At 36.3% G+C, this 72,089-nt stretch overlaps 1 protein-coding gene across 2 annotated transcripts; it reads left to right on the top strand.

Annotated features, from left to right (window-relative positions):
- Positions 1-25,225: 25,225 nt before the first annotated feature.
- Positions 25,226-70,915, top strand: RASSF6 (Ras association domain family member 6). Of its 2 annotated transcripts, XM_024246134.2 has the most exons (11): positions 25,226-25,374; positions 34,326-34,424; positions 47,374-47,452; positions 52,488-52,630; positions 58,147-58,241; positions 60,542-60,726; positions 63,621-63,722; positions 64,043-64,094; positions 68,018-68,136; positions 68,241-68,338; positions 68,438-70,915. In XM_024246134.2, the coding sequence occupies exons 1-11, from the start codon at positions 25,313-25,315 to the stop codon at positions 68,511-68,513; spliced, it is 1,110 nt and encodes a 369-aa protein (XP_024101902.1). In that variant the 5' UTR covers positions 25,226-25,312; the 3' UTR covers positions 68,514-70,915. The 2 variants fall into 2 exon arrangements, with proteins under 2 accessions (XP_024101902.1, XP_063579916.1); XM_063723846.1 differs by lacking the exons at positions 25,226-25,374; positions 63,621-63,722 and having other exon boundaries at positions 34,360-34,424.
- Positions 70,916-72,089: the final 1,174 nt, after the last annotated feature.

The raw sequence follows: 72,089 nt of genomic DNA, 5'->3' as shown, positions 1-72,089 counted from the left end.
AATAAAACATCAGGTAGATTTCTAAGCATTTGACTCCAGTCCCTAGCTCGCAGAAAGCATCTCTGTACCTCTCTGGAGTCTTGGGGAACTCAGCACCCTGAAAGGAAGGAAACAAGGATGGCTGGCTTCACCACCTGCTGACTCTAGAGTCCTGGGGCCTTGCACAAACATAGGCAGTAACCAGGAGAAAGAGAGATATGTGACCTTTCAGAGAATTCAAAATAGCCATTTTGAGGAAACTCAAAGAAATTCAAGACAACACAGAGAAGTCATACAGAATTCTATCAGATAAATTTAACACAGAGATTGAAATAATTGAAAATAATCAAACAAATTCTGGAGTTAAAAAATGCAACTGATATACTGAAGAATGCACCAGAATCTCTAAATAGCACAATTTATCAAAGAGAAGAAAGGATTAGTGACAGGCCATTTGAAAATACAAAGAGGAGACAAAAGAAAAAAAATAGAAAAGAATGAAACATGCCTACAAGATCTAGGAAATAGCTTCAAAAGGGCAAATATAAGAGTTATGGGCATTAAGGAGAAGATAGAAAAAGAAATAGAAGTAGAAATTTTGTGAAAAGGGAAAATAACAGAGAATTCCCAAAATATAGAGAAAGATACCAATAAGAAGGTTACACACTACCAAGTGGATTTAACCTAAAGATGACTACTTAAGGCATTTAATCAAACTCCCAAAGGCCAAGGATAAAGAAAAGATCCTAAAAGAGGATATATATATATATACACACACACACACACACGCACACACACACGCATATACACACATACACACACAAACATATATGTGTGTGTGTGTATATATATATATATATACACACACACCATACAATGCCGCAGGCAGCAGACTTCTCAGCAGAAACCTTACAGGCCAGGCGAGAGTGGCATGACATATTTAAAGTGCTAAAGAAAAGAAATTTTACTCTAGAATAGTATATCCAGTGAAAATATCCTTAAAACATGAAAGAGAAATAAAGACATTCCCAGACAAACACAAGCTGAGGGATTTCATCAACACCAGACCTGTTCTACAAGAAATGCTAAAGAGACTACTGCAGTCAGAAAGAAAAAGATGTTAATTAGCAAGAAAAAAATCATCTTAAGGTATAAAACTGGTAATAGTAAGTATAGGGAAAAACACAGACTATCATAACACTGTAACTGTGGTGTGTAAACTACTCTTAAGTAGAAAGACTAAAAGATGAACTAATAAAAAATAATAACTACAAAAACTTTTTAAGACAGAAAGAGTACAAAGATCATTGAAACAATAAAATTTTTTAAATCAGGTGATTAAAGTGTAGAATTTTTCTTAGTTTACTTCTTGCATCTTTGATCAATCATTTACACAAGTACTATAAAGCTGTTATCAGCTTAAAATAATAGGAAATAAGATAGTATTTGCAAGCCTCATGGTAACCTTGAATCAAAAAAAAAAACATATAGCAGATACACAAAAAATAAACAGCAAGAAATTAAATCATACCACTGGGAAAATTACCTTCAGGAAAAGGAAGACAGGAAGGAAAGAAAGACGGAAGAAGACACCATAACACCATCAGAAAATGAATAAGAAAGTGACAAGAGTAATACCTTACTTATCAATAATAACACTGAATGTAAATAGACTAAACTCTCCAGTCAAAAGACATAGAGTGGTTGAATGGATAGAAAGGTAAGACCCAATGATTTGTTGTCTGCAACAAACACAAACTATAAAGATACAAATAGACTGAAAACAAAAGGATAGAAAAAGATATTCCACATCAGTGAAAACCAAAAAAGGGAAGGAGTAGCTATACATACATATATAGGTATAAATATATATATGAAATATATATCGAGAGAGAAATCCACCTATTTTTTTGATTTGGGTCTTCTTTCTTTTTTTCTTAGTCTCTTTTATCTCTTATTTTATTGATTTGGGTCTTCTTTCTTTTTTTCTTAGTCTGGCTTAACCATTCATTAATTTTGTTTATTTATTCAAAAATCAACTTTTTTGTATCATTAATTTTTTGTATTTTTTTAATTTATTTATTTCCACTGTGATCATTATTATTTCTCTTCTATTAGTTTATATATATATTTGATATATATATATATGTTTCAAGACAAAAACTCTAAGAGACAAAAAAGTCATTATATAATGAAAAAGGAGTCAATTCAGCAAGGGGATATAACAATTGTAGATACATGTGCACCCACCACTGTAGCACCCAGATATAGGAAGCAAATATTATTAGAGCGAATGAGAGAGACTGATCACAGTACAATAATATGTGGAGACTTACACCCTACTTTGAGCACTGGAATAATCTTCCAGACAGTAAATCAATAAAGAAACATCTGACTTAATCTGCACTATGAACCAAATAGACCTAATAGATATTTACAGAGCATTTCATCCAACGGCTACAGAATATACATTGTTTTCCTCAGCACGTGGATTATTCTCAACAATAGACCATATGTTAAGTCACAAAACAAGTCTTAAAACATTAAAAAATCTTGAAGTGATGTTCATCGTCTTCTCTGACAACAGTGGAAACAAACCCTAGAAATTAAAAAAAAATGAGCAATTTTGGGAACTATAAAAACATATAGAAATTAAACAATACGCTCCTGAATAACCAGTGGGTCAATGAAGAGATTAAGGAGGAAATTTAAAAATGTCTTGAAACAAATGACAATGGAAACACAATGTAACAAAACTAATGGGATACAGAAAAAGTAATACTAAGGGGAAGTTTATAGCTATGAGTGCCTACATCAAAAAACAAGAAAAACTTCAAATAAATAACCTAACATTACATCTTAAAGAACTACAAAAACAAGAACAAATCAAACCCCAAACTAGTTGAACTGAAATAATAAAGATCAGAGTGGAAATAAATAAATTTTAAATGAAAAAAATACAAAAAATTAATGAAACAAAAAGTTGGTTTTTTGAATAAATAAACAAAATTAATGAATCTTTAGCCAGACTAAGAAAAAAAATAGAAGAACCAAATGAATAAAATAAGAGATTAAAAAAGGAGACATTACAACTGATACTGCAGAAATTTAAAGAATCATTAGTGGCTATTATGAGCAACTACATGCCAATAAATTAGAAAAATCTTAAAAATAAATAAATAAATTTCTAGGTACAAAAAATCTAACAAGTTTGAACAATGAAGAAATCCAAAACCTGAACAGACCAATAACAAACAATGAGATCAAAGCCATAATAAAATTTCCCAGCAAAGAATAGCCCAAAACTCAAAGGCCTCCCTGTTTACTTCCAACATTTAAAGAAATAATACCAATCCTACTTTAATTACTCTGAAAAGTTGAGCAGGAGGGAATACTTCCAAACCCATTCTATGAAGCCAGTATTACTCTGATACCAAAACCAAACACACACACACACACACACACACACACACACACACACACACGCAGAAAACTACAGGCCAATATCCTTGTTGAATATTGATGCAGGATATCCTCAACAAAATACTAGCAAACTGAATTCAACAATGCATTTAAAAGATCATTCATGATGGCCAAGTGGGTTTTTTCCAGAGATACATGATAGTTTAACATACACAAATCAATCGAAATAATACATCATGTCAACAGAATGAAAGACAAATACTATGTGACCATTTCAAATGATACTGGAAAAGCATTTGATAAAATTCAACATCCCTTGTGATAAACCCTCAAAAAACTGAACATAGAAGGAACATATCTCAATTCAATAAAAGCCATGTTAAAGACTCACAGCTAGCATCATACTAAATAGGGAAAAGCTGAAAGACTTTTTATCTGAGAACTGGAACATAACAAGGATGCCCGCTTTTACCACTGTTATTCGACATAGTACTGCAAGTCCCAGATGGAGTATCAGTGATGAGAAAGAATTGAAGCGCATCCAAATTAGAAAGAAAGAAGTCAAATTATCCCTTTTTTAGGTGTTATAATCTTATATTTGAAGAAAACTAAAGACTCAACCAAAAATAATCAGAACTAAAAAACAAATTCAGTAAAGTTCCAGGATACAATATTAACATACAAAAATTAGTAGCATTTCTATATGCTTACAGCACAATCAAAAAAAGAAAACTACAAAGTAATTCAATTTATAATAGCTACAAATAAAATAAAATACCTAGGAATTAACCAACTAAGTGAAAGTTATTTACAATGAAAACTATAAAACATTGTTGCAAAAGATTGAAAATGACACAAAAAAGAGAAAATGTTCCATGTTCATGGATTAGAACAATCAATATTGTTAAAATGTCCATGCTACCTAAATCAGTCTACAGATTCAATACAATCACTTTCAAAATACCAATAACATTCTTTACAGAAATAGAAAACACAACTCTAAGATTTATATGGAGGAATCACATTATCTGACTGTAAATTATACTACAGTGGTGCAGTAACCAAAATCGAATGGTACTGGCATAAAAACAGACAAATAGACCATAGAATAGAGAATCCCAAAATAAACCCAGACATCTACAGTGAACTCATTTTTGACAAGGGTTCCAAGAACATACACTGGGGAAAGAACAGTCTCTTCATTAAATGGTGCTGGGAAAATTGGATATCCATATGCAGAAGAAAGAAACTATACTCCTATCTCTTACCATATACACAAATCAAATCAAAACAAATTACAGATGTAAACTAAGACCTCAAACTATTAAACTACTATAAGAAAACATTGGAGAAACTCTTCAGGACATAGGTTTGGGCAAAGATTTCTTGAGTAATACCCTACAAGCATGGACAACCAAAGCAAATATGGACAAATAGAATAACATCTAGTTAAAATGCTTCTGCACAGAAAAAAACAAATCAACAAAGTGAAGAGAATGCATAGAATGGGAGAAAATATTGGTGAACTACCTATCTGACAAGCAATTAGTAACCAGAATATATACAGAGTTCAAACAACTCCCTAGGAAAAAAAATCAGATAATCTGTTTAAAAAATGGGGAAAAGATGTGAATAGATATTTGTCAAAAGAAGACATACAAATGTCAAACAGGCTTAAGAGAATGTGCTCAACATCGTTGATCATCATATAAATGCAAATCAAAACCACAATGAGATATCATCTAACCTCAGTTAAAATGGTTTTTATCCAAAGGATAGGCAATAACAAATGCTGGCAAGGATGTGAAGAAAAGGAACTCCTCTTGGTGGGAATGTAAATTAGCACAACCACAATGGAGAACCCTGTTGGTGGGAATGTAAATTAGTACAACCACTATGAAGAAAAGTTTGGAGGTTCCTGAAAAAACTAAAACTAGCACTACCCTGTGACCCAGCAATCCCACAGCTAGGTATATAACCAAAAGAAAGAAAATCAGTATTAGTGTTATCTGCACACCCATGTTTATTGCAGCACTATCCACAATAGCCAAGATTTGAATGCAACCTAAGTGTCCATCAATAGATGAATGGATAAGGGAAATGTGGTACATATACACAATGGAATACTATTCAGGCATAAAAAAGAATGAGCTCCTGTCATCCTGTCATTGCAATAATATGGATGGAACTGGAGGTCATTATGTTATTTAAAATAAGTCAGACAGAGAAAGTTAAACCTCACATGTTCTCACTTATTTGTGAAAACTAAAAATTAAAACAATTGAACTCATGGAGATGGAATAGAAGGATGGATATCAGAGAATAGGAAGGGTAGTCGATGGGGTTGGTGGGAACAGGGTGGTGGTTAGTGGGTACAAAATAAGTCAGAGGGAATGAATAAGACCCAGTGTTTGCTAGCACAGCAGGGTGACTATAGTCAAAAGTTATTTTAAAATAACTAAGAGAGTATAATTGTATTCTTTTAACATAGAGGATAAATGCTTGAGGGAATGGATACCCCATTTGCCCTGATGTGATTATTGTGTATCGCATGCCTGTATCAAAATATCTCATGTAACCCCAAAATATACACACCCTACTATGTACTCACAAAAAATTAAAAATTATATATATATATGACACATATATCAGCTAAATTTTTAAGTAACAAATGGCAAGCTAATCCTAAAATTTATATGGAAATTCAAAGAACCTAGAATAGCCAAAACAACTTAGCAAAATAATAATAATATTAGATAATTAATACAACCCGACTGCAAGATATATTATAAAGGAAGAGTAATCAATGTTATGTAGTATTGAGATAATGTTAGGCAAATGTATCCATGAAACAGGATAAGTTTCTGGAAAAGACCTACATACAAATGAACAGATTATTTTCTACAAAAGTAGCAAAATTCAGTTGAGAAATTGTGGTATAGTAAATTTTATTCATGCAATCTAAATTAAGCCTCCATAAAGTTTATTCAAACAGAAGAAAGAGGTGATAGTGCCCTCAAAATTTGGGAACTACTCAAGATTCCTGGGATTGTTGGACCAACATGAAATAAAAGCAGAAAAAAGCACAGAACATTAGATGCCAAAAGCAAAGGTGAACTGTGAAAATTAGAGGGGAAAACTACATAGCCTAAATAAGAGTGGCTCAGATAGACTAGTATTCATTTCACATTTGTGTGTTTTCATAATGTACATGCAGACACTGCCCATAAGGTATATAATTACATCACTCAAGTGTTTACCATACTTCTGTTAGTATACCATGATCTGCTTGACATCACAAGAATTTAGCCCAGGAAGGATCCCTTATTGCAAACAGGATATGCTCCAGGAGCTGTTTGTTGTGGCTGTAATCAACATAAACTCAACTGTCTCCTATTTTCTGAAACTACGCAAGCACCTATGACCCACTTGTAGCTAGAATTATTAAGGATGGGACAGAAAGCAGTTGTGAATCCATCTAAAAACTACAATCAATGGTTTATAACATTTTTAAAAATATTTTTGAATTTCAATAGCTTTGGGAGTACAAGTTGTTTTGGATTACATGGATGAATTGTACAGTGGTGAAGTATAAGATTGTAGTGCACCTGTAACCCAAGTAGTATTCAGTTTACCCAATATGTAGTATTTTATCCTCACCCCCCATCTCACCACCTCCTTCTAAATCTCCAAAGCCCATTATACCACCCTATATGCCTTCGTGTACCCATAGCTTAGCTCTCACTTATAAGTGAGAATATATGGTATTTGGTTTTCCATTCCTGATTTAGTTCACTTAGAATAATGGCCTCTAGCTCCTCCAAGTTACTGCAAAATATATTTTTTTATTCTTTTTTGTGGCTGACTAGTATTGCATGATGTGTATATGCCATTTTATTTATCCACTCATTGGGCAACGAGCACTTAGGTTGGTTCCATATCTTTGCAATTGTGAATTGTGCTGCAAGAAACATACACAAGAAAATGTCTTTTTGATGTAATGACTTCTTTTCCTCTGGGTAAATACTAGTAGTACCTGGTATATCTACCATTTGCTGAATCAAATGGTATATATACTTTTAGTTCTTTAAGAAACCTCTATAGTGATTTCTATAGAGTTTATTCTAATTTACATTCCCAATAGCAGTGTGTAAGTATCCTCTTTTCACCAAATCGATATCGATACCAATATCTATTGTTTTTTGACTTTTTAATAATGGCCATTCTTGTAGGAGTAAGGTGATATCTCATTGTGGTTTTAATTTACATATCTCTGATGATTAGTGATGTTGAGCATTTTTTCGTATGTTTGTTGGCCATTTGTATATCTTCTTTCATGAAATATCTATTCATGTCATTTGTCCCTTTTTTAATTGAATTTTTTCTTGCTGATCTGTTTGAGTTCCTTGTACATTCTGGATATTAGTCATTTGTTCAATGCATAGTTTGCAAATATTTTCTCCTAATCTGTGGGTTGTCTGTTTACTCTGATGAATTTTTTTTTTGCCTAATGGAAGTTTTGTTAGCTTAATTAGGTCCCATTTATTTATTTTTGTTTTTGTTGCATTTGCTTTTGGGGTCTTAGTCATAACTTATTTGTCTAGGCCAATGTCCAGGAGAGACTTTCCTTGGTTATTTTCTAGAATTCTTATGGTTTCAGGTCTTAGATTTAAGTTGATTTTTGTATAAAGTGAGATATAAGGGCCCAGATCATTCTTCTACATGTGGCTATCCAGTTTTGCCTGCACCATTTATTAAATAAGGTGTCCTTTCCAGAATTTATGTTTTTGTATGCTTTGTTGAAGATCAGTTGCTTAGAAGTATTTGACTTTATTTCTGGGTTTTCTATTCTGTTCCATTGGTCTATGTGTCTACATTTATACCAATACCATGCTGTATTGGTAACTATAGCCTTGTAGTATAAATTGAAGGCAGGTAATATGATGCCTCCAGATTATTTCATTTTGCTTAGGATTGCTCTGGCTATTCAGGCTCTTTCTTGGTTCCATATAAATTTTAGGATTGTTTTTTCTACCTCTGTAAAAAAAAAAAAATGTGTCGGTATCTTGATAGGAATTCCATTGCATCTGTAGATTGCTTTGGGCAGTATGGTCATTTTTATGACATTGACTCCTCCAATCCATAACATAGGATGTTTTTTCATTTATTTGTGTCATTTGTGATTTTTTTCTGCAATGTTTTGTGGTTCCCCTTTTAAAGATCTTTCACCTCCTTGGTTAAGTATATTCCAAGAATTATTTTTTGACAGCTATTGTAAAATGAATTGAGTTCTTGATTTTATTATCAGCTTGGTCATTGTTGGTATATAGCAATGCTACTGATTTTTGTACATTGATTTTGTAACCTGGGAGTTTACTGAATTTATTCATCAAATCTAGGGGTCTTTTGGAAGAATCTTTAGGGTTTTCTAGGTCTATGATTATATCATTGATGAACAGTCATAGTTTGACTTCCTCTTTTCCAATTTGAATTTCTTCCTTCCTTCCTTCCTTCCTTCCTCCCTCCCTCCCTCTCTCTTCCTTTCCTTTCCTTTCCTTTCCTTCCCTTCCCTTCCCTTCTGTTCCCTTCCCTTCCCTTCTTTCTTTCTTTCTTTCTTCCTTTCTTTCTTTCTTTCTTTCTTTCTTTCTTTCTTTCTTTCTTTCTTTCTTTCTTTCTTTCTTTCTTTCTCTCTTTCTTTCTCTCTCTCTCTTTCTTTCTTTCTTTCTCTCTCTCTCTCTCTCTTTCTTTCTTTCTTTTCTTTCTTTCTTTCTCTCTTGCCTAACTGTTCTGGCTAGGACTTCTAGTACTATTCTAAATAGAAATAGAGCAAGTGGACATCTTTGTCTTATTCCTGTTCTATGGGAAAATACTTTCAAGTTTTTTCCCATTCAGTATAGTGTTGGCTGTGGGCTTGTCAAATATAGCTATTATTATTTTGAGGTATGTCCCTTCTATGCTTCTTGAGGGTTTCTTGAGGGTTTATATCATAAAGAGACGCTGTATTTTATCAAATGTTTTTTCTGCATCTGTTGAGATGATTATATGGTTTTGTTTTAAATTCTGTTTAGGGGATGTATCACATTTATTGACTTGTGTATGTTAAACCACCCCTGCATCTCTGGGATAAAACCCACTTGATCACTTTGTATTTTTTTTTATGTATTGTTGGATTCAGTTAGTTAGTATTTTGTTGAGGATTTTTGCATCTATGTTTATCAGGAATACTTGTCTGTGGTTTTCATTTCTTCTAATGTCCTTTCCTGGTTTTGGTATCAGGGTGATACTGGCTTCTAGAATTATTCGAGAGAATTTCCTCCTTCTCTATCTTTTAGAATAATTTCAGTATGATTGGTACCAACCCTTCTTTGAATGTCTGGTGGAATTCAGCTATGAATTAACCTGGCCTTGGGCTTTTTTTATTGTTGGCAAGCTTTAAATTACTGATTCAATCTCACTGCTTGTTACTGGTACGTTCAGGGTTTCTATTTTTTCCTGATTTAATTTAAGAGGGTTGTATGATTCCAGGAATTTGTCCATTTCCTTTAGATTTTCTAATTTGTGTGCCTAGAGGTGTTCATAGTACTCTCAAATGATCTTTTGTATTTCTGTATTGGCATTTGTAATGTCTCCATTTTTATTTCTAATTGAGCTTCTTCGAATCTTCTCTGTCTTTTTCTTGGTTATTCTGGCTAACGATCTATCAATTTTATTTACTATTACAAATAATCAGTTTTTTATTTCATTGATATTTTGTATTTTTTCTTTCAATTTTATTTAGCTATCCTCTGATCTTCATTATTTCTTTTCTTCTGCTAGCTTTAGGTTTGGTTTATTCCTGTTTCTCTTGATTCTAGGTTGTCAATTTGTGCTCTTTCAGACTTTTTAATGTAGCTATGTAGCACTATAAACTTTACCATTAACATTCCATTTGCTGTATCCAAGAAGTTTTTATAACTTGTGTTATTTATTTCAAAGAATTTTTAAATTTCTATCTTGATTTTATTGTTAACCCAAAAATTCAGGAGCAGATTATTTAATTTCCATCTATTTGTATAGTTTTAGGAGTTCCTTTTGTAGTGGATTTCTAGTTTTATTCCACTGTGGTCTGAGAAGACACTTGATGATTTCAATTTATTTTAATTTATTGAGATTGTTTTGTGGCCTATCATATGTTCTGTCTTGGAGAATATTCCATGTGCTGATGAGAAGAATGTATATTCTGCAGTTCTTGGGTAGAATGTTCTGTAAATATCTGTTAGGTCCATTTGTTCTAGAATTTAGTTTAAGTTCATTGCTTCTTTGTTAACTTTCTGTCTTGATAATTAGTCTTGTGTTGTCAGCGGAGTGTTGAAGTCCTCCACTATTATTGTGTTGCTGTCTACCTCATTTCTTAGGTCTAGTAGTAATTGTTTTATGAATCTGGTAGCTCTAGTGTTAGGTTCATACACATTTAGGATTGTAATATGTTCTTGTTGGATTGATCCTTCTATCATTATATAATGATCTTTTTTGTCTTTTTTACCATTGTTGCTTTAAAGTCTATTTTACCTGATACAAGAATAGCTTCTACTCACTTTTGGTTTCCATTTGTGTGGAATATCTTTTTTTATCCATTTACCTTGAGTTTTTATGAATCATTATATGTTGAGTGAGTGTCTTGAAGACAGTAGATATTTGATTTGTGATTTTTTAAGTTCATTCTGCCAATCTGTATCTTTTAAATAACATTTAGGCCAGGCCATTTACATTCAACATTAATATAGAGATGTGAGGTACTGTTCCAGTCATGATGTTAATTGTTACCTAGACTCTTTGTTTTCTTCATTGTGTTATTTGTTTTATAGGCCATGTAAGTTTCATGCTTTCAAGAGGTTCTATTCCGGTCCATATTGACTTTTTATTTCAAGATTTAAAACTCCTTTTAGCATTTCTTGTAGGGTTGATCTGGTGGTGACAAATTTCCTCAGCATTTGTTTGTCTGAAAATGACTTTATTTCTCTTTCAGTTATGCTACTTAGTTTTTTTTAATACAAAATTCTTGGCTGAAAGTTTTTCTGTTTAAAGAGGCTAAAGATAGGACCACAATCCCTTCTGTCTTCTAAGGTTTCTGCTGAGAAGTCTGCTGTTAGTCTGATAGGTTTTCCTTTATGGGATACCTCATGTCTTTGTCTCACTGCTCTTAGAATTCTTTCTTTCAGTTTAGATAGCCTGATGACTACATGCCTTGGTGATTTTTTTTTTTTCAATGAATCTCCAAGGAGTTCTTTATGCTTCTTGTATTTGGACATCTAAATCTCTAACAAGGCCAAGAAAGGTTTTCTTAATTATTCCCTCAAATAAGTTTTCCAAGCTTTTTGCTGTCTCTTCTCCTTCAGGAACACCAATTATTCTTAGGTGTGGCCATTTTACATAATCCCACATTTCTTGAAGACTTTGTTCATTTCTATTTTTCTCTTTTCTTTATTTTTGTCTGATTGGATTAATTAGAAAGCCTTGTCTTCAAGCTCTGGAATTCTTTTCTCTACTTGTTCTAGTCTATTGTTAAAATTTTCCACTGCATTTTGTAATTTCCTAAATGTGTCTTTATTTCCAGAAGTTCTGATTGGTTTTTCTTTACAATATTAAACTCTTTACAGAATTTTTCATTCATATTCTCAATTTTTTTAAATTTCTTTACATTGGTTTTCACCTTTCTCTGGTGTCTCTGATAGCTTAATAATCAACCTTTTGAATTCATTATCTGGCATTTCAAAGATTTTGTCTTTGTTTGGATCCATTGCTGGAGAGCTAGTGTGTTCTTTTGGGAGTGTTATAGAATCCTGTTTTGTCATATTACCAGATTTATTTTCCTGATTCCTTCTCATTTAGGTAGACTATTTATTCTGATTATTCTTAATTTTTTTTTATTGACTGTGTTTTTGTTCCATTTATTTTCCCCTTAAGGATGTGACTTTAATGTTTATAATTTATTGTGGCCTAACTCAGTTCTTGGTGCTTTCAGGGATGAAGAGTCTGTATGGGTTCTTTGATTATAGAAAGTCTTTGGATGATGACTTTCTCAGATGCCGGTTGTAGTAGCAATGTGCACAGTGCAAGAGCAAGTTCACTTTCTCCTATGGAGTTGGAATGGCAGAGATCTTTTGAAGTTTATCTCATTCTCCCATTGTGTGTACTTTTTAAATTCATTTTCCCCAATATTTTATATACTGGGTTGAAGAGTTTAGGCTTCAGGCCAGTAGGGGAGGTGTCCCTGTGTGGAAACTAGTTTTGGCTATGCAGGTGGGTAGATGCAATGCTCAATGTTGGGCAGAGGTCTCAGCCTTGACAGAGGTGTCTGGGGGACCTCTCAGTGAAATGCACTGAGGTCTTATCAGGGGGAATGGTGGCAGCCACCTCAGCTCTCCTGCCAGTCCAGCAGGAAAGCTATTCTCCTCCTAGACATACTCCTTACCCAGGGTTCTGGCTATTCAGATCAGAATACCTATTTAATTTGCAGAAGCATTGATGTTCCAAGTAAAGAGAAATTGCAACTCTACCCCTCATGCAAGCCTAAACCCAAAAGGTACTCCTTCTGTAGCAGGGGATGCAGTCACCCTGAAGCATTCCAAAAAGGCTACCTGTAGGTGTAATCATGCTGAGCTCCCATAGGCAAAGCCTCGACTGTGTCTGCAGTGGTGGACAATGAGAGAAAAAAAAGTTTCCTTCTCCAAGATCCTTCAGAAGCACCTGGGCTGCCTGACTTTTGGGGTACAACTGCAGACTTTCCCCACTGAGCCCAGCACTGTACCTGTTCCTCTGCTGAAAGCAATTTCCCATCCACAGAAAGTTCTGGGACTCAAAAAGCCTGTTATCTGTATTCTTTTGTCCCATGCATGGGGCAGTCCCTTGACATGGTGCATTCCCCCTTCCCATAGGAGTAGGAGTCCCTGAGAGCCAGACTACTGTGAATGCTGCTGCTCCTCTGGATGTAGCCATCTAGTGGGAATGCTACACTCCAGGCTGGAGCTGCCAAATGTCTGTAAGGGATCTTGTGATGTGACCTGTCTTCTAATCTCCCAACAACAGGTACCAGTGCCAGCTCTGATGAGGGTAGCAGGGGAGTGATGTACATTCTGTGAGATTCCTTGGTCATAAATAGCCTTACTGAGTTGACTTTCTGAAATGCGAGTTGTAGTGGTAATAAAGTGGTCACATAGACAGACTCAGGACCTCTTGGTTAGTCAGGTTGCTGCAGGCAATGGTGATAGCTGAGGTCACACACGTTTTCTCTTTACTGGGCACAGTGTTAGTCTACCTGGAGATGCTGTAATGGACTGTGTCAGTTGGCCTCTAGCCAAGAGGTGGCACTTGCAAAAGAGCACCAGCTGCAGTTGTAGCGGTAGGATTTGTTCTTGCCTTGTTACCCAGGGAGGTACTCTGGTTTCTCAGGTGATAGGTGAGGCCATGGAGCACCCAAAATTTTCTGTCCTTTGTGTTAGACTACCAGGGTGGATGGAGGGGTAAAGCCAGGTTGGGGCTGGGTCAGGCAGGTCTATGCTGTGGCTCTGTGTGTGCAAGGAAAGCAGTGGCACCTGTGGGGGTTGGAATGTAGTGCTCTGGCCACTGGGGTAATGTTCCAGAGGGGAGTGTGTAACTGCTTCTGCTGCACAGAAGAGTTTGCACAGGGAGTGGGGAGTAGCAGAGGGTAGTAAGCCCCACCGAGCTCCTAAGATTTTGGCAAGGGAGATCCCACACCCTCAGTGTTCCACTGGCAACAGCTAACTAGGTTCCAAGCAGTCTGCACTCAGAACTCAAATCTGCCCCAGGCCATAAGCCTTCCTGGGGAGACAACCATGGCTTCAGGTCATGTCTGCAAAGCTGGGGTGCCCAGCTCCTGTGCTCATGGCTGCAGCACACTTCCCACTTGCCACCCGGTTCTGACAAAGGGAGTTTATTACCACTTGAGAATATGTCATGAATTTCAGTTGGGAGTTTCTCTCAACCTGTAACCACAGCCTGATATAGCTTGCAGACTTTTGTGAGGTCCCCTTTGAGGCAGAATCAGAAATAGCTTCCCTCTGTCCATACTGGAGACTGGGAATGCACACAAGGCTCTTCCTGCGCTGCTCCTACTTTTATATTCCCCACTGCTCCCTAAATCAGTTCCAGTGCTGGGTAGTGTTAAGGCCTTCCTCTGCAGCCTAGATTGCAAGGTTCCCAGGGGGAGTGTATATCCTGGACGCAGTTTATCTCCCTCTCACACTATAGGGACTTTTTGTTTTCTACCTAGTTCATGATGTAGGCTACAGCCTGCCACTTCTTTCAAAGTGTCTTTTGGTTTCTTTCAGTTTTCCTGTTAAGTTTCTGTGTTGCTTCTTAGAAAAAAGTTACAGTGTGAATCTCTGTATGCTATTCTGTCTTTCCAAATGGGAAAGACATGCTAACACTGCCTTCAATCTGCCATCTTGGAAGTCCTCATAACATTCTAAGTGTGTCAATATGCATGAGCACTTCTAAATTAAAAACGAAAAAAAAATTAAAAATCCATACCCACACACATACCTTCAAGTATAACTACTGAGGCAAGTGTGTACTATAAGCAACAGGATGATTAGATAAACGATTTCCTAGTGAAATACTAATTTCATGTATTTTATCTCAGATTTCAGACCATATAAGACCAACAAAGTATTCCAATTTTTTGTTTGTAAATATTGTCACTATAACAATACATTCCTAAGGAATTTTCAGTCTACGATGACATTTAGTATCATTCAACTGCTGATATTCAGATAAAAGTACATTGACTTACATTTCTTACAAGCTGTTGGCCCTTGGAGTTAAGTGTTTTATATAATATATTATTGTTTATTTTATTTCCCCAAAAGTTTGTGTTATCTTGTATGATATTAAAAAGTGGTGTGTGTGTGTGTGTGTGTGTGTGTGTGTGTGTGTGTTTAAAATGAAGGAATAGAGAAACAGAATACAAATCAAAACTGGCTAGAGCCAGATGGCCAAGTAGAGACCTCTTGCACTCATTTATCCCACAAAGACAGCAAAAACAACAAATAAGCAACTATATTTTGATGAAAATAACTAAAGGAGACCACTTGAATACATCAAAGGAGCAGCAGAAATTTTGTAGAGCCTAGAAACCCAGGATGGCCACATAGAAAAGAGAAAGAAACACATAGCCTCTGCCACCCCACTCCCCAGTCAGCTCCAAATAACAAGGTACTTCCTCCTGCAGAGAAAAGGTAAACTAAAGGAACCTAGCAGACCCCATCGCTACCTTGGGCATGTATAATCCTTCAGCACTGGGGACTCCTGCAGTGTCTCAGGAGCTGAGCCCAGCTGAGGGAGCTGCCTGGAGTCCACACAGATGCACTGCCCCTTGAAAAGTTGCCAACACTGTGTCCCACTCCCCGTGGTCTGTGTGGCTACTGTGCTATGCCCTTATTGAACTAGAACTACTGCTGGCGTATTCCTGCTTCAGGGGTGAATATTCATACCTGAGGCTTTGTCACTGCTATATCACCCCCACTTGGTGGCCTGCCGTTCCTGAAACAAGCTGCTTCTACACCTTATCCTGTGGGGGCAAGTTGCTGTGCCCCACCCCTCTCAGTTGCTGCTGCACTCTGCCCCTCAGGCAGAAATTAAACAACATGCTCTGGAACAATCAATGAGTCAAAGAAGAATTTTTTTAAAAAATGAAAACTATCTTGAAACAAACAATAGAAATACAACATAACAAAACCTACAAGATGCAGCAAATTAAGTTATAAGAGGAAAGTTGATAGCAATAAATACCTACATTAAAGAAGAAAGATCCCAAATAAATTGCCTAACTTTATCCTCAAGGAGCAAGCAAACAAGGGACAAACTAAACTGAAAGTTAGTAAAAGACAAAAAGTAAGATAAGAGCTGATATATATCAAATAAACCATCTGATCTTCAACAAACCTGACAGAAACAAGCAATGGGGAGACAATAGCTGTTGGCAAGGCTGTGGAGAAATAGGAATGCTTTTACACGTTGTTGGGAATGTAAATTAGTTAACCATGTGGAAGACAGTGTGGCAATTCCTTAAGGATCTAGAACCAGAAATACCATTTGACCCAGCAGTCCCATTACTGGGTATGTACCCAAAGGACTATAAATCATTCTACTATAAAGACACATGCACACGTACATTTATTGCAGCACTATTTACAACAGCAAAGAAACGAAACCAACCCAAATACCCACCAATGATAGACTGGGTAAAGAAAATGTGGCACATATACACTATGGAATACTATGCAGCCATAAAAAAGGAATGAGAGATTGTGTCCTTTACAGGGACATAGATGAAGCTGGAAGCCATCATCCTCAGCAAACTAACACAGGAACAGAAAACCAAATACCACATGTTCTCACTCATAAGTGGGAGTTGAACATTGAGAACACTTGGAGAGAGAGAGGGCAACATCACACACCAGGGCCTGTTGCAGGGTGGGGGGTGAGGGGAGGGAACTTAGAGGACAGGTCAATAGGTACTGCAAACCACCATGACACACGTATACCCATGTAATAAACCTGCATGTTCTGCACATGTATCCCATTTTTTTTAGAAGAAATAACAAAAAGAACAAGAAAAACCATAGGAAAAAGCAAAAAAACAAAATTGGTTCTTTGAAAAAGTTAACAAAATTTACAAACCTCTAGCTAGATTGAAAGAAAAAGAGAGAGAGAGAAGACTCAAATAGATAAAATCATAAATGCAAGTGGAGGCATTATTAAATATGCCTCAGAAATAAAAAGAATCATAAGTGACTATTTTGAACAATTATATGGCAACAAATTGGATTACCTAGAAGAAATAAATGAATGCCCAGACAAATATAGCCTACCAAGATTGAAGGAGGAAAAAATAGAAGGCTTGGACAGACCAAGAACAAATAGATTGAAGAAGTAATTAAAAACTTTCCAACAAAGAAAAGCCCAGGGCCAGATGGCTTCATGGATCAATTGTACCAAAAATTTAAAGAATTATTAGTGATACTTCTTAAACTCTTCCAAAAAATAAAGGTAGAGGGGATACTTCCAAACACACATTTTAAAAGGCCAGCATCATTATGATACCTAAGCCAGATAAAAACACCATAAGAAACGAAACATATAAGTCAGTATCTCTGATGAACATTGATACAGAAATCCTCAATAAAATATTAGCAAATCAAATTTAACAACACATCAAAAAGATTATACATCATGATCAAGTGGGATTGACCCCTGGCATGAAGGTTGGTTTAACATAAAAAAAAAAATCACAGTGATAGATCACATTAACGGACTGAAAGATTGAAACCACAATATCACGGCAAGTGATGCAGGAAAAGCATTTGACAAAGTTATGCATCATTTCTTGATTAAAAAAAAACTCTTAATGGTTTAGATAGGGAAGGAAAATTTCTCAACATAATAAATGCCATTAACATCATAATTAATGAGAAACAATTAATGAGAAACAATTTTCCACTATGATCTAGTACAAGATAGCGATGTCCACTCTCACAACTTCTATTCCTAAGTGTAGAAAACCCCAAAGAGTCCCCAAAAACCTGATAAATGAATAAATGAATAGATGAATTCAGTAAAGTTGCAAGATACAAAATCAACATAAAAAAATCAAATAGCATTTCTACAAATAAATAATGACCTAGCTGAAAAAGAAATTTTTTAAAATACTGTCAGCAGTAGCATCAAAAAAAAAAAAATACATAGGAATAAATTTAACCAAGGAAGTGAAAGATTTGTACACTGAAAACCATAAAATATTGATGAAAGAAACTGAAAAACACACAAATAAATGGAAGGATATGTCATGTCCATGGATGAAAAGAATTAACATTATTAAAATGTCTGCACTACCCAATGCAATATACAGATTTAACGCATTCCCTAACAAAATACCAACGGCCTTCTTCACAGAAATAGAAAAAAAAATTCTAAAATTTGTATGGAACCTCAAAGAATCCTGAATAGCCAAATCAATACTGAGACCAAAAAAAATTGGAAGCTAGATATTTCCTGATTTAAATTTATATTACAGAGTTATAATATTCAAAACAGTGTGGTACTAGCATGGAAACAGAAACACATAGATCAGCATATGGAACCCAGAAATAAATCCAAACATATAAAGTCAGCTAATTTTTGATAAGGGCACCAAGAGAACACAATGGGGAAAGAATAGTCTCTTCAATTAATGTCGCTGGGAAACTGGGTTTCCACACGAAAAAAAAAAAATGAAATTGGATCCTTATCTTACACCATACACAAAAATCAACTCAAAATGGATAAAACACCTAAATGTAAGACCTGAAACCATAACACTTTTAGAAGAAAACATAGGGGGAAATCTCCTTGTCATTGGCCTTGGCAATGACTTTTTGTGCGTCACACCAAAATCCCAGGCTATAAAAGCAAAAATAAATAAATGGAATTGTATTAAACAAAGTGAAGGAAACAAATCAACAAACTGAAAAGGAAACCTATGGATTGAGAAAAAATATTTGTAAACTATATGTTTGATAACAGATTAATATTATAAAGAACTCTTATAATTAATAGCTGAAGAACAACCCAATTAAAAAAATGGGTCAGAGACCTGAATAGACATTTCTCCAAAGAAGACATAAAAACAGCCAACAGGTATATGAAAATTGCTCACTGTCACTAACCATCAGGGAAATGCAAATTAAAACCACTATGAGATATTACCTCACACTCATAAGGATGGCTATTACCAAAAAGACAAGAGATGACAAATGTTGGTAAGGGTGTCAAGAAAAGGAAACCCTACTACACTGTTGATAGGAATATAGATTAGTACTGCCATTACAAAAAGCAGAATGGGGATTCTTAAAGAAATTAAAAATAGAATTACCATATGACCCAGGAATTCCCCTTCTGGGTATATAACCAAATAAGATGAAATCACCACTCCATAAAGTATCTGTACTCCCACGTTCAAGGCAGAATTATTCATTATAGCCAAGATATAGAAACAATCTAATTCCTAATTGTCCATCAATACATGAATGGACAGAAAAAATGTTATATGTATACGTGTGTGTGTATGAATATTATTCAGCCTGAAAAAAGGATATCCTGACACTTTATCAACATGGAAGTACCTGGAGGACCTTATGCTAAGTGAAATAAGCCAGACACAGATGGAAAAATATTGCATAATCTCACCATCTCACTTATATATAGAATCTAAAAAGGAAAAAAATAGGGTCAAAATACAAAGAGAATAAAACAGTAGTTGCCAGGGACAGGAGGGGCAGGGCAAAGGGAACGGGAAGATGTAGGTCAAAGAATACAAAGTAGTAGATATGTATGATGAACGGGTCTGGAGATCTAATGAACAACATGAGGACCATAGTTAATAAAATTGTATTATATTTGGAATTTTTGTTAAATAAGTGGATTTTAGCTGCGCTTGTCACCAAAAAAGTCACTGTGTAGGTTTGTTAACCATAGTAACTATTTTACTATCCATATGTATCCGGTAACATCATGTTGTAAACCTCAAATATACACAACAAAATGTAATTTTTGAAAACAGAAATCAAACGTGCAATAAGAAAATCAACAAAGTTTAAAAAATCTAAATTGATTAAGTGTCATATTTTGAAAAACAGCAATCACTGTTACATTTCATTGGATTTCTTTATGTTTTATATACAATAACCAATTTTAAAAGGCAGTAACTTTGGGGGTGGGAAAATGATTACTGCCCATTTCATTTTTTTGAAAATGATTCTTCACATTTAAAAAAGTGATTCTTCACATTATTTCTCTTTGTACTTGTTAGAGTCTATCAAAACATCATTACAATCTGGGTTTCTTTCTGTCACTGAATTTTGAAAGTATGTGTGCTTTTAAATTTCTTCTCTTGAGGTTGAAGATTGTCAGCTCCTTGAGAGAGGAGATTTTGTCTTATTTGTCTTTGTACCATCTCTGCATCTGCCTGGAAAAGATTAATTTTTCAAGAAATGACTAAACTAGATTATTTCCACTATCCATTATGTTATTGAAAAACAGTCTATATTGAAGATAAGAAACTGTCTCTTAGAGCTTCTCAGGCAAGAAATTTTCTTAGAGAAGAAAAAGCTTTGGAAATAAAAATTAACTTCATTAATTAATGAAAATAATCTTCATTGTTCAAGTTGTAAAAATGGTTGTGTTGCACTTATCCCCATCATCATGACAAATCATGGCCTTACTCAAAAGTCACTGTTGAACCTTATGATACGTAACTATGGAAAGGTGAGGCTTTTTAAAAATTCATCAACTATCTAAAAGTTTTAAAATGATTTGTACATCAATAATAGCATTGTTTTAATTAAAGTTCTGTATACATTTTTAACAGAAATTTCTCCTCCCTTATTTTTCTCAACAAAGTCTTTTTTTTAATTAAATTTCTTGTCTGTTTTCACAGAAAAGCAGTACATGTTCCTCAATTGAAACAGGAAGTGATGGTTGATTCTTCAAGTTCAAGATAAATGTTGGGATCTTCCAAAAATCTTAATCTGTTATGATTGCTGTAATTTATTAAAATCTTTATGGCAAAAATTTCCAGTTGTAAAATATATTTATTTTAAGCTTTACACATCGGAAATGTAATTAACACATTGCCTCCTTGTGAAGGCCTGGCTTCCTCTTTAAGGCAATTTTCCAGCTGGGTTTTTACTGGGAGTCCCCTCATTGTTTGGAGCTACACTGCTTCTGCTTCCTTTTTTCCTTCCATAGCACATATTCTTTAAGTACAGCCTCAGATATGAAATGAAGTGTAAGGCAAAAAATATGTATGCCCTCAGTATTTGATAAAAGTGTCATTTCAAATCAAGAAAGAGTGTGATCTACATTTATTTACTCAACGCTTATTTCTTGTTACTATTTTTTCTTGACCCTGTGTTTCTTGACCCTCAGGAGCCACACGTTCTAGACACCAAGCATAGAGGAGTGAACCTACAAGTCAAGGTTCCTGATCGCTTAGAGTTTATATTTTAATGACAGGAGACATAAAAGAAAGAGGTAAACCCAAACAATAAAACATAATTAGCTAATGATAATTGCCACAAATAAGATAAAACAAGGTGCTAAAATAGAGAAAGATGGGAAGTCTTTTTCGAATACAGTCATCATAGGAAGCCTTTCTAAGGAGGTAATATTTGAGGGAAAAAAAAATAGTAATGAAAAGAAACTACCCATGACCAAAGCAGAGCTTTCTTAAGTGAATCAATAATAAATACAAAGGCAGTGAGACAGGAAGAAGTTTAGTCTGTTCCAGAAATAAAAATTAACCAGGGTAGCAAGTTTAGAGTTAGTACCAAGGAAGCAGAAAATCAAAAAGGTTGAAGAAGCAGGGATGAGCCAGTCATGTGGGACATTTTAGGGCATAGTAAGCAGTTCAGATTTAGATTTTATTCCAGATGTGAGGTGCAACCACTAGAAAGCCTTTAAACCAAGAAAATCAGAAGTGGTATTGTTGTCTGGATATTGCTTATAAAAGATTACGCTAGCTACAGGTGGAGAATGGACTGTAGTAGGATAAGAGGGGAGGCATAAAGCCCAGTTCGGAGGTCATTTGTGGTATCCAAGCAAGAGATGATGCTGGCCTGATGTAAGGTGGTAGCCATGGAGATACAACATCAGGACTTGCTCATTTACTGGGCATGGAAAGACGGAAAGAAAGAAATCAAGAGTGCTAGTTAAACATTTGATCTGAGCAACCATGGGCCTGCCAGTCACTGTGCTAAGCTTAGTGGTTGAAATAGAGGATAAGACATTATGAATTTATGAAGGTCCTTGCCTTCATAAATTTTATAATCTATAGTTATTTAATAAATGTGACTCGGTTAACAAACTAATAACTTAGAAAAATTAAGTTAGATCTAAGTTTCATGGAGTTTTAACAAAATAAAGTCTAGATGGGCTAAAATGTTCAATTTAATAAATAAATAATATCCAAATCTTAGAAAAACTAGAAGAAACAATATATGTACATTTTTATATACTTTAAGGATGCGAAAGCTTTTATAAAACTGTGATGTAACTGATAAAGAAAAATAATAGATTTGACCATTTAAATTTTTAAACTTTTATATGTTAAAAATACCATAGACAAGACTAAAAGGTAAACAAATCACCTTGAAAATATAGTCACAGGATACATGATGAAGAGTTGATATGTTTAATATATAAAGTGGACTTATAAATCAATAAGAAAAAAGATGAGCAACCAGTCCAATAAACAATAAAGCAAAAGTGCAAAGTCTAAAAAGCCCAAACTTACAGGTACAATAATATATATATTTAAAATAAGATACGGATTTTTTTACATTTCAAATTAATAAATGTTTAAAAGAAGTATAATAACCCATGTTAGCTGCCCTTGCAGTATAAAACTGACAAAGATTTTTTTAAGGAGGGAAATTCTTCAAAAGGCACATTGCCTTACATCTGGCAACTTCAGTTTTTGAAATGTATCTAAAAGGTATAGTCATGCTTGTGTGGAGTCATATATAATCATTCACTGCAGTGTTGTTTATAGCAATATAACTTTACCATAATGATTAAATAAGTAATGGTATTTTCATTTGGTGCAATACAGAGTAGCTAGTTAAAATTACATTGCAGGAAAAAAACTGACTGATTTATAGTAAATTGTTCATACTATGTTTGATGTGATGAAAGCAGGCTATAAACCAACAAACCAAATGTAATAGCATTTTGATAAACAGCCACAGGGAAAATAAGTTAATAAAGACATTCAACAAATTGTTTATGATGATTATATTTGAGAGATGGAATTATAGGTGCTTTTTGTCCTCTACATTTCTGTGTTTTTCAGATTTTCCACATTGCACATGTGCAATTATATACTTTTTATATTATCAAATAAAAATTACATATTTACAAACAGACAAAACACTAAAAAACAAAAGAAGTCACTAAGCCTCTAAGTTTACTTTTCTTTAGAAAACCAGTTGGAAAGCAGTCATCAGAATAAAAGTTTCCACAGCATCTGCCATTTAACAGTTTCTAAGCCTTTTTGGTGTCCTTTTGAAATTGGAGGTATTGGCAAAAAACAAAGCCCCCAAATCCAATGCTTGCAGATAAAAGATGCAAAAGAATGTTGCCTTGATGCTCACAATAAGCAAATGACCCACTTCAAGCACAGACAATGGAGGTGGAGCATGGATTTGAGCAAGATATCCTGGAACCTAGAGCTGTAACTACTCTAGGTTCTGCTAGTCATCATTCAAAGGTCAGTCCACACCAGCAGCCACATACCAGAGAGTTATGGAGCCAACATGACGATCAAATTAATATCTGCAAGTAATACTGAGTCACATCTGTCCTTACATAAGATTGTAAAATCTTTGATTGTGATCCAATAAAACCATTTGCTCAAATAATGATAAATCTGATAGTTCCTGGTCTCCACACACCACAGGTTAAATAGATAAACTACCTAATTTTTTTTTTCTTTTTTTTTGGGGGGGGGGGTCAGGGTCTTGCTTTGTCATCAAGGCTGGAGTGCAGTGGTGCAATCTTGGCTCTCTGCAGCCTCGACTTCCCAGGCTCAAGTGATCCTCCCACCTCAGCCTCCCAAGTAGCTGGGACTATAGGCATGCCCCACAATGCCGGGCTAATTTTTTTTTTTTTTTTGTATTTTTTGCAGAGACAGGGTTTTGCCATGTTGTCCAGGCTGGTCTTGAACTCCTGGGCTCAAGTGATCCACCAGCCTTGGTCTCCCAAAGTGCTGAGATTACAGGTGTGAGTCACTGCACCTGGCCTGCCTCACCTTTTGAACATATAGGATCCTACTTAAAGTGCTATGACAAACATATAACCTGAACATCTAGAGTCATTCTGTTTGTCTGGCATTTGAACACGAAAGATACCAGTATTAACTCTGCCTGCTGAACTCTTTGTAGGAATCAGATTGAATTTCTTTTGAGGGCTCTCAGGTTTACACTTGTAAAATAACCTATTATGTTTAAAAAATTATGAATAGTTGCTTTACATAGGAAACCAGTAAAATAACAATGATCCTTAAAAATGTGTGTGTGTGTGTGTGTGTGTGTGTGTGTATAAATGTACTTCATATTTCCACAGCATCTGTCATTTAAGTTTCTAAGCCTTTTTGGTGTCCTTTTGAAATTGGAGATATTGGAAAAAACAAAGCCCCCAAATCCAATTCAGTAGATAATGGCTAAATTATTATTTATTTCATCTGTTTTGTTTCATTATGTTCATTTTCAAACTTTGATGTCTACCAGTTTCTTCTGTGGAGCTTATAAAAAATATAAATACCGAAAGCGTACGCATGGCCTACTAAATCGGAGTCTCACAGTTGATGGTAGCTGGGTTTAGCAGAATACATAGGTGGTCCTGGTGCACCCTGAAGCGCGAAACGCTGCTCTGGGTGAAAAAAAGTGCTAGCAGGGAAATGTGTTAGCAAAATAACAAGGAAAAGAAAGTTAACAAATCTCAAATTGGAAAAGAAAAATCTTAAAAACAAAGATGTGAATAATGGCGTTCAGTCTTGGTTGGTGTCATTTCTCACAGGCCAATTACCTACAGTCTGGGTGGACTAGAGAATAGAGATTAACATCAGTCAAATCCCGTGGTTAAAGCGTTAACTAGAATGTCCATTCATTTGTCAAGAAGCGTGGCAGAGAGCAAAGGAGTGTACCTATCAGCTGTTCCTAAGAAAGTAAACACTCCCAACATGCACTGAGGCACAGGGAGTGGCTCAGGTTTCTTAAGATTTCCCTGCTGTGGCGAAAAGGAGAAATAATTAACAGCTCCTGGGGCTCTAGGATCGCTGATCGCGTCGGGGGCACTGCAAGCGCCCAGCTGAGCCATGCTCTGGGAGGAGACACGCGCCGCCCCTGCGCCCGCGCGGGCCTCGGACCTCCCCTACAGGTGAGTGCCTAGCGAAGTCCCAGCCCGGCAGAGACAGGGCACTGGTTTCCCTCTACCAGAGTTCCTGACCCAGCCGAGAACAAACCGCGGAGCAAGTTCAGCCCAACAACGATGGTGAGAAGGGTCCTCCTGCTCACAGTGTGAATAACAGGTAAAAAAATGGGGATGGGGAAAAACTTTCTAATCCACTCCCTGGGGTCATGTTGAGGGCAAGTTATTAGAAAGCAGAATCCATAGGCAGCAAAGTTAAGTGTGAGTGTGTGTCATAGCAGCCTGAATCGCACACATCCCTTTTCCTTTTGATTTTCTCACAATATGCTTTCCTAACCAAGGTAAGCTTTTAGGGTGGGAGGGAGAGAGGGGAAAGAAGGGAGGGAAAGGATGCGGAGAAAGGCTTGGAGGTAAATGTGACCACAGGACCCCTCCTCCCTTTAGTTCAATGAGCCCTTTACCTGTAATTGTGCCTGGCAAAAATCGTGCCTTACAAAGATACTAGACTTCTGGATGGCATTCTCCTTCCTCTGAGTATCCTTATGGTTAGAATATTGTGTTGAATCATCACACTGGAAAGATCTTAATTGAGGGTTCAGCTTTACTTTTATTTGTTTCTGCAAAGTGACAGAAAGCATGCCCCCCACGAAAAAAACACGAATTTTTAATATAAGCACTCGCCAAACAATGAAATAATAAACATAAATAATTAAAAGGGAGTCCATGAGTTAAGGATATGAATTCTGAAGCAGGAGAGTGGTAGGTTCAAAGCTCGGCTTTGCCACTTATTAGTTTGCCCCACCGCAAGTTTCTTAACCTAGGCCCCAAACGTTTGTCTATAAAACAAGCATCATCAAAGGATCTGCCACATAAGGCTTTCTTTGATGGGAACTGAACACTCAGCAAGTGTTCTGTAAATGATACCTACTGTTAGCATTAAGAATAAGCTGCTCTGCCAAAGGGGCCGTTATCAGGGAGGGCCAGCTGAACTAGGGAGACCAGACAGTGTGTATTAGGATGCTGGAATTGAACTGGTTCCCAGAGAGTGGATCCAGGACAGGCAAGCAGGTGACAGGTGTGCTAGGATCATCTCTCTGGGTAGCAACGCAATGACCTGGCTTCTTTCCTTTTTTCAGATAGAGTATGTGGTGGCAAATTCAGACATATTTGCTACTCAATCACTTTTCTTTTGGAAAATTCAAATTTACATTAATCTGTTATTCCTAAAAAGAAAATAGAATTTTAGAGTAAGAGAGTTACACACAATCTCATATTGTGGAATTCATGCCGTTTGGGTTTTATAAAGGAGACCGCTTTTGAATAACTTTCATCAATTTAGACCATATAATCCATGTCTTTATATTTCAGCACATATTGAATTGTTTGTATTGAAGTGCTGTTTTTAATTTGTGTTGATGGACAAGAGACATGAAGGAATAATACTTGTATTTTGTCAGTCTCTACCTCTTAAGCTTAAATTACAGGAAAGTGGCTTTATTTTATGAAGTTTCATTTAAAGGGCACTTTTGTCAATGTTGTTAGTTATTAATGTTGCTAATTTTCTTGAGGGGACCAACTTAGTGTCTATGACTAGTAATTTCCATTGATGTCATTTTTATCTTGTTATTTTATTAAATAAAACAATCAAAGAGTTTGCAGTATACCCTAACTTAAAATCATCGGTGTTTTAATGGATTCTTTTTACAAATTGCAGGGTTGAAATTCTTCAGTGTGCTTACAATTAGATATTGACTGGAGAATTGTGGATAAAATTCTAAACCCAACCTAACTGAAGTTTACTATGTTATTTCCCTCTGGGGTCTGATTGTGTTTAGTACAGTTTAGCTAAAAACTTATAAAGGAATCAAATTGAATTAGAATAAGTTAGGGTTCCAATATTCATTAAACATTTTTCAAAAAGGAAATATACTTTTATGCTGAATTTACATATTGTTATACATCCTTAAACCAAGTTATTTGCCTTTATATTTATTAATAAACATATGTCTAAATAAAGAATAGTAGCCCCAATTGAGATAAATTTATTTAACCATATTTGAAATTCATTTGAGATTAATCTATTTAACCGTAACTGGGTGTAAGTCTTCCTAGTTAAAATCTGTTTGGATAGATAGATAGATAGATAGATAGATAGATAGGGATATAGATAACAACTTTGTATCTATACATTAGAATATTGTGTTGAATTTGCATTTATTCTACTATTTCTCATGTGTATAACATTTTATTATAAACTATTAAATGTTTTGGTCAATCAGAGAGAGAGAGAAAGAGAGAAAAGAGTGACACAGAGAGACCCAGCAATGATTAAGAAAAAATTAACTTTTCCAGTTATATTCAAAATAGTGTAACATGTATGTAACAAGTCTTTTAAGCATGTAATTAAAAGTTCTATACCTGATTCTTGTTTTAATTTCCTAAAATAAGAAGCATCCTATACTTTTAACTGAGATAGAAACCCAATGCTAACAGTCCATTTGCTTATATAGATTCATTGATTGCAATGTAGGTGGGGAATTCACGGTTACTGGAGATACATGGGCTTCATATAAAAGCTTAGATTTTTAAAATATTCAAGTATAGGCCATTTGAAAATACAACCTCTGAGAAAGGAATTCTGAATATTTTCCTTTTACACTACAGTTAGTTATTCTGTTGCAAAAATTAATTTGTATCTTTAAAATGATCAGTTATAGTGATTTCATCACTTTCATAACATAATCTCAATAACCAAACTTAACTAATACCACTGCTTTCAGGCGTTGAACATGAAGTGTCTCCTATTTAAGTAATAAGGATGTTAACTTAAAGGAAAACTTCATCATCACCTAGAGCCTAGTAAAGGAGCTTAAGAGGAGAGAGTGTCGATTCTTTTGCAGCCAATATACAAACAGGAAAAATGAGTCGTGATCTTTGTGACGTCAGCCTAAGAATTTCTACTGGGAAGCTCAGGTGAAGCAGAAAATCCTTGAGCTCCACCATACCAGTAATTCCAGAAGATGCTGTTGGCAGACTGAGCAGTGCCTCCCAGACCCAGTGGTGGCAAGCTGCCTTAAGTGCCTTAATACAAATTTGCTTCTCCGACTGTTTCTTCTTTCTTTATCTCCCTGAGGGCACCTTGAGCAGAATAACATGCATGGCATTAGTACCATGTAAATATGCAATAGAATAGTAAACATTTGGCATTTCTTTATTATTATTATTATTATTATTATTATTATTATTATTATACTTTAAGTTTTAGGGTACATGTGCACAATGTGCAGGTTTGTTACATATGCATACATGTGCCATGTTGGTGTGCTGCACCCATTAACTCGCCATTTAGCATTAGGTATATCTCCTAATGCTATCCCTCCCCTCTCCCCCGACCCCACAACAGTCCCAGAGTGTGATGTTCCCCTTCCTGTGTCCATGTGTTCTCATTGTTCAATTCCCACCTATGAGTGAGAACATGCGGTGTTTGGTTTTTTGTCCAGTTAGATTCCACTTGAACTGAGGGCAGTGGCATGCTCACATAGAAATGTGTTTAATTCATATTCTGCTTAGTCCTCTCTTAGATTCAATGATTATAATACATTATTTCTATCTCAAAACCAATAATCACTGACTGCTACCAATATAACTTAATTAAGTGATAGTTTGTATATATGCCAACTCTTGACTTTTACTGTCTCTGCAAATAAAGCACATTTTAAGAAAAAGTATGGAGCCAAATGTTTCTCAGAAACCATCACTCTGTTAACTCTTTTCCTTTTTTTAGAGAACTAGATACTGGATGGAATTATAGATGCTTTGTCTCATTTTCTTGAAGTGATTTAACTGCATATAACTCTGCTCTTCTCTACTCCAAGGTTCCAGGTCATAACTTTGAGAAAACAGCTTCATTTTGGAGATGAATACGTAATTGTAACTTTCTATTGCTTCTTCAAGCTGAAATGATATTTTATTAAAAAGACTCTCCCGTGTGTACAGCCCTTAACATACTCTTATCTCATAATTGAAATACACACTTGCTATTCTAGTGTGATACATTCTGTTCTCTTTTTAAGTAGCTTTTACTGGGGACGTGGGTGAGAGAGATGTAACATATATTCCTTGTCTATGATTTAGAAAGTACATACAAAACAAAAAAAGAAATAATTATCACACATAATCTCTTAGCTCTTAATTTTACCCTTAATATTATAATATACCTCTCTGTATGTTAGATGTATTCAATATTTTGTGTATGTTTTATCTATATGCCTGCATATATTCACTCACTTTAGAAGACACAAAAATGAAATAGCAATAATTCTGTCCTAAAGGACCTAGTAGTCAAATTAAGTAAAATAAAATATGGTTAGAGAGAGAAAGCAGTAAGTAATTAGAAAGCTACAGACAATTTCCTGTGAAATTTCAGAAGCAAGAGAAATGTCTTTGGCTGAGAAATACAGGGAAGTTAGCACCTGTATATATATATATATATATATATATATATATATATATATACATACACACACAGATGATAGATAGATAGATAGATATAGATTTATGTATATATATTAGTTCTCTGTAAAATCATTAGCATTATGACACTTTGTGCACCTTGTGTCCTCAGAAATAAGAGGCTATAGATATAGATACAGGCTATATTTTCTGTGCCTAGCACGGTAGCAGGTGCTGAGAAGGAACTCGTGAAATATTTGTTGAATTTACAAACGAGTGAAGCAAATTTTCCACTTTTAAGACATGTAACCATTTAATTAACTCATGCTTGGATAACAGGAAGTTACTTTAAATGACTGACCCATTTGATTTAATTTGTACTAGAATTCACTTCCTGTCCTCTGGCCTCATTCTGGTCACAAGGCAACTGGTAAGTCCAGGCAAGCCCACCTCTAGGCAGGAATGCAGAGCAGGGGGAGGTGAACCACGTCCCAGCATTGCTGGCACGCTAATGCTGCCCAACACTGCCTCCTCAGGCTCCATCCAGATCTCATTGGCTTGTTCAGACCAATTCTACCTCTCCTAGTACTTCTAGTGCTGTTGATTTCTCCAGGACTTAATTGCTGACCTATCTAATTCCCTGTTTCTCCAGCTTCATCGTTTCTGGACAAAATGAAAAAGTAAATAACCAAACTTATTAAATAATGATCTTATTTTACACATAATCTAAGTCAATAATCTCTGGCCCCAGGGCCTGCATAGATTTGTAACAACCATCTTCCTCTTCAAGTTTTAGTTTATTATGTTCTACCAAAATAACTGAACATCCCAAGTAAGACCTCCAGGCTTCTAGAACTCTGATTTTTTCTTTCTTCATAAATTCTCTCCCTCTTTGCTATTCATGACTTCTCTGTTATTCTCCTCTTAAGTCTTTGAGAAAATTTGCTCAGATGCTTATATCTACCAAGTCTTTATAATTTAGAAGATTTTCACAAGGGCCCTAGCAGGTTTTAATTTGCTATGAATCATGGCGAATGGGAATGGGAAGATGAGGATGAAAAACTATTTGAATTCATAGATCTATGCCTCACTTCATTGTTTTTGTTTATTTGTTTTGCTCTTTTTTTTTTTCTTTTTGAGACAGAGTCTCACTCTATCACCCAGGCTGGAGTGCAAGGACAAAATCTTGGCTCACTGCAACCTCCATCTCCCAGGTTTAAGTGATTCTTGGGCCTCAGCCTCCCAAGTAGCTGGGATTACAAGTGTGTGCCACCACACCTGGCTAACTTTTGTATTTCACTTCACTGTTAATACTAACAATGGGACTTATACCGAAGCATGTTCTTACCTTTCAGATATTTAAACTGTTTGAATATTTTATTTACCCAGTTTTTGGATCAGACATGAACAATATTATTTCCTACTCAAATATTATGTGCTGCCTATGAATGAAAATTTTATCCTGTTTTTATTTTCTTACATTAAATTATATTCAACTGTCTTTCTTGCTAAAGTCAAAGAATAATGTAAGAGCCTTGGAAATCCTTTCATCACATCTTCTGAAGTCTTCTGAAGCTGGCTATGAGTTACCTCAGCATAGATCACAAGTGTGTCACTATAACTACATTGAAATTATTTGCCCTCTTTAATGATATCTTTGATATTTCTTACGAATGGAAATAAAGAGTGAGCCAGTTGGAAAGCCACTGCAATGATTTTTCAGTCCATCACTGCCAATTTTCACTTTGTGATTATAAGAAGCTGCTATCAGTGGTTCTTCAGTTCCAAATATCCCCAGTGTCTGGTGAGGGAAGCAAGCTGTCTGGTTCTTAGATGGCCTTCTTGCTATGCTCTGACATGGTGGAAGGGTCCAGGCAGCTTCTGGGGTCTCTTTTATAAGGGCACTAATCACATTCACGAAGTCTCCACTATCATGACCTAATCACCTCCTAAAGTCCTCACCTGTTAATACAATTGCATTGGGGATTAAGTTTCAACATGTAAGTTTTGTGGGGACACAAACATTCAGACCACAACAGAGGGAGGCCCTCTAGTAGGCTGATGCAATAATCCAGGAAAAAGACGATGGTGGCTTGGCTTAGGGTTGTAGCAGTGGAAATCAAAGCTTTCGAATTTGGATTATGTTAGTGGTACAGTGAATAGGACTTACTTTTGGATTGAATTCGGCTTATGATGAAAGAGGGAAAAAATGAGACTAAATGTTAGTTTTGATGCCTAGATGGGAAAGAATTGTGGAGGAGGAAATTTTAGAGCATGGGAGAAAGTCAGTGGTTCTTTTTCAGCCATGTAGATATTGAGATGCCTGGTACATATCTAAGTAGAGATTAGGTAGGTGGTGACATGCGTCTGGAGCTCAGCAGAGATTATGGGATGGAGACGGATTCAATTACCTGGAAGAATGTATAGATAGAGAAGAAAGGATGGCTGAGAATGGACACTCAAACAAGCCAGTATTTAGTGATCATACAAAGGAGGAGTCAGCAAAGGAGACTAGTGTTGAGGCCTGTGAGATAGCAGCAAAATAGAGCAACGTGATTGTTATTCGTGGTTTGTCTCAAAAGCATCAAGAAGAAAGTGTTTTAAAAGGTAGGAAAATCAATCTTATCAAATGTTGCTAAGAAGTGGAGAAATGAGGAGAGAAGTGAACCCTTTGGCAAGGTATAGGCTCTTGGAACATAGGTGGAGAGGTGGAAGTAGGGCTAAATTAAAGGAATATATGATAAATAATCTGGATCCAGGAGGAAGAAGGAAGTGTTTGGACCCCAGGGTCATCACTTGGGGATCTCACTAGGGGACATTAATAACCCTTTGGGTGGGTTATTCGAATGACAAAATCCAGGGGCAAAACTCAAGTTTGAGAAGCTGGAGTAACCTGTGTAACCTGTATAACCAAATTGCCCATACCAAATCCTGTGAATGAGTAACTGGGATACACTGGGCTCATGGAGCATGTTGTGTCTGTGTGCCCAAGGCAGCATAAAATGCCCATGTGGCTTCTGACGTATAGAATTACTTTGCCTGGTGGCTAAGCTTCTGTCTCTCTGGCATGAGTCCTCCAGGTATCCTGCATGAGACCTGCCAATGATGTGCTATCAGAGGATGCCATTTCCAACTAGAGAAGCACCATTCTTTGAGCAAGAAGATAGCGATAGAAAAGAAAGTAAGGTATAAATCAATAATGACAATACAAGGTAGAAAGCAGAATGATGACAACAGTGTGGATTCAAAGGCCATGGGGAGACTTAAAGATGTCCCACTGGGGACTAAAGGGGACCAGATATCTGGACCTGCAGTGAGGAGGGCCCTCTGCTGCCAGGGGAAATTGGTGAGAAGAGACTCAATGACATGAAATTTCATTAGATTACAAGGCCTGGTGTTGAAGAAATGTTTCAATTTGGAGCCTGGAAAGGTAGGTTTTGGTGGAATTGAAGAAAGTCTGAAAGTCAGGTTAAGGGACTTGGGCTGTTTTTATTAAGAAAGATACCAAGATGGTTTGTGACCAAATAGGTGATGGGATGATCAGAATGATAAAAGCCTAAAATGAGACTCCAGCCAAGCATTCACCCTGAAAACTGTAACAAAGTACCTGGTGAGTTTAACAACATGCTATAAAGAAAAATATGCATCAGAGATTTTATGAGAATAGAAGAATAGCTTTCCTGTTTTCTTTTTTTTTTTTTTTTTTTGGTATTCTGAAGAGTTAGAACATATAATTTCCTAATTTTTATTCATCTTACCCAACCCAAATAACCTGATTTGAAAGGAAAAGGAGGAAATCCACCCCCTTATAAACAACCTTTTTTTTTTAAAAAAAAAAAAAAAAAGAAAGAAAGAAAACTGAACTCTCTCATCCATCTTTTTATTCTGGCTCTATCCCCTAAAATCTTATAGGCTTGGAGCCATGATAACTGAATATTCAATTTTTGCAAAGTGGAATGAACAGAAAATATTATACTTTACATCTCTGGTCACACCCTAATGCCATTTATATGAACATATAAAGGAGGAGATTATTCACATCTGACCACAGTTTCCAGAGCTTGAAGGAGACTTGAAAAATATTACATCATACCTAATCAACTCTTCAAGTCAGAGCTTGATTTTAGCTGCCTAGAATTGCAGTTGTGTTCGTGTTCTGCTGACTGGGGCAAGGTTCAGCCAGTTTGGGTGAGTTATTGCAATAGAAGGAATATGATCCCTTATACAGAATTATATAAATCAATAGAGTCATATTTATTTTGCTAGAAATATATCTAAAACAGACTTACCAAATTGTTCAATCCATCCGTGTCTGGAGTTACTGTTTCTGTAGTTTTTCATTTACATAATAAATTTTTCTGTATTTTTGCTCACACATGACATACTACTTAAAAACTTTCTAAAACCTTCTTATACTCTAGAGACACAACAAAACACTCAACTTAAATCAGAAAGTAATTTATGAATGCATTATAGGAACAAATCATTAATATTATTCTCATGTTTAGGATATCCTCAGACCATCTCAAAAAGGAGGAAAAGATGACTATGATGGCTCACCAGTACCCCTCTTGGATCTTCATTAATGAGAAGACATTCATAACCAGGTAACCACACACCTTATATTATACATTGTCCTACTCACCAGTCATTGGTGGAGTATACCATTCAAAGTTTTCTAGCATGATGTATGATCAACAAGATCAATAATATGAATCATCAGTAGAGATACTAGATAAGAAGTTGGAAAAGTATGTTCCTAAAGACTCTCAAATTTACTCTCTCATGGAACAATCACTAATATTTTGTTTAACGGTGGTTTTACTTTATTAAAAGCAACATTTCTGTTTTAATAGTTGGGATAATACTGAAGAGCAGCATTAGGTGAAAGATCTAAGGCTTCTCATAAATGATAGTTCTAAAGAATTAACCCCAGGGCCAAAAACATTATGTCCTGTCCTAACCTCTCCCTCCCTTGCTCCTCATGACACTTTATTTTTACTGGTTCCCTCTTGACATTAGATTATGCAATATATGGCCGACATCCACAACTTTTCTTGTATGCAGCAAACAGTATCTCATATTGCTTTGGGAACAATAGAGTAGGGGCTTAAAAGCTATAAGAGTAGAGACGAAAACTGAAACTGGCCAAGCTACAGCGAGTCTGAGGGCTGAGGGGAGAGGAAATCATGAAAAAACAAGTGGTACTGAAATATGACCCAAATCTTATGGGGGGTGTGGAAAAAGGAATAAAGCCAAATAAATGATAGAGAGAAGGGGAAGTGAATGATGCAGGGTTGGGCAGTAGGAAAGTGAAGGAAACAAATATGATCAAATATGGAAATAAAGCCACAGCTGAAAGATGAGGATGAACTATAAGCAGTGGGAAAAAGACATGACGCAAAAGATAAAGGATCCACTGACTTATTCCTCAAACACTTATTGATTGCTCACTGTGAACAGGTGTTTTTTTGGACCTTGAGCATTCAGTAATGAACCAAACAACACCCTTACTCTCATGGGGTTACACCGTAAATTCGGGATACAGTCAATACGTAAGATAAATGCTGAGGAAATGAAGAGAGCTGGAGATAGAGAGCGGAAAGGCTTCTCATTGCATATAACCTAGTTCCTTCCTCAGTGAGCAAGAAGCATTGGAGGAAAAGCCCGCAGAAAGGGAGAAAGCAAGCCATGCAGGTTTCACAGGTATTCCAGGCAAGGGGAATGGCAACTCCACAGCCCTAAGGCAGATGCATATTTGTAAGGGTCAGGGAGGACAGTGTGGGGAAATGGAAGTAGAAAGACAGCAGGAGAAGATGAAGCCAAATGGGCCCAGAACATGTAGGGTTTGATAGGCCTTTATGAGGCTTGATCTTTCCCACTAAATAAGATGAGAAGCTGTGGAAGGATAGTGAGCACATGAGTGGCAATATCAGTCTAGCTGCTGTGTTAAGAACAGAGTAGAGAGGGGACAAGAGTGGAAACAGAGAAGTTACCAAGGAGCTGAAAGTCCAGGGTGGAGATGAAGGTGGCTTGAATCAAGGTGGCAGCAGTAGAGGTAGAAAACAATGGTCAGATTCTGGATATAGTTTGAAGACCAACACAATAGGATTTCCAGAAGGGTTAGACATGGGTATGAGAGAAAGAGAATAACCAAGGATAATTCTAAAAATTTTGATCTGGAAAAATGGAGTTAACATTTTCTGAAATCATGAGGAGAAGCAGGAGCTACAGGAGGAGCAGGTTTGCAGTTGAGGATCCGGAATTCAGTTCTGGACACATTACATTTGAGATTGAATAAGAAGCGTTTCTTAAAAATGAGGTCCATGGACAACCTGCTTCTGAATCAGATGCCTGTTCACAGTATAGACCCTGGGCTTCACCCCAGAACTAATCATGTGTTTCTGATGCATACTGAAGTATTGAGAACAAATTCTCACAGTAGGAAAGGATTAAAGTTCTGAGAACTTCTGACCTCCTAACATAAACAAAATTCCTGGAGCTGGGGGAAATCTCTGCCAGGCTGTCACTAGAAATTATAACAATGCCACTGACCAACTATGATATCCAGCATACCACAAATCTGGCAAACACCCCTACTCATTTATTCACTTGGCAAGTAGTTTTTTAGCTCCCTCTCTTTACTAGGCATTGTTGTGGTAAACAAGACAAAAATTAGCAATTTATTGAGGTATTTTTATTTTCCTGCACAGAACTACATGAAAAGAATGGAAATTAATAGTTAAGCAGAATCTTCATAATCAAAATTTTGGTTTCAGCAAATTTCATGAGGATTACATATGATCAGTAAAATAAGAGGTCCTGATATTAATAATAGCATAGTAGGCAACATAACGTTTATATCCTACTACTGGATGAGAATTCTCTGAGTTTAGAAACTTCCCTGTTCAAAGGGTATTGGCACAGGTTAGCTGTGTACTGAAATGACTAAGCTTCCAGTTGCTGTTTTATTGCCTGGAGTCATCATTGCACACTGCTTCACATAGTGAGCTGGGTGGAAAAAAATAAAAATAAATGTTTTTTATGGTTACCTTCAAAGTATTTTCACCTTAGGTCATAGGCTGAAATCTGGGCACTTTAGAGGTGAATAAATGCTAACCATGTATTTAAAAAAAGTTAATGGAGAAGTTTAAATCCAGTTTTAGAATGCCAATCAGATTTCACTCTCAGAACCTATCATACTTTTTCTGCTACTTAGTAACCTAATATAAACTTTGCAGTCTATGCCTCTTCTAAGGGCCGCTCAAAAGGCACGTGTACAATCCTGTCCTTAGTAAATAAGTTTAATTAGCATGATGTAATAAATTTTAGCAGAAAGTGCATTATTCCAAACAGTTTCTTTTTCCAAGCATGTTGGCCAGCAACTTTTGTTGAAACAAAGGAACCAGCCACCTGCACTTCTAAGCACAAATTAAGCACAAAGAGCCAGTGTTCCAGAGGCTGCCTTCTACCTGGCCAGTACAGCCAGAAGGCAATGTTTGCCCAGGTTTCATATACAGGATCTTCTCCTGATCAAAGGAATCGGAGCAAACACTGTGTGCCCCTGTGAGTCCTGAAGGTAAGTTTCTAAGAGGAGGGCATCATGCTCCTGAAGAACGCTGAATACCTGTCTTTAATTAAAGTATAAGAGCGCCTGTTCTGACGTATTTGTATAAAAAGTTAGAATTTTAAAATAAGCCAGAGACAGAGGATTTTAACCACATATTTAGGAGCATCTACTTTAAAAATTAGAATTTTTGTCCACATGGGGATTGTTTTTAAAAATTCATATTATTCATGTTTGATGATCCAGTGAAATGAAAAGAAATTATTATGAGAAACTGGGTATCACATCTGTTATTTTGTCACAAAAAGGTCAATAACGTCATCATGACATATGTGAAAGAAGGACATTCATTAGATTTTTTTATATCTGATATTTTTCAATAAGCATATATTGTCAACAGTCATTGAGCATATCAATATGACTTAATAATCTGTTATTCCTAGTAAAATTTATCTACTTTGCAGTTACCTATTTTATCAATTAAGGAGGTTTAAAAACAATGAGATCATTTGTCTGCCCAAGATAATCTAAAAATGTTCTCAGAGAAAATCCAATGATTTTCTATGAGACTCCAGAAATTCAGACTCCAGAAATATATTACATGTATGGAATTTACTTCAATTTCTGGATGTGTGAATTTTCTATACTGTATTCCCTACACAAATAACTTTTGAGAGCATATCATAAGCAAGGAGGAGGAGGAAGAGGGGAGCGGAGGGGGTAGAGGGGAGGGGAGGGGATGGAGGAGAGGAGAGCAGAGGAAGAAGAGTAGAGAGGAGGGGTGGGGAGGGGAGAGGAGAGGAGACGAGACGAGAGGAGAGGAGAGGAGACGAGAGGAGAGGAGAGGAGAGGAGAGGAGAGGAGAGGAGAGAGGAGAGGAGAGGAGGTAGCTGTCCTACTCTTGTGGAGCTTGCAATCCGAAGCTGTAGCTCAAACCTGAGCCTTTATCAGAACCACCTGGAGGGTTCTTTAAAAGAAAGATTGCTAGGCTCCATCCCCAGAGTTTCTGATTCAGGAGTTCTAGGGTGTGGTGAATATTTGCATGTCTGAGTTCCCAGGTGGTACAGATGCTGCTGGTCTGGGTATCACATTTTGAGATCCACATAGGTCTAAAGGCCTGAAACAAACTGACATGTATTCTGAGGGAAGGAACCCAGTTCTATGAAAGAACAAAGCCCTAGTTTAGACAAGAGTTCCAAGAAGGCTTCCCTAGAAACAATGTTTGTACAGAGATCTGACTAAGAAGAAGTTATCAAAGTTCAGGGGAGTGGGTGGAAGAGTGTTTCTGACACAGGAAATCTGCCAGAAATCCTTACAGCCATGCAGCAAAGAGTTCCAACAAGTGAAAGGTGCCCAGGGTGCTAGGGTGCAGGACACAGGGAAAATGTATCTCGAAAGGAGGCTGAAGAGGAAGGCAGGAGAGAGACCAAATAGGACTTAACCTGCCATAAGGATGTGGGGGTTTTATCCCAAGAGCAATGGAAAGACATTTAAGACATTTAAAGATGTTAACAGAGCAGATGATATGATTAGATACATTCTACATACTCTGGATTTAGTGTGGAGAATGTTTGGAGGATCCCCTGAATAGCAGCAAGGAGTTTGCTTATTATTTTTTTGTTGAATGTAAAGATAACCAGTGGTGAAAGTCATGGCAGCATTACTGAAGAACAAAGGCAGAGCCAGTGAGTGTAAGAACAAAGGCAGAGCCAGTGAGTGTAAGAGCCTGTGTGTCAGGAAGGCTGCCATTTTCAGGCTCGTGCTCAGGTTGATGGCCCTGGGAATCACTGGCTCCCTGTTGTGTTTCAGACCCTCTAGTAACAATCCCAAATGTCCAGGGGGGCCGAAAGGCATATCGCTACAATAAATGAAAGACTTCATTAAATAGGATAGTTTCTCCCTCCCAAGCGAGCAAGGGGCATCAGAGTGTGAAGTCAAGGTACTCATTCTCAATAAGCACAGAAGTCCCTATCTGTTCATACACAAAGGGTGTAATTTTACAGCAAGTTTCCATCTGCTCCCATAATGATCGCTGTTGTGTGGCACACCTGTGTTTACTTTTCAACTGGCTTTAAAAAAAAAACAAACTGTAAGGCTTGTCTCATAAAAACAGGAAATGAAAGGCTAAACCACAGACAAATGAGAAACAAGACCCAAATATGAGCTAAGTACCAGCCTAATTGCTCCACTCCCTCTTCTCTATCTTGCATGATGCTGAGGTTTGGGGTACAGATGAACCCATCATCCCAGTAGGGGGCATAGTACCCAATAGATAACTCTTCAGCCCTTGCCCCCTTCCCTCTCTCTTGCATCTAGCGGTCCCCAGTGCGCATTGTTCCCATCTTCGTGTCCATGTGTACTCAGTGTTAAACTCTCACTTGTAAGTAAGAACATGCAATATTTGATTTTCTGTTTCCCTATTAGTTCACTTAGGATAATAGCCTCCGGCTGCATCCATATTGCTGCAAAGGACATGATTTTGCTCTTTTTTTATGGCTGCAGAGTATTCCATGCTGTCTATGTACCACATTGTCTTTATCCAATCCAGCACAGATGGGCACCTGGGTTGATTCCATGTCTTTGCTATTGTGAAAGGTGTTGTGATAAACACAGGGGTGTGTATGTCTTTTTGGTAGAATGCTTTATTTTCCTTTGGGTCTACATCCAGTAAAGGGATGGTTGGGTTGAAAGGTAGTTCAACTTTTAGATTTTTGAGAAATCTCCAAACTGCTTTCCACAGTGACTGGACTAATTTACATTCCCACCAACAGTATATAAGTGGCCAAAAGACATGGGCAGACACTTCTCAAAAGAAGACATACAAGCAGCCAACAAACATGAAAAAATGCTCATTGTCACTAATCAGAGAAATGCAAGTCAAAACCACAATGAGACACCATCTCACACCAGACAGAATGGCTTTTATAAAAAAGTCAAAAAATAACATATGTTGGCGACGCTGCAGAAAAAAGGGAAAAATCCTCAGGTATTTGATGTTGGAAGAGTGAGATAGAATTCAGAGCTTTCTGATCATTTAGAGTTTGTATTTTTACTTCAATCGAGATAGACTACTTCTCCACAAATTTCTTAGTTTCCAGACTTTGGAACTCAGTCCGTTCATTTGCAAAGGAAATGTGAATAACCTACTTTCCTAGCTGAGGAGGGTCTCTATGCAAAGATTGAAAAGCATTCTTTCTTCATCATTTGAACCAGATGAGGCCAAAAGCGAAAAGACCTGGAGCCATGGCTGTTTATGAAAGAGGAGCCAAAATTTGTAATTTTAATTCCAGGATTCAAATGGACAGGAATAAAGGATAAAATGGGTTTGGAGAATTCTGCTTCTATTACAGACATCATTAATATGGAATGATGATTTGTCTTGGCAAATGGCTTGATGACAAGGCTTTATTCAGTTCTTTTCTGTGTCCTCATATTTCCTGATTCCATCTTTTCAAAAACATACAAGAGTGTATATTACATTTTTATGAACCTAAAAAATATCATGAAAGTATCACACATTTCTTATATAGAATTTACAGGCCAGGCATAGTGGCTCACACCTGTAATCCCAGCACTTTGGGAGGCCAAGGCAGGTGGATTACCTGAGGTCAGGAGTTTGAGACCAGCCTGGCCAACATGGTGAAACCCCATCTCTACTGAAAATACGAAAATTAGCCTGGCCTGGCGGCAGCTGCCTGTAATCCCAGCTACTCGGGAGGCTGAGGCAAGAGAATCACTTGAACCCAGGAAGTGGAGATTGCAATGAGATGGGATCACACCATTGCGCTACAGCCTAGGCAATAAGAGCGAAACTCCATCTCAAAAAACAAAAAAAAAGAAAGAAAAGAATTTATAAGGTATATAGAATTACAACATAGAAAATAAAAATCACAACCTTAATTCCCAGCAAATAATCAGTTTGTTACCTTTACATATTTAATGTAATTTTTAATATGTTTAATATTTCGTAGTTATTTTATAAAAATATAAAGTTCTAAATTCAGCTTTTTGAACCTGACATATGAAATTGTTAAATAGCCTCACTGCTAAAATTTAATATTGTGAACAAAATCAATGGGAAAAAGAAAACCTGTGCAAGAGAACTAATTAGCACTATCCTTTTCTCCCTCAGTTTTTCACCTGCTGAAGTCTGTTTCAAATATTCTTGGTTCCTGCTCTTAAACATGGCAGCACACACAGTGGAATGGTTGTTTTGTTTTGTTTTTTTGAGACGGAGTCTCACTGTCGCTCAGGCTGGAGTGCAGCGGCGTGATCTCCGCTCACTGCAACCTCCACCTCCCGGGTTCACGCCATTCTTCTGCCTAGACTCCCGAGTAGCTGGGACTACAGGCGCCTGCCACCACACTCGGCTAATTTTTTCTATTTTTTAGTAGAGATGGGGTTTCATCATGTTAGCCAGGGTGGTCTCGATCTCCTGACCTCGTGATCTGCCCACCTCGGCCTCCCAAAGTGCTGGGATGGAATGTTGTTCTTAATGCTGTTGTCACTAAGCAGCTCAGTGACTGCCTAATTGGAACCATGAACATTTTTCAGCGAGTCTCCAAGAAGCAGAAGTAACACAAACTCAGGAAGCACAGCCAGGGGCTAAATATGCCTTTGGCAGCTTCGTTGAGTGTATTTTCCCCTGAGGTTCATTTGTATCACACGGAAGTCTTTCAAGTTTGTGTAGGGTGATGGCATATGACAATGTTTATGCTTTGTCCTTAGTGGGTTCAAACTGTAAGAATCACTTTGTAAAGCCTAGGACAGGATTCTTTGCCTTTTAGGGAAGGACTAGGATAGCCACTTAATTATGCTGTAAGTCATTATTAAAACAAGAGAAAAAAAATCTCTCAGTACAACTAATATTTGACATCCACTCTATCTATGAATATGAGACATAATTCACTTCCACCCATAATCCTGTCCCACATTCATGTATATTACAGTTTTATAAAATTAAATAAAAAGTTTCTTCCAGCCAGACAAATACCTGATAAGATTGAGGAACTCATTTCATGCTAAGTACATTATTCATGGCAAACGTCAGAATGCGGGTAATTCCCATCGGCTGAACAGCTGCAATTCAGGCCACAAAGTACAAAGTACACCAGAGCATTTTACAGTAAACTCTGGGTCCACTATTACTCTTTAAAACCAAGCTGGAGCCTTAAAGGAACAGGACCCTGGGATCGCCTCAGCATCCCTCCCGCTGACCTGCCCCCTACCAAGGTCAGTCACTCACTGGCTAGCTCTCTTCCAGGGCCATGATGAAGAATCCTGAGTATTCATCAGCTTATACCAGGATTCTCTCTCCACACTGCTTGTGGCAGGGTGCCAACTTCCATCCTGGAGAAACTTATAATTTACATGTTCATTTAGCTAGAAGTCCAGTTTATATGGAAGTTTGGTTTTCTTCAGTTTAGTGAAAACACCATCCTTATTATATAGTGTTTGACGATGTTTAAAAACACTCTTGTTACATATTGTGATACAGTGTTTCATGTTCCAAAAACCAAGGCCCTTTCCTAGAAAATCAATTTTTTATGTCTCACATATAAAAGTGTGAAAAACTTGTGTCTATTTCTTTTTCTTTCTTTCTCCTTTTGAGACGGAAACTTGCTCTGTCGCCCAGGCTGGAGTGCAGTGGCGCAATCTCGTCTCACTGGAAGTTCCGCCTCCTGGGTTCACGCCATTCTCCTGCCTCAGCCTCATGAGTAGCTGGGACTACAGGCGCCCGCCACCGCGCCCGGCTAATTTTTTTGTATTTTTAGTAGAGACGGGATTTCACCGTGTTATCCAGGATGGTCTCTATCTCCTGACCTCGTGATGCACCTGTCTTGGCCTCCCAAAGTACTGGGATTACAGGCATGAGCCACCGCGCCCGGCCGAAATTTGTGTCTATTTCTTGGGCGTGCCTTGGACATCACATACTTGTAAACTGGAAAACTGGACATAGAATCCATTTCTTATCACCCATTTTAAAGTATTTTAAGGGCCATCAAACAGTTTATGCTAAGCAGTCTGATCATGTTGGAAGGTGAACTTTTACGGGTTTGAGGGGGAAATGTGCACAAATTCTTTTTGAGGGGGTCCACATGTAACACTTAGGTGGACCCTAAAAAAAAAATCTGTTAAAATTACCACTGACAGGCCACAGTGTATATTAAATCAGGGCTCCTCTTATTGACTAGGGACTGCCCAGATAACACTTTAGTGATTGCTTTTGGGTCTTCTAAACCATACAGTGCCTGTAATTATTATAGGTCCTTTCTGGACTTTAGAACCTTCTATAGACATGGCATATTTGTTCACCTTTCCGTGGAACATCAGCCTCATTTCTGCACCTCTATCACACTAGTGTTGCAGTGGTCTCACTCATCTTGCTGCCTCTATCTTGTCTCGTACTGAAATCTATCTTCCACATTCTACCTAGTGATCCTTGGTATCATCATGTCTTTCCCCTGCCTAGAATCTTCAATAGCTGCCCATTACCTGCGAAGTGAATTCCAAGTTTCTTAAAATGGTTCACAGGGCGCGTTCATTGCTCAGCATTCCCCATTTTACATGTTGCATTCTTGGAATCCCAACTCTTGGGTTTTTTCTGAGAACTATAGAAATAGCTACATGTCCCTTTTAATGTTGTTTCTTTGCCAAGTAAACTCATTACACTCTTCTTTTCCTGTTTAATCTTCACCAACAAGGTTCACCGTAGGCAACATCTATTCCTTAAAGCTCTCACCCACCCTCCCAGCATGACTGAGGCCTCTTGACTGTGCTCACACAGCAACTGTATCATGTTGAATAAATGACCTTCTGTGGGATGGTGTGATGTGAATAGACAGAGATGATCAACTTAACAGTAATTCTTCACCTTGTTGTTCCCCTAATGCCAAGTTAAATTAGAATGTTACAGACATACATTTTATTTTCAAGGTTATATTAGACATATTGTTTCATCAGGTAAATAAACTAATCATCTTCAAAAGTTTCTCTGGTAAGGTGTACACACGATTAAAAGAAATGTTTGGACAACATTCACCATTGCTATAATTTGTTCAGGCAACTTCTAAATTTTTTTTTCTAATTCCTTGCTTTGTATTGCACCACTAATTTACCTAATTTTACTCCAATAATTTAGTTTACTGAGCTCTAATCTTCAACACTCCAAAATCCTTCAAAGTCCTTAATAATCAAAAAGATTCTACTCACGGTGAGAAAAATACGGAAGACTTCTATGGTATCCAGCTACCCTGTATTACACAGTGGATTACAGATTGGAAGACTTTCTCTATGAAGAGCCAGATTAGAAATATTTCAGGCTCTGTAGGTCATATGGTTTCTGTTACAACTACTCATCTCTGCAGTTATAACAGAAAAACAGCCATAGACAATGAGCAGACAAATTAGTGTGGTGATATTCCAATACAACTTTGTTTACAAAAACAGGCAGCCTGGGACCACCGTCTGCCAACTCCTTATGTCATTTGTAGACTTATTTCGGTTGAGGATTTAGTCAGGCTCTATTCAGGTTCAGAAACATTTTCCAACTGCACATGATCCTGAAGTAAACACTTTAAAGGCCTCTCATACTCTACTATATAATGTACTTTTATCAGAAGCAGAAGCTGAGGGAATAAGATTATGTAAGGCTCCATTTGCTTTCATAGCGACTCTCACAGCTCAGCATATCAGGAGTTGCATCCCAAGTGTCCCTGAAATTTATTTACAGTAAAATTTCTTTATGGTGAAATTTCTTAACAGTGTTCTGGCACTAAACAATGAATGCTATAAATCATGTTCATGTTCTTGGCCAGTAGTATAATTTTTAGGAAATATCCTGTGACAATGACGCCAGGAGAACAAAATCAGTGTGACCAGTGATATTTAGAAGAGATGTGTTCATTAACATTAAAAATTGAAAGTAATCCATTTGGGAAATGGACCGACAGTATGGAGGACTTCAGGAGAATCATTTTTATGGCAGTTGTGTGGAGTGTATTGATCCTTGGAAACGTACACCTTGAAAATTACAAGTGAGAAAAAGCCAATGGCAACATATATGCTTACGTGATTTCAAACATGTAACAGTCAGTATATATAAATTCTGTCATTCAATATTCAGTATTTATTGAAGAAGAGCCTACTGTGAGCAAGTTTCTGCTCTGAGAACCAGGAACACAGGAGGGAATAAAGTGGACCAAACTCCCTACCCTCTCATTTTCCTATGAGACAGAGACAGATATTGAGGATCAAAGGGATTTTAGCAATTGAAATACTTGGAATTTTAATATCATGGCTTGTTGGGTCTTTTTTTTTTTAATAAAACTGCTTATATGAGAAAGCTTTTCTTCCTTTGTTTATTGTTGTTTAGGAAATGAGTATTTCCAGATAATTTTAGTCAACCAGAATTTGTCAAGTACCTGCTATGTACCAAGTATTCTTCCAGGCACAGGATACAGTGTGAACAAAATGTGTACGTACCCCTGCCCTGTTGGAGCTACATTCAATGGAGGAGACAGAACATAAGGAAATAAGTAAAATGTGTAGAAGGTGACTCAGGGACGGGGCAAAGGAGAAAATCAAGATATGAAATGCTGGGAGAAGGTGAACTTTTAGATTGGGTAATCAGAAAGGACTTCATGAGAAGATGACTTTTGATTAAATAATTAAAGATGAATGAGCTGGCAAGGTGAACGTTTGGGGGAAGATCATTCTGGGCAGAGGGATCAGCAAGTGCAAAGGCCGCAAGATGGGCGTCTGTCTGGAGTGGCCAAGGAACACCAGGGAGGCTGGTGGTTGCATGGAGTGAGGGAAGGGTGGGAAGAAATGAGATGAAAGAGGTAACAGAAGACCAGTCACATCCAGCCTTTTAAGCCATTGTAAGGATGTTGGCTTTTAATCTGAAAAACAAGAAGACATTGAAGAGTTCTGAGCAAAGAGGAGAGATGGTCAGGCTTGCATTAAAATAGTTTCTGCTGTTGAGAGTAAACAACAGATACGGGGAGGCTTTTAGGAGGCTGCTGCAATAATCCAAGTGAGAAATGATGATCATCTCAAGAGGAGCATCTCAAGATGTAGAGACACTGAGAGAAAGATAGAATAGAGGTATGGTAAGAGCCAGTGTTCCCACTGCCAGGGCCCACCTGCCACAAAGGGTGAGATAAGTCAGGAGCATTCCTTACCACAGCTGTGTTCCCAGTGGGAGACACAGGGAGGAGTTTCCAGGCAAGAAAGCGCTGAGTCACTCACCAGCACATCTGGTCTCAGATCTTGATACCCAGCTGGAAGGGCGGAAATGTAGAGGGCTCCTCCCCTACAAACTTTCCTGGCCAGAGCCTGCCATTGTCAGCTGTGTGGGGCAGGCCAGGAGAGAAGCTCCCCTGCCACAGTAACAATGAGCTTTTGCTCACTGTTGCTTCACCCAGCCAGCTGGGATCTTTGACTTCTATGGTTGCCTTTAATAGTCTAAACAGCCCCGGCAAGTAGGACAGATCACCTTCATTTCACAGCTGTGGAAATTCAGGGATACTAAGTGACTTACACAAGGTAACACAGATTTGGAGAGTTGGGGCACTGGTGTCCCATCCCATGCCCTGGGCACACAGGAGGGAGTAGTGTATAGAGAGATGGTATCAGTCACACACCAGTGCTTAATTTAGGTTGATTAAAAATGTTGAAATACAAAAAGGAATATGAAACCAAATTCCTGTTTTGTGGCTGCCTCCTGCTACAGAACACTGTTCTCACCATTTTTGTCCTCAGTCATTTCCCACCTTTGGTTATTTATTTATGAATTAGCACCTTCAACATTTGCTGATATTTTAAGAATGCTTCCACTTCCAACGACCTATGTTAAGTTAAAGTGACAGAACAGTAGATATTCCATTAAACTACTTTCTATCTCATACCTTTATGAAAGTACCATTATCACCTTTTACCTTAAAAACTCTAAGACTGATTGTAATTAATTTTTTTTTTATTTTTAGGAAACAACTTAATTCTTTATTGAAGACCTATAACATTTTTTATGAGAACCAGAAAAATCTGCATATTTTATATGGAGAGGTAAGCCCACTGAAGAAAGGCAATCCAGTGTTATTCACACACACACACACAAACACACACACACACACACACAATTCTGGAAGAAAGAGGTGAAAGTTTAACTTGATTATGATTCTTTTAGACTTGGGCTTGGAACACTTGTGACTTTCTAAGCATTTTTGAGATAGAAAAGCATTTAAAAATTTTAACGACATATTTTCTTTCTATTTTAAAAATAGAATATGAATATTTTAACAGCATTTCCACTGAAAATCTATCACAATACTTTCTTACAAATGCATCAGAATGTATATAGAAAGATGTTCATTGTGATGTCATTTGTAATGCAGAAAATTGAAGATGTGTCTATCAATTAGGGAGTATTCAAATAAATTATGATGCATCTGTAATGTCAAATTTGATTTGGGTTTTAAAATGAATGCATTAGATTCCAATAGATGTGCACTATATCAAAATAATAAAAATTTTGAAATATTAAAGAATTCAGGAAAGTCCTGAAGCTAGAAAGCATTTTTCTAACTTTTAAGTTCAGGGGTACAAGTACAAGTTTGTTACATAGGTAAACATGTGTCATGGTGGTTTGTTGTACAGATTATTTCATCACCCAGCTACTGAGCCTAGTACCCATTAGTTATTTTTCCTGGTCCTATCCCTCCCCCCAAATTCCACCCTCTGATAGGCCTCAGTGTCTGTGGTTCCCCTCTATGTGTCCATGTGTGCTTATCCTTTAGCTCCCACTTATAAGTGAAAGCAAACAATATTAGGTTTCCTATACCTGCATCAGTTTGCTAAGAATGATGGCCTCTAGCTCCATCCCTGCAAAGGACATGGTCTTGTTCTTGTTATGGCTGCATAGTATTCCATGGTGTACATGTACCACATTTTCTTTATCCTGTCCATCATTAATGGCCATTTAGGTTGATTCCATGTCTTTGCTATTATAAATAGTGCTGCAATGAACATATATGTGCATATGTCTTTATAATAAAATGATTTTTTCTCCATTGGGTATATACCCAGTAATGGGATTGCTGGGTCAAATGGTATTTCTGTCTTTAGGTCTTTGAGGAATCAACACACTGTCTTCCTCAATGATTAGATTAATTTACACTTCCCAGCAGTGTATAAGGGTTCCTTTTTCTCCACAACCTCACCAGCATCTGTTATTTTTTGACTTTTTAATAATAGCCATTCTGACTGGTGTGAGATGGCATCTCATGGTGGTTTTGATTTGCATTTTTCTGATCATCAGTTATGTAGAGCTTTTTCATATGATTGCTGGCCACATGTACGTCTTCTTTTAAGAAGTGTTTGCTCATGTCCTTTGCCCACTTTTTAATGGGGTTGTTTGGTTTTTTCCCTTGTAAATTTGTCTAAGTTCCTTGTAGATGCTGAATATTAGATCTTTGTCAGATGCATAGTTTGCAAAAATATTCTCCCATTCTGTAGATTGTCTGTTTACTCTATTGATAGTTTCTTTTGCTGTACAGAAGCTCTAGTTTAATTAGATCCCATTTGCCAATATTTGGTTTTGTTGCAATTGCTTTTGGCATCTTCATCATGAAATCTTTGCCCATGCCTGTGTCCTGGATGGTATTACCTAGTTATCTTCCAGTGTTTTTATAGTTTTATGTTTTACATTTAGACCATTAGTCCATCCTGAGTTAATTTTTGTATATGGTGTAAAGAAGGGGTCCAGTTTCAGTTTCTTGTATATGGCTAGCCTGTTATCTGAGCACCATTTATTGACTAGGGAATCCTTTCCCCTTTGCTTGTTTTTGTCAGATTTGTTGAAGATCAGATATCTGTAGATATGCAGTCTCATTTCTGGGTTCTCTACTCTGTTCCATCAGTCTGTGTGTCTGTTCTCGTACCAGTATCATGCTGTTTTGGTTACTGTAGCCCAGTAGTATAGTTTGAAGTCGGGTAGTGTGATGCCTCCAGCTTTGTTCTTTTGCTTAGGATTGCCTTGGCTATTCAGGCTGTTTTGGATTCATATGAATTTTAAAATAGTTTTTTCTAGTTCTGTGAAGAATGTCAACAGTAGTTTAATAGGAATAGCATTGAATCTACAAATTGCTTTGGGCAGTATTGCCATCTTAACAATATTAATTCTTCCTATCCATGATCATGGAATGATTTTCCATTTGTTTGTGTCATCTCTGATTTCTTTGAGCAGTGACTTATAGTTATCTTTGTAACTGTCTTTCACTTCCCTTGTTAGCTGTACTCCTAGGTATTTTATTCTTTCTGTGGGAGTTTGTTTGGGATTTGGCTCTCGGCTTGATTGTTGTTGGTGTATAGGAATGCTAGCAACTTTTGCACATCGATTTTGTATCCTGAGACTTTACTGAAGTTGCTTATCAGCTTAAGAAGCTTTTGGGCTGGAATGATGGGGTTTTCTCAATATAAGATCATGTCATCTGCAAACAGGGATAGTTTGACTTCCTCTCTTGCTATTTGAACGTCCTTTATTTCTTCAAAAGCATTTTTAGGAGTGCCACTGGCAGGCTACTGTACACAGTGGCCTTATGTTTACTTTTTTTCTTTTTATTTAATTTCAGTGTTTCATTCTCCACACATCTCTTCACTCAGCCTTGTATTCTGATGGGGCTCACTTTACATATTTACAATATCTTCCTGGCCAAAGGGGACATTAGAATTTTCTACTCCTGATTTAATTTCATGGCACAGCATGGACTTTAGGCAACCATGATTTGGCTTAAATCTACAGTTTGGACAGAAGGAAATTTACAAAGCACTCTGGCCTTTCCTATTAAGCTTAAATGATTTAGTTCAATTGGGTATTTCAGTTACTTTCCCAAATTCAATAATATACGGAATTAAATAACTAATCCCTTTATAAAGAAGTGGGCCTAATTTTAAATTATTTCAACATTGTCCTATATCTTAAATCTTTAATATATATAATTATACAAATATAAAATGTAGGAAAAGATTAAAACTAGAAAAATGATTATTTATACTTTAATTCAAAAGTTTCCACAAAATTCATGATGTTAAGTTTGTTTCCTTTAGGTGAATGTTTGAGTTTTGGTGTTATGAACATTTAAGTTGAGGCATATTCTTTCCAATTCTGTACATCAGTGCTCCATTTATAATACAAAAGTTATTCAGGTCGGGTGCGGTGGCTCATGCCTATAATCCCAGCACTTTGGGAGGCCGAGGCAGGTGGATCACCTGAGGTCAGGAGTTCGAGACCAGCCTGGCCAACATAACAATACCCTGTCTCCACTAAAAAAAAAATACAAAAGTTACCCAGGCATGGTGGTGCATGCCTGTTATCCCAGCTACTTGGGAGGCTGAGACAGGAGAATCACCTGAACCAGGAGACGGGGATTGCAGTAAGCTGAGATCACACCACTGTACTCCAGCCTGGGTGACACAGGGAGACTCTGTCACAAAAAAAAAAAAAGTTATTTAATTTTTTAAAATAGTTTCATGTTTTATATAATTTTTAAAAACTGTATGAGGTGAAGTGTACAGTGAGGCTACCAGACCTTTCAATCTTTACACACTGATCAATAAAGTCATAATTCGGAACTTTTCAAATCTTCTGACACTGTTTAAAAGGGGCAGTCCTTGGACGACAATATGTGGCTTTATTCATCTTTGGTTAATTAATCAATTAACTAAACAAATATTTATTGAATGTCTGCCATGTACCAGACACCATTTTAAAAGCTGGAGATATAGCAATGAAGAATTTAACAACCTCAGCAGAGTAGTGGGTTTTGTTTTTCTTTTCAGAGATTCTATGAGTTTTTGATACAAAGGCTTAATTGAGTTCTAGTTAGGCAGAGAAAGAATGCTATCCACCATTAACTATATAATCTATATCATATACAGTCATTTCAAGGAATAAATTGTGTTTGACTGTAGAAAACAACTGATTGGTAACCTGACCTCTTAGTAATCTGAAATGTAAAGTCAAAAGTGGAAGAAGTGCAAAACTTTGTTTCAGGAGTGATTCCAAAGCAAGTTTATCAGCCAAAGAAATAATAAACAGTAATGTAGAGCACCTATTGAATGCCAGGTGCTGTGAATTAGGGGTTATTATAATGTCTGTTTTTCACATGAGAAAGCCCAAGTTTAAAGGTAGCCAGCGACTTGTCCAAGGCCACAACTAGGAAGTGGCAGAGCCAGGGTTTGAGCACAGGTCTGTCTGATTCCAGAGTCTGGAGTTTTCATTATGCTCTCAAATAAGAATTGAGTTATTAAATGTTGTCTAACAATTGATTCTTCATAATATTAATAATAGTTAATGAATGTTAAAATAGGTATTGGGTGGCTGGCATATGACCTTTGTTAGTTTCTACATTTTCCAAAGTTTCTATAACAGAAAACATTACTTTAACATTGGAAAAGCACTTTCATATATATAATGATTATTTATACTTTAATTCAAAAGTTTCCACAAAATTCATGATGTTAAGTTTGTCTCCTTCTTCTGTTATACTACAGTATTTCTAATTTTAAAGAAATTCTTCAAATGCTATTGTTTTTACAAAAAATATATCTGTTTTGAATTTTTATAGTTTTCACACGTGTTATTTTGCTTGTTTTGCATAACTTTGTGAGTTAAATTTTTTTCTGTTCAGCAATGAGGAAATAGCTGCTAAATCTTTAAATGGCTGTTTTTTTCTAATTTCTAGTTCAGTATAATTTTTAAATCTGCTTTAATTTTAAATTAAACAAAATTAGAGAATTAAAATTCCACTTAATGGAAGAATTAGAGTTCAGAAAGCATTTTGACATACTGTGCCCTCTGGTGGACATGCCATTACCATTATGATTTACTCACTTTGCTGGGTATAGCTGTTTTCAAAAATAAAAGAATGTTTTAAAAATAGAATTGCTTTGTAGATAAATTGGAAAGCCAAACAATAACCCTGGCATTTCTTTTTAATCTATTAAGGCTTCTTACGCACTTAATTTCTACATCTTCAGTTGAAACATTTACCGTCTATAAATAATACAAAAACAATTGGGGGATTATTCATTTTTTCCTTAGACTGAAGATGGCAAACTAATTGTTGAAGGAATGCTGGACATTTTCTGGGGAGTAAAACGACCTATACAGCTAAAAATACAAGATGAGAAGCCATTCTCTTCTTTTACTAGTATGAAGTCATCAGACGTCTTCTCCAGCAAAGGGTAAGCTATCTTTCACGTTTTTAATTCCTCAGAAGATGATCTTCATATCTAGTTTTATTGTGTGCACTCTTAAGGAGGGAAACTTAGGCTTGTGTGAAACTGATTACACACAATCTCATTTAATTTCCCAGCAATGCTGGGCATGGTGGCTCACACCTGTAATCCCAGCACTTTGGGAGGCGAAGGCAGGTGGATCACCTGAGGTCAGGAGTTCGCGACCAGCCTGGCCAACATGGTGAAACCCCGTCTCTATACTAAAAATACAAAAATTAGCTGGGCATGGTGGCAGCCACCTGTAATCCCAGCTACTTGGGAAGCTGAGGCAGGAGAATCACTTTAATCCGGGAGGCGGAGTTTGCAGTGAGCTGAGATCGCGCCATTGCACTCCAGCCTGTGCAACAGAGTGAGAGTTTGTCTCAAAAAAAAAAAAAAATCCCAGCAACTCAATGAAGTAGGTATTCAGAAACCAGGGCTCTTCAAGATTAGCTAATTTGTGCAAGATCCCCAATTACGATGTGGCAGAACTGGACTGGGCCTTACTTCTGTCTCGGCTCCACAGCCTGTGGTCTTGACTCCTCTGCTCTGTTATTTCTCTCCTGGAGACTGCATTCCTTCATCGGAAAAGGCAAAATGTAAAGGCAGAATTTGATTTACCCTGGCCTGGTCTCCAAAATAAGAGGATAAAATCTAAATGTCTTCTTTCCTTGGAACAAAGGGCTCATCGTGCTTTCTACCAAGGAAACTTAATGATGCTCCATCTGATTGTCCCAATCCTGTTCAACAGAGCACCCCAAAATGCATTTGAAGTTAAATAAATGCACAAAACAGTCCCTTGTGTGGGTTTATGCAAGTGTCCCTTGGATATACAGGTTGGGCTGATTTTTTCCTTACCCCTTTACAAGTTTTAGAAAAATTAATAAATATTCTCAGCAAGAAACATACCTGTATAAACGTTCCTTTCATCCTTTTTTTCCATCCCTTCTTCCTTTTTAGTCCTTACCTCTCCAGCTCAGCCCACTGTGTATATACATTGAGATACCAAGCCTTCTTTTCCTACCATTCATCCTCCCATCCATTGTTAGATGAGCTGGCATTCTATCAGAGGAGGCAATGGAGAAGGAGCTTCCAGGACAATTTGCCCAATGTGATATTTGGCCACAACTAGGAAAAATTAATTATCACCTTGAAAGAAGTCTGCTTTTCCTTTGGAAAAAATATTTAAGCCTGACAATGATTTTCACCTTGCCAATATTTCTCAAAAATTATGCTACCCCCATGCTGAATGTTTTGTAATTCCCTACACATTTCATGCAATTTCTGATTTTCCTGATTCTGCCTAGAAGTCTACCTGCTTCTCCACATCCATTTGGCTGACTCTCTTCCACCAATCCTTTAAGACCCAGGTGAGGTAACATGTTCTCCAGAAAGCCATTTCTGACCCCTCATTCTATACTAGGCTCACTGAAAACTTTTCTATATCACTCGACACACAAGCAGTCAATTGTATTTTTGTATACTTATCTCCTTGTCTATAGTGCAAGCTTCCCGGTGGTAGGGAATGTGCTTTATTCATCTTTGCTTTATTTGCTTTATTCATCCCAGTGCCCAACTGTGTGCCTGGCACAAAAAGGAGATTCAAAACATAGTATAGAGCAAAATCCCCAGAAGCCTTTGGTTAAATTACCTCTGCTTTGCTGTGACTACTTGGTCCCTCTATCTATCTCGTCTCCCATCCAAGCTAAGGATTGCCAAGGAGCTTAGGGCTCAGGGCCTAAGGAAGAACAGAAGGGAGGCAGCAGCCTCCGGCAGCCTGAGAGAGCCCCACATTTCTCACTTCAGGTACCTGATGACTGATGGGGCTTATGATTCTAAATGACAAGGAGCATCATTTAAAAGGAAAAATTAGTCTTGGGCTCTGCTTTCAGAAAACTGTACAAGATATGAATTTATAAAATTAACTACCATACTTCATACTACCTAAGACCTCATTGCAAAATTCTCTGAGCAGTCACATCTATCTGATGCATTTTAATTTTTTAATTCATGAAAATGTAATAAATATCGAACATTAAAGGAAAATGTCACAGAAATAATGTAAGGTAATTTTAGTATCACCTTAAACCATCATTATTTTGTATGGCTTTACCAAGATATGTTTTAAGTTTTATTTTATTTTTAATTGACAAATAATAATTCTATAAATTTATGAGATACAACATGTTTTTATGCATATGTACATTGTAGAATGAACAAAACAGGCTAATTAACATATCAATCATCTCAAATATTTATCACTTTTTGTGGTGAGAATAGAGAATATAAAAAATTCTCTTATTTAACTCTTTTGAAATATATAATATATTATTATTAACCACGATATTTTTTAACTTCTCAAATTTAAAACAGTTGTTCCTAGCAATTCTGAATTTTTGGATGAGTTTCAAGAGCCCAGGTAGACAAGGGAATATGCTTGTCCATATACTGCCACAGGTTCTAAAATAATATCCTCATGATACACCTGCTATAGGATCCATTTACATTTTGCATTGTTTATTAGTACATTGCTGTGAAGCAAACAGGAATTGGCTCTTTTTGTTTAAAGTTGAGAAAAATTACCTAGAAACCTTCACCGTCTTGTCCTTTTCCAGTAACAAGCTTAACTGTAGAACATTTGGCAGAAAAAGATCCCATTCCTTTTACATACACACAGAGCCACACGCAAACAAGAGCAAGATTAGATTTGGTTGTCATTAATTAGCCAAGAGTACTTCCTGGGAGCCAGCTGAACACTCAGGCAGGAAGGCACAGCACAATTTGAAATGGCTTTTCCCTGGTTTCTGGTTCACTAATGGGGTGCATAGCCACCTAAGGTATCACTTTTGTTGTTTCAATCCAGTTCTAGACACCCTCCCTCTGGTTGTCTCATTTAAGATAACATCTATTTAAATTCTCAGCCTTTAATTGTGAAAACAAATTGACTGTTTTCTTACTCTTAAACTTCTCCTATTTTCTTTTTCCCATACTGGGCACCTCTAGGCAAAACTTACACCTCTGCTCTTGCAGGGTGACAGATTTTATATCTGCAGTGGGTAAACGTGGGGTAAATGACAATAGAACTTCAGCTGCAGGAAGGGCTATAATCTTGTGTCTTTCAGTTCTCTCTTTGACAGAATCATTGGTCTTGTCATGTTAGTTTAATTATGTTTGAAATGAGTCACACAGAGGAAGTATCAGCTTAATTGGAGTGAAGAAGCTTTTTAAAAAATCAGTTTATTTGAGCTCTGACCACTTGTTCTTCTTTCTGGAAACAATTCTATGGGCAGTACTTTGATCTCTCATATCTGGCACAAGTGTTTTGGAAATCTTTCATAACAAAAGAGAAGAACAGCCTTGTTAAGGTTGTGTTTGCTTACATTATTTTTCACTTCCGTTTTTAATATCTTTCCAAACTCAGCTTTTGCATATTTTGGACAAGTCATGACAGAATAACATAAAGAGCACAAACTGAACAGGTGTACATTTGAATAACGTCAGTGGTGTTTTTTTTCTTACAATATGGGTAGGGAAGTGACCATATTCTATTTGTCTATCAAATTTCTACCTCCTTTTTATTTTTAAACTCCTTAGAAAACCTCCCCATCGTTTAAATTTGCAAATGATATACATCCTGAACTTTATTCAGAGCAACAGAAGTCCCATGTTTGGGCAAGTTAAACCATTTGATATTACATAAAGTTCCAACCAGTTTTCTCTTGAAAACTCTGGATAACTGCCCTGAAGCTTAGTCATGTGCACAGTTGTATGGGGTGATGCTTCAAATTACACAATCCAGAGCAGAAAACTGGTGTTTTCTGCTGTAGATGGTAGAAAAAAATAAGGGTCCAAACACAGAATATATTGGACGACTTTTGGCCTCCTATATTTGTGTGACAAAACTAAGGTGTTATGTCTGCCAGGGTCACTGAGAATTTGACTGGCATCCTCAGGATTCTTATCTTTAGCCCTATGACAGAGCATCAGGTTACTTTGCATTTTTAGTTTCTGTTTTTCATTGGTATTGACTTTTCCATTCCTAACCCTCCATCTATGATAATTATGTCTGCCACTTTCTGATTATTAAGCTGCTATAGATTTGGGGAAATGGGTAATTTTATCTGCCATAAGACTAACTAGATTCTGAGTCAGGACCTGGTAGTTTTCCTTTGAGTTAAAGTTATTACCTATAGTTGGGCTTTATGACATTTGTTTTGATTGGCTGTATTCTGAATAGTACAGCTTGCTGGAAAATTAACAAATATATTAAGATTACCTTCTCTACCTCATAAGGCTATTGTGAGACTCAAATGATATAGTAGCCATAAAACAGCCTTCAAAAGAATTCAAAAGTAAAGAGGATAAGGGATGACTTTTTTCATATTCACTACCATTAGTATTAATAAATATTTTTTGTTGCCACCAATGAAATTTGGGCAGAGTCAATGCCACAAATTCCCTATAAGTGAATATATTTTAGTCATAAGAAAAACAGACATTATTGAAGAGATTCTTAGATAATAGCAACCATTTGCCTAGAGAGATCCAGGAACACCTTGGGTCCCTAATGGTTCCTGGCCCATCAGGAATGAAATATATACAGATGCTGGTGATGATGATGATGATGATGATGACAATGGAGATGAGGATAATTATAATTATTGTTAATCTAAATTGAGTGCTTACTATTTTCAGGGCACTGTTTCAAGAATTTGATACAAATTAACTCTTTTAATCCTCAAAACAACCCTATCCTACCTCATACTATTATCATTTTTCTTTTATAGATGAGGACGCAGGCACAGAGGGGATAAGAAACTTGTTTAAGACCAGATAAATAAAATAAAATTGAGTTTTGACCTGCTGTAAAAATAAACATTTGTCATGTTTCATGTATTCTGAGCACTAAAATGCACTTAAAATTACTAGTTTCTTTATGAAATCATAATTTTCTGGCAAAATTCTCATACATTTTCCTCCTTTGTAAACTACATTCTTCATGGTAGTCAAGGGCCTTAAAAGATAGGCACCATATTTTATTATTTTAGAGCCACTCTACCTAACAATGTTTTGAATGCAAAAGGTACAATACATATTGACAGAATGTATAAAGAACACTTTTATACCTAAACTCCCCTAAGAGTATTGTGAAATATCTTTATAACAATTGATCCTCTTGGTTTCTACTAATTCAATTTGGACATGTGTTTTACAGAATCTGTATAACTTGTATTTCAGTATGTAACTGAATTATTATGTCAAAAATATATGCTCTATGAAAGTACAGGAAGCATTTAAAACATATATTGACCACTTTGGTATGAATATAATTTTAATAATATCATAAAATTGTTATAACTTTGGACAATATATCCACCTACAGAGGCCCACAGTGTTACTATATTAATATTGTAAATCTGGAAACCATCATAGGCTTCAATATGAATGGAACTGATGTACTTACAAGATGTATTACTTTTCAGAATGACACGCTGGGGGGAATTTGACGATCTCTATCGTATTAGTGAGCTGGACAGGACCCAGATTCCTATGTCTGAAACAAGGAATTCCCAGGAAGGTCAGTATCAAAATCTTATTGATTGGGAGACTTAATTTTTAATTAATGTGAAGTATGACTCCATATGTTTCCCTGAAATCTAACATTTTTCATACTACTACACAATAAACTCTTGTTTTATATGTATATATATTTTTAAATATCTTAGGAGCATAGTAACTTAAGTCACTATAGTGCTTGTATGATGTTTAAGAACCTTACTTTGGTATATAAAAACATAATTCTTAAAAAAATTATATTACGTCACTTAGATTTATTAGAATAGGGAGAGCTAATAGTTTTAATAAAGTTTGTATTCATAAAATTGTAAAATATCTTCCCCAAAGATTAGAGTCATTTATTATTCTCAATAGCTTTATACATTAGGCTAAGCCCATCAGACCTAATTCTGTATCTTTTTAGAAGTTGAACATTTTAGTTAGTTAATAGATATGTCAATAACATTACTTCTCAGAAAGACACAGATATGCTGGAGTCAATTTTATATTTGATGGAGTTATTTCAGAGATCTTTTTAAAACAGAAATATACTTAAGGATCAAATGGATCCATACTGAACTTGGCAAACCAATGGGAAATGCCAGCTCCAGGGATGTGTGACATTAGTAGTTGTAATCATAATGGTGATGATGTGAGAGTAATAATAATGATATTGATAGCTGTAATCTGTTGAGACTCTGGTAAGTATCAGGCATAATATTTTGTATTTTATATGAATTTTTTCATGTAATTCTCATAAGCACATAAGATTCAAAGAGTAGTGGATGCTGATGACTGAAGCTAGAATGAGGGGTGGTGGACAGTGTTCATGTGCCTGAAATGGGGCTGTGATTTACGAAGTCGGTTCAGTGTGAACAAGGGTATCCCACTAGCATTGATTTCATAAGCCTATCAGCAACTTGCAATGTTTGTTTTCTTTTTTTTTTTTCAAATCATTCTCAATTCTGCCTCCTCTGCTATTCCACAAGAACCCAGATCCTGTGACAAACATGATGTTCCTTCCAGGGTTCCCTTATCTTTTTATCCCATGGGATCTTTACATCTTGTTAAATATGGGCCCTTCCAATTATCTTTTAGAAATATATATTAAACCCAAGGAAATCCCAGTATCTTGGCATCAAAGACAATATATTTGTATTTAAACAGCAGTGCTAGAGAAGGAAGAAATATCTCATGCTTATTTGATGATGTTCTAATTACAGTAGAAAATTATTTAAAATCCTAAAGTAAAATAAAACACAAATGCCACCACATGGTCTTATTCTTACATATGAATATGCATAGGAGAGGAAATTGAAAAAGGCACTATCAATTGGATACAAGCAGAAAGTGGGGGCAGAAGGCAGGTTTGAATCTTCTGCATCTTAGGCTAATAACACATTGTAGCTCAATTCAATTTCATTTAAACACCTTCTGCCTACTCAATAGATACTAGAGCTCTTCAACGCTACACCATAATTTTATACTCTAAAATCTGCTATAGAAATTGTAATAATTCAATAACCAAATTTTGACTAATAAATTATGAATCATTGTTAAATATACATGACTCAATGAGAAGAAATAATAGGATAGTGGACAACTAAGTGAAAAAGTCATTCATATCATACTTCTGGAATGTTCTAAAAAGAATATAATGTGAATTACCTTTGTGATATATTACAAATAGTAGGACTAGTCCAAAGCATACTCTTCCTTTTGCTTTTATAAAAGATGGGAACAAAATCTTTCAATGCTCCACATACCATATAAATAGTTTGTCAAAGAGCTTTCTGTAGTTTTATAGGAAAACTAAGGCCCAGTGTTTATTTTTTAGGGAAAGCTCCAATGAACTTGGGCCAACATATAATAAGGATCCAGACCTGATTCTATCATTTATGCCTACTATGTCCATAGGAAAGCCACTTCAACTCACTGTACTTTTTCTTACCTATAAGAGATCAAACCTGATAAAGTATCAGGTTTATTCCAGCTCTAACACTCTGAAATGCCACAAAATGCACTCCCCAATAAATTAAGATTAAAGGAATGCTCAAACCCCAAACATGATCATCGTCATCATTTCTTATGAAACGTAAGAATGAGACATAAGAATTTTATATGAGATACTGGCAGAATTTGCTGAGTCAGTCTCAGGCAACATTTAATAAGTAAATATGCAGCTAAGCAGTGGACTATAATGCTTTTACACAGCCGGAAAATAGCAACATTTCTAAAATTAATGAAGGCATACACAAATCCACTCAGGATGCTAGGAGACAGGCAGCTAAATGATATGAGCTTATAATCTGTTCTTCCCAGACTATTTATCTTATCACAGCAACACCCTGAAGCCACATGCAGAGGGTGAACCAGACTCCCCAGTGCTCTATAGAACCATGAGTGAAGCAGCCCTGGTGAGAAAAAGGATGAAGCCTCTGATGATGGACAGAAAAGAAAGACAGAAAAATAGAGCCTCTATTAATGGACACTTCTATAACCATGAAGTAAGTAAGTTACAATTCCATTAATGTAATATAAAATAAGGTTCCCTGTTTCACTAACAATACCACTCAATTCAATTCACAATTTAAAGTCATAATAATAACACTAGCATGTGTAACATCTTGGGGGCACTCTCTATGTGCTAAGTATTAAAGTAAATGTGTTTTAAATAGATTTTTACTGAATTATCTTATTAATCACTAAAACAATCCTATGAAATAGGTACCATTATTTTCTTTACTTGACATATAAGCTAATTGAGGCTCATGGAGATTAAGCAATTTGTCTTAGATTATGCTGCTCTTAAGTAGTAACTCTCAATCTGAACCCAGCTTTGTCTGACTCCAGAACCCAAGTTTTTAACCACCGTGATGGGTGAACTCTATCACTGTGCCAAGCATTAAAAGCATGCAGATGAGGCAGCCGATGTCTCAGTCAGCATGGAGCTCAGGGCTTGAGCAGGGAAACCAACATACCAACAATAATACTGGAATAATGTAAGTGCTACAAAGTGGTTGGATCAAAGGACATTTGAACGTGAACATTTAAATAAAAGGAAAAAGCCACAGGCCAATTTATTCCAATAAACCGAACTTCTCGTGTTGCCATGTTCCAGGTTTTTACCTATACACATACCCTTTTTATATAAGTGTAGTTGTAGTTTAGATACAATTCACATTCTGATTTTTCACTGAATATGTGTTAAATTTATATGTGCCTTTCCATAGTGCTTGTAAGACATTACATTTTGCTGAAGGTAGGAAATATATCATCATTTTTTCCAGAACTCAAATATTTTTCATGTGATGTACTTTAGCAATCATTCATCGCTCCATCTCATAAACACTTAGCACTTACACTGTGCCAGGTATCTTCTGAGGCCTTTAATAAGAAATAGGAACTCATTGATTTGTAGGCTTTTTCCTGTAAGGATTTCTACTTTATTTCTTCTTCTTCTACCCTTGGGAGGTAACGATAGTGTGTCTTTGGAGCCTGGTGGGGAGAAACCTCTCTTCTCAATTATTTATTCATATCAGAATTTTAGGTTTCCAGAATCATTCTCATAGCTATAGAGTAGCATTGATAGTCCCCCACAGAGAGGCACCTACCAATTGTCCTGTTTCCCTCTTCTCAGAAATTGTGTTGTATGTCATTATCTTGTGGGGTAATTTGTGTTGAAGAAGGAAAGCCACATTGCTCGAAGCAAGTGGCTTTCAGATTGGATCACTTGTGCTGAAAATGAAATTGACACTAGGTTGGCAGCACGGAATGGTGTTTAAATGCTTGGGCCCTGGAGCTTGACGGCCTGGTTTTACATTCTTGCTGAGCAAGTTTCATTCTTCTTACTTTACAAGGCTGTTGATGGGATGGAATGAAATGAGGTAAGTTCAGCATAAGAATAGTACCTGGCACAAAAGAAGAACTCAGTTTACATTAGCTTATGTTGTTGCTGTTGATTGAATGAGCTCAAGCTGGGACTATAGATATTTTACACAAATGTCATTCACTGCAATTTAATAACTAGCAGAAAACAATACAAACAAAAAAGAAAAAACAAATCATTCTATCAACAATTATACAATGATGGACATCTAGGAATTTTAGTGGATATGTTTCTTAAGTTGCTGTGTGTCGTAAGATATGTTTTTATACTATGAAGCCCCTTGTTAACACCAATATTGTTAGGCTATAAATAGCACACATATTAAAGGCTTAGGTTGTCATATCTGGAGATTAGTTATGGTGAATATAACTTGACCAGTAGTATATTTCTATCCTTGCAATAGTAAATGATAGCAGGTTTCATTATAAGTTTTGGCCAACACAACTGATATAAAGACTATAGATTTAAAATACTGCTCTGAAAAACAAATTCACTATATGTTGACATTTTAGAAGAACTCTTAGAGATTATTTAGTCTTACTCTCTTATTTTATAAATGAAGTCATTTATCAAATATATGTTAAGTGAGTCAATAAAGATCTTAAGTGAGTTGACAAAGTTGGAGTTCGTGGGCATTTAGTGGGCACTAAAATCTAGTTCTCCTGAATGGTAATCCATGTTATTGTCATACTGCAAGAAGCTTCTTCACATAAACAACATCAAACCACATGTACAACATATATTCACCTTAGTGCAGGATGAACATGCGGTTTTTCAGGGCTCCATAGAAATCGTAAATGTCACAGAATAACTTATCAATGCTCTAAAATGTCTAAAATATTGAATTTTCTCATACTTATAAAAATTTATCCTAGACATTCTCCACACATCTTCTCAGAAAACTTATTTACATATCCATATTTTTGCTCACACAAATGCCATGTGTGTGTGTGTGTGTGTGTGTGTGTTACAGTGTGGGTGTTATATATGTGTGTGTCTATATACTTTGATGTTAATTTGCTGATCTCTCAATATAGGACTTATCTTTTTAACATTCCAATGAGCCACCCCAAAACCCACCCATCTCCACATCTGCCGAACCCATCCCATTTCTACAGAACCTTGGAATACTTGGAGATTGTGCATATAAATAAAATATGTGGAAATAAATCCTTACTTAATATCTCTATCCATTTTTAAATACGCATCTGGTGACATTCTTACTTATTTTGAAATCTTAAACTGCACTAAAGAGGGGTATAATTGTCCAGTGAAAATGTTATAAGCATCTTCAAGTGGTGTTTTACCTAATTTACTCTAGAAACAATATAAAGCTCCTTAAAAGAACACATAAGATTCAAAAACAACAAAGAAAAACAAAAACAAAACAAATTTTTTAAATGAATGACCTTGGATTTTTTTTTTTTGCCCTATAAGAAGATTATGTTCAAGATATTGAATATCCTTAATATAATATAATTTTAAAGACTTATGTGACAATTCTTTTTCTAGACATCAATTTTCATTCCAGCCTTTGAATCAGAAACTAAGGTCAGAGTAAACAGTAACATGAGAACTGAAGAAGTAATAAAGCAACTTCTCCAAAAATTTAAGGTAACCTTTATCACTTAACTGAGCTATAAATATATTATATATAATTCAACTATAAACACACAAATCCACTCTTCTGAAAAAGATCTATGAACGTGTAAATCTAAATTGGATGTTGAGTACTGAAAGATTCTTTCCTTTGTATAACACCTTTTAGTAACTATCCCTTGAAAAATTATATAATTCCCATAAGAGCAGAGAAGATTTTATGTCTAAAAGTGAAAAATGGAAGAGAGAAAACAGACATGATTTTGGTCTGGTCGGGTTAGAAAACATCATATAACAACAAAGAATTTATATTTGTTCATTTTTTCCATTGACAGATTGAAAATAGTCCCCAGGATTTTGCTCTTCACATTATTTTTGCAACAGGAGGTAAGAAAGCTTGATCACACTTTGTACCTGACTCTAGAGTGTTACAGTTTGCTGCCCACGGGGAAGGCAGAAGAACAATTTACCTCATTCTGTGGAGAAAGGGGAGAAATGGGTAGGAGAAAAGGAAGGAGTGGTCTTTAGAACATTATCTATAGTCCATAATTTTAAAGAAAGGTAACTTAAGAATAAGGTATCCCTGAAGGGTTTATTATATGAAAGAGTTTGCTTGTTGGCCAGACATTAAATTATCTAAACAGACATCAAAACCCTCTGGAATTGTTAGGCACTTTTGTCTTTGCTCACCTCTGTAACTTTCTTTTTGGCTTTCCTTTCTGAGTGTCGATCTTAGAGGAGTCATGATTGCATACCTGTTCTCTCTGACATTGATATTGCCTCTTTTTTAGCACAGGGTCTGACACATTGCGGGAGTGCTATCTCTTCCTCAGTAGAGATGCATATTCAGGACTTTGTGGTAGGGGGTAAAAGTTAGAAGCAGAACATTGGGAAGGCGCTGTAAGTGGGATGCCAGGAGCATAATAGGAGAATAGAGAAAACTTAAAGTGATACTGAAATGAAAGTTTTTAAAACTTCACAAATGAAAAATTTTATATATCAATTTGTAGAAAAAACTCATGCCATAATTTAAGTGTCAGAATGTTCGAGCCAGAAATTTATTAGAATAAAATAATACATTTTGATGCCAGAACAACCTGAAGAAAATGAAAGCTGTATCTCCAAACATATATAAAATTAAAGTTCTTATAATTGAAAGCTTAAAGATCTATTTTTTGGAAAATTCTAAGGACACATATATATTCATATTCTAGTTGTTTAGGAAAGAAAGAAAACCAAAAGATATAAAATAAATGGTAACAATATTGGACTGTGTAACAATTTAAAAGATACAAATAGTAGATTACAAAGAATATTGTCAATGTACTCCAAAGATTAATAACTATAATACCAATAATTTCCTACAAAATGGTAACAAAACAACAAACAATCCGATAAAAATAGAAAAAAGCGTGAAAATACAATTGAAAGAAAAAACTATAATAACCAGTTAAATAGTTTTAGAAAAGTCTTAAACTCAGTGAAATGCAAGTAGCTAAGGAAATGCAAGCTCAAGCCACACTGTAATATTATCTTGCACTTCTCAGATTGGCAAAATGCTTTAAAATGATTCTACCCATGGCTGGCATGCATCAGGGTAAAAAGATATTTTTATGCAACACTGGTGAAAATATGACTTTCTCTTTATTGGAATTTATTCTTGCAATATTTATTAAAATTTACAGTATATATGTCCTTTAACTTGACCATTCCACTTGTGAGAATCTATCCCACAAAAATATAAGCACTAGTGCCTACAGATTTATGTGCAGTGCTGTTTATAAGGACAAAAAGCTAAAGACAAAGTTACTCATCCTAGGGAAATGATTAAATAAGTGATTGTTAGGCTGCCATTGAATGGAATGAGTTAGATTTATGCCAATAGAATGGAGGGAGTTCCATAATATATTTTAAGTGAGAAATGCAAGATGCCTAAAAGTATATATAAAAGATTCCATTTTTTAAACAGTTACAAGCTCCCATTTAAGTATGTGGTATATATGATCTTATGACCAGGGAGAAAGGTATGGAGTGATAAATACAAAACCATTGAGATAGATTACCTGGTGGGGGATTGGGGAGATGCAGATGAGAGGATGAGAAGGGGGGTGTCAGGCACGGTGGCTCATGCCTGTAATCCCAGCACTTTGGCAGGCCGAGGTGGGCGGATCATTTGAGATCAGGAGTTTGAGAACAGCCTGACCACTATGGTGAAACCCCGTCTTTTCTAAAAATACCAAAAAAATTAGCCAGGTGTGGTGGTGCACACCTGTAATCCCAGCTACTCAGGAGGCTGAGACAGGAGAATCACTTGAACTCAGGAGGCAGAGGTTGCAGTGAGCCGAGATCGCGCCATTGCACTCCGTCTAAAAAAAAAGAGAGAAAAAATGATTTTTTTAAAGCTGTGTACAATAAAAATAGCAAGCACGATATGATTACCTTTATGTATTATGAGTTGTGTGAAGGGGACACTCAAAGGGTAATACAGAGTATCTCAGGGCTCGGAAATTCCAGTTGTGCTTTACTTCCTGCTTTATACTTTTCTCGTTTGTTCCAATTACAATAGCATGCATGTTTGGGGAAGGGATTTTTTTTTAAGTTTAAAAAAAGCAGTTTTATTAAGAAGTCTTAAATGATTGTGTGACAACTTGAACAGCTAGGTTGTACAAGATTTGAAAATTCCCTCTTTGATGTTCTCCAAGACTTGGATTCCATTCACATGCACCTCGTTCTTTCCTCACACCTCTAACTTTAGCTTGCAGTTGAGCAGAAATATGGCTTAGTTTCCTTCCAGTCATTCTTGGGCTCCACACAAGGTGCTGGACCTATGAACGAACAAGCGTGTTGTTTTTATAAGAAAAAAAGTCTACTTTCATTATAAAAAATGTAGTTCTTCATAATTTCACCTATAAAAATCCCATTTTCTTTTATATTTTGTGTCAAAATTTTGTATATATCCATAACTGAGGATAATAATAACTAGGACCCTTTATGGACCAGAAACAAAGAAAAGAAGAGAGCATATGGCTCCTGTTTGGGCTGTGATCTGGAAAACAGAGATAGGTGGGTTTTAACTTTATATCTACAAAGCCCATTACAGTGTATCTCACATTGTAGTTCATTCAGATTACCTGTAGAGTTCACTTAAAATACAGATTCCCAAGCCCTTCCAGATCAGAGGACAACTCTAGGAATATGCATTTTTAATAATCATCATCATAATTTTTTAATCATTATTTTTAATAATCATCCCATAAAGCAGAATCATGAAGCAAGAGGATGCTAAACCAAGTTAACATTGGACCTGAAGGTCAAAAGAGGATTCTGGTGGGTGGATGAGAGGAGCTAAATTGTCAAGGTTCCCAACTGCTTCAGAAATGGCAGAATAATTAGATCAGTAAACACTGACACTGTGTGAACAGGAATAGGTAATGTCACTTTAATTGTGGGGACGCAGGGCTTTTGAGTTCTAGACTGTCTCTTGACTCTTTTCCTGGGATAAGTCCAGCTCAGGGAATGAGAACAGTTCTCACTGTTCTGAAGAAAGTAAGCAAGGTGAGGGAGAGAATGAGGAAATAAGATGAATATAAGGACACTATGTTTTGTTCATGCTTTATTCTGATAAAAATGAAATCCCAGATGTGAAACTACTTTGACAGAAAGCTATAAGTACTTTTGTAGCAGGAGTATTTATATTATAACTTTTGGAAATTTGAAGTTCTGGAAACACACCAGATTGGAAGATATTTTCTTTCTCTATCTCATTTTCATGGCTGAATGGATTAAGCCCACAGATGAATGAATAATAAGAATATTATTGATCTCAAAAACCTCATGAATATATTTTTAAAGATGAGCCAAGAATTGGGTGTGGAGCGAGACAAAGGAAGAATTGAAAATAATTACATGGTTTTGGACCTGAAGAACCGGAAAGATGGAATTACATCAACTGAACTTGGAAAGAACCAATAAATATTTGTTGTATGGATGAAGGAATAATGGAATGAAACCTAAATAATTATTGAGGCATCTTGCTTTATAAAAGGCCTATCAGACTGGAGATTTGTTTGAACATTCTAATCAAAGGAAGGTTGAGTTCTTTGAGACATTAATCAAACCTTGAGATACAGTAAGAGAAAGAAGTTCATTTAAGTTTTAATTTTAATTTGCTTTCTTGAATAATTGCCTCCTGTTGCAGGTGTTATTTTTTTCAATGTGAGTTAAATAAGAAAAATAAATTGGAAAATTATCTTCCTTCTTTTCCTCCAGCATGAACTTCTGATTGTGGTTGATTCTTGTTTTCACTGCAGAACAAAGACGACTAAAGAAGACAGACATTCCGCTACTGCAGAGGCTCCTACAGGGACCTTCTGAAAAGAATGCTCGCATTTTCCTCATGGATAAAGATGCAGAAGAAATTAGCAGTGATGTATGAATACCATCACCCTGAATCTGTTTTTTGCTCCCTCCTGACTCAGCACCTCTTGCATAATTGTTCTGCTTTCTTTTTTTCTTCTTCTTCTTCTTTCTTAGGTGGCTCAGTACATTAACTTTCACTTTTCTCTCTTGGAATCCATTCTTCAAAGATTAAATGAAGAAGAGAAAAGAGAGATTCAAAGAATAGTAACAAAGTAAGTCAACAGCATGCACATTGGATACTCAGTTCTTTAATAGGTCCAATGCACAAAATATGTCCAATTTTTAATAATCTTTCTTCTTCTCATTTTCAGATTCAATAAAGAAAAGGCAATTATACTGAAATGTCTTCAGAATAAACTGGTAATAAAAACAGAGACAACAGTTTAGCAGTACAGGCTGCTATTGCTAAAACATTTCAAAAAACTGAGAGATATTACTATTTGATGAATGCATAAGTTCTGTACTTGCATTTATATGAATATATATGAGACTTGAATCATAGAAAATTGAATGTCAAAAAAGCTTGTTTCTTTTTGAAGTGATGAGGTTAACTAGGGTTCACAGTTGGGCAAAATGAGCTTGAGTTTAGTTTCAGTAACTGAAATAAGCTTGAATACTGCGTATGCCAAATAGCTTTTATAGTAAAACATGTAATGAACTCAAATTTAAATGGTGTCTTCAGATAAGCAGTTTAAACTTCATTTACCTTGGACTCTCAAGAGAACTGAAACATAATCAATGGATTCAGAAATGACTCAGAAAAAAGAAGCTGCCAGTTCTTGGAATGAAAAAGAAATACAGTCTTACACCATCAAGGAATCTACCTGATAATGACAGTAGCTTCTTGAAAACTCTGGCATTTTCATAAAATCTAGGACTATCTTAAATGGCCTGTTGACTTTTGACTATCTGTAACATCAAAGCTGTCTGGCCTTTGGAAAGGAAAAATTATGGACTCTGTTAAGAAATCCTAATTGAAATTTTCTGAACCTCCACCCAGCCCTTTTATTCTCTCTCTCTTCTACTGATGAAAGACCTTTCATCAGTTCAAAGCTTTTCTTAAGCTCTTTTTTAAGTTAATTGAACTTTTTCTTTATTTATTTTTCAAAAAAATGTTTATAACACATAGACATATTACATCAGCTAAAGCAAGACTTGGCCCACAAATACCTATTTGTTGCTGAATGAATACAATGGATAAAGCAAGGCTGTTGTAGCCAAAGTTTAAGTAGGGAATCCCAAACTCTGCCCTCTTAGCATCTTATTCTACATGACAACTCTCAAGGTACTTACAGATCCATTTAACCCACTTGAAAAAAAAACACTAAAAATGAAGAAATGCTATAAGCATAATCTATGATTTTATTTATAAATTCTATATTAAAATGGAGTTATATGCAACATTCTTTCATTCTGTAAACTAATTCCATTTGCATTCCTCATAAGCATTGTAGTAAATTGTTTGATCATATTACATATACTAAGGAATGAGATTATATGCAATAAACCCAACTGGAAGATTAACAATATTAAAATATGAAACACTTTTAAGACAAAGGCATTACTTCTCAGTATTACCAAACCTAAACTGGATGAAGGTGAAAGTGTGCTATGGCCTTTTCAAGCCTAAGAAGTCGCTCTTACTGAGTAAACCAGAGGCTTGCATCGTTATTCTTTCACCTGTCAATTAATAAGAAAATAGTCTCATCTCACTTAAATGAGGCAAATGTAATAGTTAAAATTCAACATACTTAAAAAAAAAAAACTAGTGTCATGTACCTGCCATGAACATGACAAAAGGTTAATCTTCAATAGACTGAAATGTATAAGAGAAGAACCAAGTCTTACATAGAAAAAAAGGTAGATATGAAAAGAAAAATCACAGAAGAGACAATGCAAATGGCTACTAAGTATATGAAAAAAGTCGTATCTTAACAGTGATCAACTGTGTTAGTCTGTATCAATCAGAAGACAGAAACAAGGCAGTAATTTAAACAGGGAAAGTTTAATATAAATAATAATTAAGCTATGATAGGAGAATAATAATAAAGATGAAAAGAGAAGGTACCCTAAGGCTGAGGGAAAGAATCCTAACAAGGAAAGGCAGGAATGAAGGTTTCAGAATTCACTGGAGAAAGTGTGGTTGCAGCCCACTGGAGAGAAGTTTGCTGGCTTGCCCAGGCCAGAGCAGGACCACAGATACCGGACAAGCTGGTACAGCCAACCCCCTGGGTGTGGACCAGCTGAGGCAGGTGGGCAGATATGCAGAGGGACTTGGGGCTTTGCCAAAGGGTGAGCACAAAGAAGGAGTCAGGGGTTCTGTTCGAGGCACTGTTGGGATTAGGAGCCAGAGGGGCCTACTTTGCAGGAACCTAGCATAATTTTGTGTGTGACAAGACTGCACAAGACAAAGCTCAGGCAAGTGGCTCAGTAGTTGGCCAGCCCAGCAGGGTCCTCTGTTTGAGTGTGCACCCAGCTGAAGAGAAGATATGGAGAACAGCAATTGGAGCTTCAGGACAGGCTTGCACTGTGGCTCCAGGTTATACCACCACTGCCCAAAGCAAAAGCTGGAGAAGCAAGTGGAGAAATGCTGGAGAAAGCTGCACCCTACAGGCAACCAGCACTGGAGACACCACTCCAGGCAAAGTAGTGAAGGAAAAAAGCCTGCTCTCCAGGAGCCTGGCCTGTCAGCCTGGAGGAATCAGGAAAGACCCCTTCCTCTTGCAGTGTGTCTCCAGCGCCCTCTACTGACAAAGCATGCCATCATGCAAGCTGCAAAGGAAACATTTAAAGAGCCTATATCTATTTTCACGGAGCAGGCAACCAACAGTGAATGTGGAGCTGAGAGACAGTGAAATAAAAACTGACATGCCGCCGAAGTACAAAGTAAAATAAATAAATATTAAATAAATAAATAAATAAATAAATAAATAAATAAAATAAATAAATACACATTTCGGCCTATTAGCAAAGATTAAGAAATGATAACATTAAATACTCAATAAATCACCATGAGATGGGGACTCAAACTTCTGGTAAAAATGCAAATGGATATAATTTCTCTTGAAGGCAATTTAATATGTTTATCCTATAATTCTACTTGTAAGATCCTATCATATGAAAATAACCAGAGATACAAAGACATTCTGCAAAGATATGTTTTATATTGTTATTTATTGTGACAAAAGGAAATAAAAAGCCTAAATGTTCAGAAAATTATTTTAAAAGATGAAAGACGGAAATAGGCCATGGACGGTGGCTCATGCCTGTAATTCCAGCACTTTAGGAGGCCAAGGCAGGTGGATCACTTGAGGTCGGGATTTCGAGACCAGCCTGGCCAACATGGTGAAACCCTGCCTCTACTAAAAATACAAAATATTAGCCGGGTGCGGTGGCAGGCGCCTATAATCCCAGCTACTCGGGAGGCTGAGGCAGGAGAATCGCTTGAACCCGGGAGGCAAAGGTTGCAGTGAGCCGAGAAGGCGCCACTGTTCTCCAGCCTGGGCGACAGAGCAAGATTCCCTCTCTAAAAAAAAAAAAAAAAGAGGGAAATAAACATTTATTTGTATATTGTTATGTAGCCATTAAAATTCTGTTTCCAAATAACTTTAATTACAAGGGTAAATTCTTATATATCTAAATAAGAATGTACATATACACATGTTCCTAAATATTTATTATATACTTAAGGCATATATATTATATATGTATGTGTGTATATACATATTTGTGTGTGTGAACACTAATATTTGCATATATATACACACAAGAAACAAAAACGTGTTAAAAATGGCTATATCTGCATTGTAGAATTATGAGCGATTCATGTTTTTCTAACTTCCCTATCTGTATTAAGTGTTCTATAGTTTATATTTGTTACTTTTTAAATCAGGAAATAGTAAAGTTTCAATTCAAAAGTAACAAGCACATTCAGTTCAAAAGTAACAAGCACATGCAAGCACA

Source organism: Pongo abelii, chromosome 3 (genome assembly GCF_028885655.2).
Source record: "Pongo abelii isolate AG06213 chromosome 3, NHGRI_mPonAbe1-v2.0_pri, whole genome shotgun sequence".
Taxonomy (NCBI): Eukaryota; Metazoa; Chordata; class Mammalia; order Primates; family Hominidae; genus Pongo; species Pongo abelii.
The sequence above is the reverse complement of the archived record's forward strand: the minus strand, read 5'-3'. Positions and strand labels throughout refer to the sequence as shown.

What these genes read in the sequence shown, in the direction of transcription:
- RASSF6 (XM_024246134.2), top strand. Translation starts at nt 25,313, where the DNA reads ATGCTCTGGGAGGAGACACGCGCCGCCCCTGCGCCCGCGCGGGCCTCG. An exon ending in AACTTCTCCAAAAATTTAAG is followed by an intron (nt 63,723 to 64,042) that starts GTAACCTTTATC and finishes TTCCATTGACAG; the next exon opens with ATTGAAAATAGTCCCCAGGA. An exon ending in CAGAAGAAATTAGCAGTGAT is followed by an intron (nt 68,137 to 68,240) that starts GTATGAATACCA and finishes CTTCTTTCTTAG; the next exon opens with GTGGCTCAGTACATTAACTT.